This window comes from Sinohyriopsis cumingii, chromosome 10, assembly GCF_028554795.1.
Source record: "Sinohyriopsis cumingii isolate HCF-2022 chromosome 10, ASM2855479v2, whole genome shotgun sequence".
NCBI classification, from domain to species: domain Eukaryota; kingdom Metazoa; phylum Mollusca; class Bivalvia; order Unionida; family Unionidae; genus Sinohyriopsis; species Sinohyriopsis cumingii.
In genome coordinates this window covers 46,612,947-46,685,035 of record NC_142970.1, presented here as the reverse complement: position 1 = coordinate 46,685,035, position 72,089 = coordinate 46,612,947, and the positions used below count along the sequence as shown (strand labels likewise).

The window sequence follows — 72,089 nt, the reverse complement described above, 5'->3', positions numbered from 1 at the left end:
CCGAGTAGGGTATCAGTGTTTTTTTGGTGCTCCTGAAGACTCAAAGATGTCACCCTCCAGAAAACCCCAAGGAAAGAAAAGGAAAGGACTGCCACCACGTTTAGCCAAATATGGGGACATGTTATCTGTCCTGTCCAAAGCTTCTCCACCCCTAAGAAAAAAACTCATTCAAACAGCCTCCAAAGAGGTCATCGATACCGTGTGCGAATGTTGTTTGAACGTTTTGAAAGGCACGATTCCTTTGTCCAAACACCAGAAACAATGCTTAAGCAAACATCGTCACGTTCTTCGCCAAATGGTTCAAAAGAAAATTCCCATTCGTCAAAAAAAGAAGATGTTGGTCCAACGTGGAGGCATTTTGCCTCTCTTGTTAGGCCCCATACTGAAAGGAGTCTTGGGAACCATGTTGGGAGGACTGGTGGGAGCAAGATAAAAAGGCCCTTGGAAGTCCCAAGATCTCAGAATCGACCCCTGACAACCCCATGGAAGGACGAAAACTAGCTTTAGTGCCTTACAAACGATGGATGGAATACCATCGCTGGCAAGAACAACGCACCCCGCATTTACCTCCCAATCCCAATTTGAGCGAGATGTCCCAGTTACAACACGAATTGCAGTCTTTGATGGATCGCCAAGATTTGTCCGAAACAGACAAATCGCAAAAGTACGGTCAACTCTTGCAACGACTGCAACTCTTTCACCAGAAAGCTTTAAACGAAACAGCTCTACCCACTCTGAAAGATTTTAAGACCTTGATGAAAAGTCCAGTACCATCACCAGTACCAGTACCAGTACCAGTGACCAAGACAGAAAAAGGAAAAGAAGAAGAAGAAGAAGGGTTTCAAACTCCACCAGAAAAAGTACGCAAGTTAACAACACCACCTACCTCCAGAATTGGATGGATTAAAAAGATGATGGCCACCCCTTCTTCATCACAAGAGAAAAAGAAAGTGAAGACAGAAGTGAAGACAGAAGTGAAACAAGAACCGATATCCCCCGCTCAGACATCCTCCTCCTCTTCAACACCTATTGCCGGTCGCACACGCAAAGCATTGCAATCCAAATACCCCAAGAGAAAAAGAGTAGCATCCTCCAAGAGTGGGTGCCTTATTAACACACCAACCAACACAAAATAATGGAAAAAGTCTTAGCCAGCATTTACTACGATCCCTCCCATCCTGCAGGTTACGCAGGAGTTCAAAAATTGTATCGTGCCGCCAAAACGCGACTGAAAAGTCTCCGTTTACCTCAAGTGCAACGATGGTTACAAGAACAAGCTACCTACACTTTACACAAACCCATTCGACGCAAGTTTGCCAGAAGTCGCACCCGAGTGGAAGGCATCGATCATCAATGGCAAGCCGATTTAGCCGATGTCTCTCATTTGGCCAGCTACAATCGTGGCTACAAATATTTGTTTTGTGTCATCGACGTCTTTTCCAAATTTGCTTGGGTCGTACCCTTGACTTCCAAATCGAACATCGAGTTAGTGCGAGCCCTGCATTAGGTGTTGAAACAAAGCGGTCGTCACCCTCTTCGATGGCAAACGGACAAAGGTACCGAATTTCTGAACCAAGCTTTCCAAAAAGAATTAAAGAAACGTGACATTCATTTTTTTACCACCGAGAATCCCGAAACCAAAGCCAGCATCGTGGAACGTTTTCAACGCACTTTGAAAGAACGCATGTGGAAATATTTTACGCATCACCACACTCTGAAGTACATCGACATCTTACCGCACCTGGTGCAAGCGTACAACCAATCTTACCATCGAAACATCGGACGTGCCCCGCAAGAAGTGACTCCCGACAACGAAGTGCTGGTGTTTGAGCGTCTGTTTGGTACGTCCCCGACGAGGGCTGTCCCCAAGAAAAGTGGAGAGTTGGCCGTAGGAGATTGGGTGCGCATTGGCAAAACCAAACGCACTTTTGACAAAGGTTACTTACCTAACTGGACGACCGAACTGTTTCGCGTCACTGGACGAGTGCATGGCCGTCATCCTGCCGTCTATAAATTGGAAGACATGAACGGAGAAGTGCTCAAAGGAACGTTTTATTTGCCCGAGTTACAACGTGTCACCAAAAAAGAAGACGACGTGTACGACATCGAAAGCATTCTCGAACGCAGAACCCGTAAAGTGGGCAAACGACGTGTCAAAGAAGTCAAAGTACGTTGGAAAGGATATCCGCCCAGTTTTGATTCTTGGATCGACGCTTCGCAAGTCATCGACTATAAAAAGAAGTGACCATCAGGCCTTTTCACACAGACGCAGCTACGTCGACCACTCCTCCTTCACCCAGTTCTTCTGTGCAAGATTTACAAAAACAACCCTTGTGGGTGTGGTGTGGAGAACGTGTGCCTAAAACGCAAATCGTCTTTTTCTGCCAAATCTTCGTGGTGTATTGTGTCATCGGGGCAGCCATCGCCAATTTGAGTTTGCAACAAGGAGACAAACAATTGTGGACCATTTTATTGAGCAGTTGCATCGGTTACCTGCTTCCTAATCCCTTCCTGAAATTCACCTCGAACGGGAACCCCGGGAACCTTGTGTCCAGTGCCAGTGCCAGTCACCACTTCAACCACAACCAGAACCCCATTTTAGACGGAGACACGCCTCTGACGTCCACTAACCCCTCGGACAGCCACAGAACTCTGGAATTATGAGTCACCAAAGCCAATTTTACTTAACTTTACCCAGTGACAGTTCCATGGAGGTGTTTCCCAAGAACACGTTGTGCTGTTACACGGCCAAATTACCTCAGGCCATCCCCTTAGATCACGAAGCCCATTGGGAAGTGGCTTTAGTAGAAATGATTCACCCGACCCAAGTCCTCAATGTCCTTCTCAATCAAAATTTTTTTGATGTGGAAGTTCTTGACGAGCAAATGCAACAGTGGATGGATAGCAATGTCAAATATGACAAGAAAACCCGTACACAAAAGTACACCACCTATCACTTGTTCATTCCCCCAGGCTATTATTTTAGTGGTCAACATTTGGTCAGCACCATAGCCTCCAGGTTTAATGTCGTGTTTCTGAAAGCTTTGGAGCATGTCAACAAAAGTGTCACCATGGAGTACCACAAAGCAGCTCGTCGCTTCTTGATGAAATTTGAACGAAGTAAAATCCTGTCCATTTTATTTTGTCCTGAATTGTTTGACATGTTGGGCGGAGACATGGACATGAGAAAGGCCATGATCAAGAAAAACGAATTACCCATCGTTTACGACAACGAGTCTTTTAGCAAGTTATTTCGTGCCCCGGTAGAACTGAACCAAGGACTGAATTTGATGTTCGTGTATTCCGATGTGGTGGAGTACAACGTGGTGGGACACACCTCCGTACCGTTACTGCGTGTCATTCCTTTCAAAGTGGATTCTGCCACGAACGCTGACGAGGAAGCTGGAAACACTTACCACGTCCACCGCGAATTTGTCCATCCTCACTATTTGCCTGTCAGTAAGTCGTATTTGGACACGGTCAACATTGCTATAAAAGGAGATCTGGGACAAAATATTCCATTCACCAAAGGAAAAGTCACGGTGAAACTCCATTTTCGAAAACGGTTCTCTCACGTCTCTTAAGTCATGTATCCAGTGTACCGAGGGGTTGCTCGACAGCGAGGACACGGTTTAGGAGACATGTTAAAATCGGCCTTTCGTTCGGTGGCCCCGGTGTTGAAACCGATGGTGATACGCGGATTGCACGCCTTGAAAGATGCGGCACTGACGCAAGGCAAAGAATTTCTCCAAAATGTCATCATCGACAAACAAAACCCTAAAGAAGCCTTCATGAGGGCAGGCAAAAATGTCTTGCTGCAAACGGGCAAAGACATTTTAGACCAACGAGAAACACCTATAAATGCCCTGCACGCTACCGAGTCAGGCATTCAGCAAGGACAAGGCAGAAAGAGACGACGAAGAAAACACCCTTTCACCAGACTTCAAGCGAGAAAGGCCAAGAAAAGAAGAACCGTTCGAGACTTAGACGTTTTCGATTATTGAGAAAAGAGACAAAAGAATGATGCACCGAGAATCTTGCGCTTGTTCCAAGACGGAACTGGATCTGTTTGCCATGCCCCCCACGATGATGACGATGCAAGAATCCCAATGGGTGGAATTTCACCCCGTCTCCTCACTGACCGATTCCGCTCCCATCGAGTTTGAAATCAAAGGACAGCCCGAAGATTACATCGATCTGAATAGCAGTTACTTGTACCTGAAAGTCAAAATTCTAGATAAGACTGGAGGTGCTATAGACGATGAAGCAGTAGCTCCCGTCAACAATTTCATGCATTCCTTGTTCAGTGGAGTGGACTTGTACTTGAATAACAAACTGGTCAGTAGCAACATGGATACTTACCCTTATCGTGCATACCTGGAAAATCTCTTGACGTACGGAATAGATGCCAAGAACACTCATCTCAATGCCTGTGTGGTATGGGAAGCTGACGAACCTACCAAGTTTGAAATATTGGAAACTGATGAAAAGAAAGACAACAATGATGGATTTGTAGAACGAAGAAAGAGAATCACGGGAGCCGACACAAGTTTAGAACTGATGGATCGTTTGCATTTGGACATGTGGTTGCAAGAAAAGTATTTGCTGAACGGGGTGGATGTCCGCCTGAGACTGAATCGTAGCAGTGCCGCTTTCCATTTGATGGCTGATAGTGACGGTTACAAAACCAAAATCCTAGAAGCCAGACTCTACGTACGCCGTGTGGAAGTGTTACCTAAAGTGGGAAACGACATCAGTCAGACGTTGAGCAGAACGACTGCCAAGTATCCCATACGACGCGTGGAAGTGAAAACCTTCACCATTCCCAAGGGACAGCGATCCATGATCGAAGATCATCTGTTCCAAGGATAGTTACCCAAACGTTTGATCGTTGGTATCGTCGAGAATACAGCCTTCAACGGAGCTGCCGAGAAAAATCCTTTCTACTTTCAACACTTTGGCGTGTCCAAAATCGAAGTCAGTCGCGATGGCAAGACCTTGTGTACCCGACCTTTCGAACCTGACTTTACCAAGAAGAATTACTTGAGATCGTACTTGTCCCTGTACGAAGCCACCGGACAGTTAGGAACCAATACCAGTCACGGTATTACGTACGAGGATTATGCAGGAGGCTACGCTTTGTGGGCTTTCGATTTCACTCCAGACCAAGGCAGCGACGAGGGACATTTCCACCCTATAAAATCCGGCCAGATTCGTGTGGAAATTCAGTTTAAAGACCGAGACCCTGATGAAACGGTGAACGTCATCCTGTATGCAGAATTCGATAATACCATAGAAATCAACAGTTTGAGAGAAGTCATCCTAGATTACTAGAAACCATGGAAGACTGTTATCCCTCTTTACCTAGTGGAGAAACTTTTAGTGTTGGATTATTGTTAAAAAATGTTAGAGTTGTTGTTGTTTAGTGTTAAGTGATTTTTGAATAAAAAAATGTTGTGTTTTGAAAAAATTGTTTGATGTTATATTGTTGGATTATTGTTAAAAATGTTAGAGTTGTTGTTTAGTGTTAAGTGATTTCTGAATAAAAAATGTTGTGTTTTGAAAAAAATGCCTTTGTCTTTTGTTTAGCTATAAGAATGTTGGATTGATGCTCTTTCATTTCTTACTATCCCTCTCATGACACTCACTAAACGTTGCGACTCAAAAACCGTGTGGGGGATGTTTTCCTTCACGTCCGCGCTTTGACTTTAAGAACCGGGGTTGTTTCCAGTCTAACCATCCATTGTCGACTCATCCTCCTACGAAGATGTGCTCCAAACTAGCTAAGCTCAACGAAGCCTACGTGAATTTGCATAGGGTCAGACACAGTCTGATACCGAAGCCAGAAGAAATAGAGAATGTGAGAATGTTAAAAATCACTGAAGACCTGATAGAAGAGCTCTTCAGAGAAGAAATGAACAGGGAAAAAGAAGAATGGACAGAGAAGTACAGACTTCAGAGACAGCAGCAACAGCAGCAACAACAACAACAGCAGCAGCAACCTGAAGCTGACAGAGGCTTTGTCGATTGTCGTATCGACACCAAAGAGTTCTTCTTCTCTTTTCGAAGAAGCAGACCTATCGCCAGAAAGTCTATCCTCAGAGGACATCGCATTCTTAGAAACTAAAAAAGAATGCCATAGCAAACAAAAGAACAGCCCTTTTCAGGGCTACCCAATACTCTAGAAAAGAAATAACAATCCATTTGCCAATGTGTGTAGGTAGAGTAGTGTGAAAATAAACACTAACTCTTTTTTAAAAAATGTGAGGGTATGTGTTTGTGTGTTTGTGTTTGTAAGTGGTTAAGTAAGTTGGTATGGATAGTAGATTAAAATGATGTCTTTTTTTTTGGTGTTTGAGGTGTAAATTTGGGGTTAGATTGGATTGCTTTGCGTATGTGGATAGTCTATTGAAGTGATTTATAAAAAAATTTAAAATAGTGATGGGTAGCATAAAAAGTGAGTGAGTGTTTCTTTTAGGTCCGCGCGTTGTTGTTTTTTGGTCATGATGTAGGTAAGATCAATTTTATGTTTTTAGGGGATGTTTTCCTTCACGTCCGCGCTTTCACTATAAATTGAAACTCGTCCGGCAGTCCAACTACCCTTGTTGATTGATCAACACCAAAAATGAACACGAGACTGGAGAAACTGTTGGAACTTCATGTGCATCTGGAATATGCCAGGCGCCTGTTGAATGAACTGGCCGCGGAAGCCATTGTGGAAGACGGAAGGATGAGAGAGGAGGAGGAAAGAAGAAATAAAGAAGTGGAGGAGAGAAGATATAAAGAAGAAGAGGAAAGAAGATACAAAGAGGAGGAGAGAAGATACAAAGAAGAGGAGGAGGAAAAGGAGAAAAGAAGAAAAAATTTCAGAATCCCAGAAACCGAAAATTGGGATTCTGAAGCCACATATCCTGCTTCTGCTCTCTCCCCCAAAAAGGTAAAACGTAACTGGGGGACAAGATGTGTATGTGGCGCCAGGCCTGGAAGGTGCCACCATTAACCAGGTGTCCATGAAGTTCCAAAAAACAGCCCTTTTCAGGGCTACCCAATACTCTAGAAAAGAAATAACCATCAATTTGCCAATGTGTAGGTAGAGTAGTGTGAATATAAACACTAACTCTTTTCTAAGATAGTGGGAGGGTATGTGTTTGTGTGTTGGTGCTTGTAAGAGCTAAGGCATGTTTGTGTGAATAGTAGATTATGGGTTTCTTTATTGTTTATTTTGTGTATTTGTGTTTGTGTTTGTGTTTGTAACTGCTCACGTAAGTTTGTGTGAATAGTTGATTATGGGTTTGTTTATTGTTTCTTAGCGTATGTGGAGTTTTGGTTTTATTATATGAAATGAGAAAGTAGGGGGATGTTTTCCTTCACGTCCGCGCGTTGTTTGGTCATGATCTAGGTAAGATCAATTTTATGTTTTTTAGGGGATGTTTTCCATCACGTCCGCGCTTTCACTATAAGAACCCACAAAGTTTGATGTTGGAACCATTCTAAGGAATAACTGAGACAAAAATGACTCAAGTATCAGTTCTATTTAATTTATTGAGAGACATCTATTTCTGGATAATGGATGTAGAATATGTTTTAGGAAGAATAGAAGAGGAATGGAGGCATGGAGATATGAAAGACTTTGTAACGAGTCAAGTTCAAGGCCTAAAGACAGCAAGAGATATCATAGCAGGGATGATTGAAGAAGAAGTCAGTAAGTCAAGAGGCTTCATTAACCCACCTTACTTCAGAGTGGGAAGTTTGAAGGAAGCACTGGATCATGTCATCCAAGTCTGGTGCTTCCTAGAAAAAATATTGTACTGGACAGAGTGGAGAAATGTAAAATGGGGATTGGAAAAGGTGAAGAAAGGGGAAGATCTGATGAGAAAAGTAATGGAGGAAGAAGTAGAGAAGATTAAAGTGAAATGGAGGGAAGAAAGAAAAGATGTGGAAAGCAAAAAGAAACAGACAGAGTTTGAGAGGATGAATGAGAATTGGATCAAAGTCCAGGAAAAGTTTAGAGCCTTGGGCCATCCAGACTGGATGCCAGAGGAGAAAAACAAGAAGAAAGGAATAATGGAAAAAGTGAGGACTTGGTGGAAGAAGTTAAGGAGTTAGAAGAAGAAGAAGAAACCCAAAGGCCCTTTTCAGGGCCAGCCATATTTCTCGAAAAGAGATAGCCTTTCCATTGCCTACCCCTTTTTTAAATTTAAATTTAAATTTAAATTTAAATTTAAAAAAAAAATCCCATATTCAATTCCCCTTGTCCCTAGACAAACCCAAACTCTATTCCCCCATGTTAAATTCCCCCTTGTACGTAGAGTGACCCACGATTTTTTCACCATGTTCAATTCCCCTTGAGGCTAGAGTGACCCAAGACTTTTTCCCATGTTAAATTCCCCTTGAGGCTAGAGTGTCCCACGATTTTTCTCCATGTTAAATTTCCATTGAGGCTAGAGTGTCCCAGGGGTCTCTGTAATGATAATTCCCATTGAGGCTCTAGTATCCCCATTCACTACTCTGAGCACACTTCCTCCGGATTCACCCGAACAAGCTGATACTGGGTCGAGAAGTGATTCTCCCTACGGATCTTCTAGTTGGCAAAACACCAAACTAAGCCCCAAAGAATCTGCCTCGATTTGCGTCGAATTATAGAGAAGCAATGTGGGAAGCCAACGAGGAACCCCGAGAAAAATAGGCACCGCTACTCCGCATCAGAAAGTCACTTATGATCTCAAGGTTCATGGTCAATCTTTCAGTGATGGTGACCTAGTGTGGTTGCACCATACGCTAAGAAAGAAAGGGAAGTCAGCTAAATTACAGGTCAAATGGACTGGACCATGGCGGATTGTTAGGAAAGTAACGGATGTTACATATCTGATCGCAAGGAGCAATCATAAGGCGACTCAGATTGTTCACTAAAATAGACTAAAACCATGCTTGGTGCGACCAGAAAGTGAACATACACACACCGATACCCACGAAGATATATACACGATAGCAATGGCAAAACCGATAAGGAAGAAGTATCGCCATACGCCATATCCAATTACGGCTCAAAGGACCAAACTAATGGAACGAAGACGGGCTCGGCGAAGAAGCGTCACTGTGTTGTGACAAGTTACAGACATGTTTTTAAACTGAGTACATTTATTTCATGCACTTATAGCACTGACCGGTGATAAATGGTATTGGGTGGGTAATAATCGTGTCCCCGTGATTATTAAATTGGATGGGTACGGACACATTGTCATAACGGGTTGAAAAACAAAACCGCGCAGTTAGAATCATAATAATCTGCACCCGTCGGCTGTGTAAATAGTGTGATTCTAGTGAATTAATTATGTGATGACAGATGTCTAATTTTTTTATTATGTTCCTGGGGATAAGATGTATGTATTGATGTGTGCAGAGTTAATTCAGAATAGTTTTAGAAGTTGTGTGCTGCTTGAATCCATAGTTTGGTAAATTAGATTTTTTTGTTTGGGTTGTGCTTGGGGTGAAGCAGAGCTAATGTAATAATTTAGAATTTGGCAATTTTAATTTTAATTTTAACAAATTTTGATATGAGAGAGAACTGATACCTGATAGTTTTATTATTAGTGTCATGTTCTTATCACAACTCTCTCTCTCTCTCTCTTTCTCTCTCTCATTACGATTATACAGACGTGTACTTGATATTTCGTTGATGTCAAGCTTACTAGAGGTCAGAGTTCTATACTGATGTACGGTTGTAACGATATCAATGTAAGATTTAGGTCAGGTCGAACTTAGTTCAAAGTACTTTGTTGATATAAAGATGTACTTGTTTGCGATAAAGCACATAGCACTATATGCATGGATCATTTGTTATTTTGTCATTTTACAAATTTTGCTTTTATGAAAGGTATAAACCATATCTATTGTAACATATATATATATATATATATATATATATATATATATATATATATATATATATATATATATATATATATATATATATATATATATATATAAACATGGCCTTTAAGTGTTGGTATAAAGCAATTGTATGTACCAATACTGTACTATATCATATAATTGTGATCCGCCCATGACGCATTAATAAGAATATACAAACTTTGTTTCAACAGTAGGCTATCGCTTCTTTACTCTCTAGACCAGTGATGAATTTCCATGATTTATCATTACGACAAAAACATGTATCGATAAAAAAATACTCTCTCCTTCTCTCATGCAGAAGAGACAAAATACGTGGAAATCTGTAGAATGAAAGAGAAAAAGAACTTGGGGCTTGATGAAACTCTTGAAACTGAACTTACATCAAGTTGCCTATAAGAACATGGGTCGTCGTAGCGGTATGTGTACACTTTCCACAATATCAATGATAAAATGCTTGGTTAACTGGGGAGGTAGCTTATAGAAAAAAGATGATCAGAACAACAATAAAATGCCCTATGTGTAAAAAAGCGAACTTTACCAAATACAACGCAATAGCGCAATGCGATGAAAGAAAAAAAAATGACCGAATCCTACTCATAATGAAAATGCATAAAAAGGAGAAATACCAGGGAAACCAAATCCTATATTTAGATGGTAACATCGACAATAACCTAATAAGAAAAATTACAGATTATATTATTAAAACAATGATGACTTGTGGTCAAGTCATAACAATCAAAAACTAATACTCAATCAAAATAAAATATCTTAATCTAATTGATTAGCCCATTTGGGGTCTTCGCAGCCTAGGGCCTGGGGTGAGGAGAAAGGGAACGTGAGGGGGGCGCTCTAGATGACACCCCTTAAGGATGTCACCGAAACTGGACTGGAGCCTCCAATCCTACCTCCCGACTCCGAGGCCATCTGACCCAGAGGGTAACGGAATAATCAACTGGGATTAGATAACCTTAAACGTATTAAATCTAAAAGAAATTTGAAACCAAACTAGATATAAAATAGGATTATTCCTTTAATTTAATCTCCTAATACAAAGACCTTAATTTAACTACTATTAGAAATTTAAAAATCTCCTTGCTCACTAGTTATTATTATTATTATTATTATTATTATTATTATTATTAATAGGAAATTAAATATACACACTAGAAATCAATTTTTTGTGTGGACAGGGACACCTTATGGGGAAAGTACGAGACAATGACGCCATGGGGCTATGTCACACGGCGCTACGCAAAGTGAACAGGCCTATGGAAGAGTCCTAGAAAACGACCCCAGTAAGGGAAACTTGTACACATAACAGAAAAACAATAGCTGTTACACATCACTATTTCTATCATTTCTCTTTCTACTGTACAGCTCCCTTACTGTACAGCTCCCTTACTGTATAGCTACCCCCCCCCCCCCCAGCTGGAAATGTTAAACCCTTTTGGATATTTGGTATTAATAGAATAAATAAAGAGAGGCAGCATAACTCGAGTCGGGAAAAATACAAAAAAATAATGTGTTGACCCCTACTCGAACACAGCCGACCTCAATTAATAAACAATTATGCGAAGAACGACACAGACCACAGCACTCGTGAAACAATAGGTAGTTTTTCTCAAAATACTTTTCACACCGTTTCTTCGCCGAAATGCAAAATTATCTGAATAAAATAAATATAATTAAATTTGATCCGAATAATAGGGATCCTAGGACAACTGGGAATGATTTGGAAATAAATGGCTATTCCCACACGAAAACTATATATAGCACTCATACAATATATCATACAAACATATAGCATACATAGAATATAGGTGACCTCTAACCAAGGTCAACTAAAAGTCTAAGGAAGGAATTTCGAGTTAGGTGATGGAAAACTACTCGGATGAACAACTCTATCGATAACACTAGGGATTTCAAACTACCCCGCCAAAAATCTAACTTAAATAATTTTTTTGATCGAAATTCTATTTTAAAAATAAAAGCAAACAACACATCTGCGTTGGATACACTTACACATAAAAACACCTTTTATTTTTTTAATTTATTTTATAAATGGGGGGAGGCATCTGTCTGGTGCCCGCTCCCCCCCCCCCCAAAAAAAAAGCAAGTTGGCCGTAAAACTTAGAGAGGCGATTCTAAGAAAAACAAAGCTTCGTAAAGGTCAGTAAGTTATTTGCTCGATTTTTGCAGAATATTACGGCATTGTAATTGTAATTATATGTAATATGAATACTTAATTAATATAATCGTTTTGTATTACCCTTGTAGTGTTTAATTTACATGCGTATTTGAGAAATGAGCTTGAGTTGTATGTACAGAATTATGCAGATTGTTATCTTGTGGCTAGAATTAATTTTGTTATTCGCTATTAGGTTACTTCGTAGCAAACTAGTGCACCTATTCATATGATATGTTAGAATTTACACGTGCTTGAATTGTGAATTTGGAAAACGGTTGAAGTGTGTAAGATTAGTTAATATAGATGTATTAATACACCAGAGCTTGGGTATTTGAATATTTATGTACTTTGTATGAAATGTAGCGTAAAGAAATGCGTCTGATTGCTGTGATATTGTTTAGTATAATGGGATTAGGAATATGTATTGATGTGACGCAATTTTTTTTATTGATGTATATTTGAGTAGTAGTTGATACCGTGCATTTATTGCGACGTTGTTCTACCATACAAGAACGTATGAGTATTTCGATGTGAATGAATGCTTGACCGAATAAATTTAATAGCCGTTATCTGATGATAGGCTGGGTGTAGTGTGAGATGAGAGGGCTAAGGAAAATATTGTACCATACTTGTATTTTCACATGAAGCTTTTTTTTTTTGGGGGGGGGGACAGAACTTCCGGTTCAGTTGAGTCCCGAGTTTCTAAGAGGGGAGACGAAAGTGAGACTACCAGAGCTGTCGGAGTCGAGAAGTCTAGTCGGTGGAGAGAGTCGATGGGAGAGAAGGAAAAGAAGAATGAGAAGTACAGAAAAGTCGAGAAGGAGAAGGAATTTGGAGCAAGTCCAGCGGAATATAAGAAGGAATTGATGGAATAAGAGAGAAAGCACAGTGGCGGCTTAAGAACCCGTCACACCACAACCGCCAATCGATTTATATATACGCGCACAGTGTGGACCTCATCAGTGCATGATATGACATACATACTTAGAATTAAATAAATTTTGGTTGATACTCTCAATAAAATAATTTTTGTTAAACAAAAAATGCAGCATTGTTGTTATTGTTGTTTAATTCTAGTCAGAGCCTTGTGTGTGTGTGTGTGTGTGTGTGTGTGTGTATGTGCGAGAGAGAGAGAGAGAGAGAGAGATTCTAAGAGTGCATGGCTGCAAGATGAAAAAATATCATGTATATATTTACCTACTTTAAAAAAACAAACAAAAAACAAAAAAAAAACAAAAAAAAAAAAAAAAGATAAAAACATTTGGTCTTGAATTCCACATTTCGATTCATGCCTTTAAACCGGTCTTAATCTCCCTAATCACCCGATAATATATAGAATATAGTAAGGCCGGGATCAACGGACCTTACACAAAGTTTTTTTTTCTTCAAATGGGTGACCTCAAGAAAAAAAATTTCTAATTCATCTTTTGTTTCTCTATATGTTGAAGAAGGTTCTCCAAACTCTAGAGTAACCACTAGGACGCCTGTGTGTCACACTGCAGACATCGTAGCGATATGACTGAAAAGTTGTTAAAGCTAAATCACACACACACACACACACACACACACATACACACACATGTGCATTGGGATGTGCATAGCCTGTTATGTCCCAGCTGCTTGCATTGGGATTGTTTTAATTTGGTCATGTTTTTCCATGATACAATTTGTCCTTCTGTCCATCCCAACAAGCTTTTTATCAAAATTGTGCAAACTCCATATAATGTAGATAAGCTGAAGTTGGCTGGAATGATGGTATGCTCATGTAAACCATTTTACATCAATTTTGAACTTTTTTGGTCCTAAACGTTTTTGACCAAAATCTTCTTGGCATAATTTTATAGCAAAAACTACTTCCAATACACTTATGAATTTTGTTAGGCTGATCTGTATTTTTTAACCCATGATCTAGATAGATTTTCAGGCATTTTGAAACCTTTCTTTGTAACTAGACTTTCTTGGACATACATCTAGTTATCATTTGTAATCGAAATGGTTGGTAGTGAATTTAGTATGCATTTTTGTATTAATATTGACATAACTTGACTGTATATTTAAGCTGTATATAAATGTTTGTACACTGTTTCAAACTTTTAAAAACTTACCGCTTTGATTAAGCAAAACAAGTAGAGATAGACAAACACAAATTTAGTGGACATGTTTATAGGCATATGTAGATGATTGATTACAGTTTCAGGTAAGTTTTGCAGTTTAAAAATTTTTCTATGTGAGTAAACTTTTTGGATCTATGCCATTTTTGTATGCAGTGTGGGCGAAAACATCTTGGTATATGGATAATTAAGACTCAGTTAGTTTGTACAGTTTCATATTTCTAACATCTTGGGGCCTTGGATGGACAGGTGGTCTAAAGCGCTTGCCTTTACCAATCACTTCCAAGTTACCCCTGTCCACGTGGGTTCGATAATTGGGCTTGGCCAATGTGGGTATGTGAGAAAGCCTGCCAGTAGCTTCCCATGGGTTAGCTAATTGTTGTTGCATAAATGAAGGGCTACTGTTCTTAAATAAACCTAACAGTAAGTTTGTGATATGATGGTGATGGCAACTATGTGACCAGTGGTGGGTGATGATTAAATTGATGATAGTAACAATGGTAAAAACGAAATTTGTGGTGGTGGTAATGATGATGATGTTGATTATGAAGATGTTGGTAATGATTATAATTGTGAAAATGATAATGATGAAAAATGTGGTGGTGGTAATTACAGTAAAATAATGATTAGATGAATAAAGAAAGCCAGTTATATATGTAGTGTAATTTTTGTAGAATGTCTTTTTTCACAGGCCATTAGTCCAACTGTCAGGGACTTTGTAATTTATTTAGAAACTAAGAAAATATCAGTGATTTGCATTTTCGAAGTTAAGTCAAAATTTAGAATTAGCCAAATTGTTTTTTTCATGTTTTTTCTTCTTCTTCAGGTCTATGGTACAGTGTTGTCAAATGGAGTTGAGGATACATTCAACAAAATGCTTAAGGTGGGTATAGAATGAGTCATATTCTTTGTCGACCAAATAGTTTTTTTTTATCTTGCCTCTGTTAACTAGAGGGGGCTAACTTGGAACATACCTGACTCTATACCAGGTTAAGTTTTTGTTTCAGGTCATGACCATATAGTTCATTGTACTCTCTGCAGACCTGCCAACCCTTATGATTTTGATGGATAACTGGTTCATCCGTGCATGATTTGGATCTGGGTTTCATATCAGATTAGTGGAGTTAGTCAGGGAACCAGACTAACTTTACAGAAATACCTTAGATGCTTTAAACCGCACCTATTTCTTTTAATGCAAAGCGTCTGCATGTTCAAACTGTTGATTATAGAATATTTAAAATGGCATCCAGATGCGACGCATGTTGAAGACGAAAAGGAAAATAAACCTCTTAAATAGTGTTAGTAATCAGCACAGAAGAATAAAAAAGGATATTCAGATATAAAAAGAGGAAGGAACAGAATTGCATTTATTGGACATCGCATGTCAGTTTAAGTATGTTCTGTGGCTGGGGATATAATTGCTGTCATCATGTGAAATGTAAAACATTTCCAAGAATTACATCAAGTTGAGAGATAGCAACAAGTCATTGAGCAGCATAGGGTTTGGAACTGGAGTTTGTACAACTGTACTAGTGGTAAATAATGTCTGTATGTACTCTACACACTTTCAGTTCAACATATGTTTACCGTCGCTGCATGTTTTGAATACCAAACTTCTATTTTTATAAGTAAATTTTCCAGCATTGCAATAGCAGTTTATGGTATTGTATTACACCTTACTGAAAACTGGTCACACTTATGGGAAAAAAATAACTGCCTTACTGATGTGGTCTCGTCAGAGATGGCATGTCTGCTCTGTGTACATACTATTGTCACTATAATCATTAAACTTGGGAAGGGGATACATCCGAGTAAGTTATACACCGTTATCACAAATGTAGATTACTGTGACTGTGACCCCTTATTTCACACTTCACTGACTTGATTCAATTTATGTTTGAAGGTCATTGTTTAGGCACTGTTCGTACTTGAATTATGAAACCTAAATACTTAGGTTTTATAATTCAAGCATAAACAGTGCATCTATGTTAGTACCACACTGTTGCAACACAAAGGTCACTGTGACCTGTATATTCAGATGTTAGTGACTCTGATTAAATTTGTGTTCGTGCCCTGAAATCATGAAACTTTATGAGGGGATGCTTCTGCTAAGTACTACTACCTTGTTACAAAAGGAGGCCTTTATAATGTATAATTTACACTCCAGTGACAAGAAATTTTGTTTTTATTAATGTTAAATGTTCATTTCATAAAAGAGACACAGTACTTGATGGATGACCTTTGTTAGTACCATAGACTACTGGAGTGGTGTATCAGCATGGTGCTAGTCTGCTTGTGGTGTCTAATTATCCTATTGAAAATGAAAATGGTACACAACTGATATCAAAAAAGGCCATGAAAGCAGCCACCTTGAAAATTTTGTTATTGTTACTCAAAAGAAATGGAAAGTCATATCAACATGGGGTTAACACCAGAAGACTTCTTACATTGTCTTGCTGGTCCAAAATTAAATTGAACTGACATCCAAAATGCTTGAGAATCTTGTTCAAAATGTAAAATCTTTTCGACACAGCATTTATATTAGAGGAGTTATCAGTGTGTCTATTGGTCCTAAAGAAAAATGATTACAGTAGACCCACAATATAACCATCCTAGTGGCCAGCTTCTCCTAACTGGATGGTTATGTCATCATGGGGTTTTCATCAGTAAACTTCTGATGCTATCTGGTTGATCCTAAATGAAAATGGTCTTATCTTGAATTCCTGGAAAAATTGTTCACCCAGTAAATCAGGAACATGATAGTTGTGGGTTTGAGTTGTTGAGTATGTAGAGTCAACGAATTGCTTTGGAACCTGATAGTTGTGTGTTTGAGTTATTAGAATGTAGCATGAATGAATTGCCTTGGAACCTGATAGTTGTGTGTTCGTGTTATTAGAATGTAACATCAATGAATTGCCTTGGAAGGTGATAGTTGTGTGTTTGAGTTACTAGAATGTAGCATCAGTGAATTGCCTTGGAAGCTGATAGTTGTGAGTTAAGAGTTATTAGCATGTAGCATCAATGAATTGCCTTGGAAGCTGATAGTTGTGTGTTTGAGTACACACTTTGGTGAATTGTATTCCATGCCTAGCTGAATAGCTCAAGACCCATGGCTTGACAAATTTGTCATGGCTTTTATACACGTGACGACAACTAAAACTGAATTAGAGAAGAAATGTTTGCAAATAAAAAATATAACCCGTTTAAAAAATAAAATTATATTTAAGCAACTGCATTTTTATTATACCACAAGTTTGCAGAAGATTTACTTGTTTCAAGGGTTGGTCTTAAAAATAGAGGGTTGCAGATATCTACCATACTCACTTATAAGTTGAGTCCAACAGCAAACAACATAGACTCTGATCTGCAATCAGTTGATCAGGATCTGTGCTGTTTGTTCTACTGATTTCTCCTAATGAGCTACATAGACCCAGATCTGCCATTGTATTAAGAAATAGCAGATATGGGTCTATTCAGCTGAATTTATCTTGCATCTGGGTATATATAATGTCCAATTTTCCACCAGTATACAAGATTTTATTTTCTTTCATTTTTAGCTGTATGATGATGCCAGCATGCAGGAAGAGAAGGTAAGGTTAGGATAAGCCGTCTACTTCTTGGAGCAGTGAAGGACGAAAACTTGATTAAGAGAGTCTTGGAATTTGCCATGTCTGTAAGTCACCGTATATTAGTTACTTCTTTGTGGTTTATATTCATGACAGACATGAATAAACTCGTGCATACGGAATTTTTCCCCCACCAATGTAAGATCCATGTTAGATATACTAGCAAAACCTCTTTAAAAATAATCTGATTGTGCAAAATATTTCTTGCCAATGAGATGAATATTACACAGTCCTGGGTGGCCAAGTAGTCTAAAGTGCTCACCTTTACAAATCACTGCCATCTCACCTCTGTTCACCAAGGTTTGAGTCTCAGGCTTGGCAAATGTGGGTATGAAAGAAAGCTTGCAAGTAGCTTTCCATGGGTCAGTGGTTCTTACCGTGGTTTTTCTAGGTTCTTCCTCCGCTAGTTATACTGACCCCCATGGATAATCTATATTGTGCTGAGAAATGGCACAATGTCACTGTAAGGCTCTTTATTAAAATGAAGCTGGGCGTAATCATGGACCCAATTTTATTTTGTAGCTGCAGAATTTATTTGTAACATGTGCTTCGTAAGGCTGTTTCACTATAATGGCTGCTATGAGCAGTGATACATTGCGAGCTCTGAATACATATTAAATTAAGGGCAAAGTTATCCCAGGCATTATGACAAAACACATTCAGACAAAACTACCCCAAATCGTATATAAATTTTCCGTAACTTTGTGGATTGTTAAATGACTTGTTCAGCACAGGTTGGCAGACACCATTCTTACCTCCAGCTTTTCTGGTTTACGGTATTTATCCCGTGATCTCACCAGGCTGCTGCATCATGTAGCCTTTCTCGGTTTGCTGTAATAAATGTTCCTCCAAACTTGAAAATCAGACTTGGAATAGACAGATGCAGCCTTTGACTGGCTAGAATATATCTTTTTTTTTACGATTTAACATCAAGTAAAGTATGACAGTGGATTATGGAGGTGGGTGTGGGGAAGCCTAAAAAATTTGTTAAAGAGATGAGGTTTTATTTATTATTAAAAATAGATCTCCAAAATAAATATTTGCCATTATAAAATGTTGGAAAATTGCCTTGGTAATTTCGTAAAATAAATATAGCATTCGTCCTAAACAAATATAGCCTTGTAATAATACTATGTGTTATTGCAGATATTCAGTTCTCAATGCGTTTGATTTATGTGTAATGATAATTGTGATAATTACAAGTTGGCATTTTAAAATTTGAAAAAGTCCTATCCTAAAAGATTAGAAATTTCTCCATCCATCAAGCATTGTCTTGCATTTGCTAATGCCCTCTACCAACAAGGAAAAAATATGGATATAACTATCAGTTAAGAATTTTAGCACACATTATTTTCATGCTTTTGCTAGGACAAGGTGAGGTCACAGGACACCGTGTTTGTGATAGCTGGTGTGACAGGGTCAGTGAAAGGGCGTGATTTGGCTTGGCAATTTGTTAAGGACCAATGGAAAGAACTGTACAGGAGACACGACACTGGATTCCTTCTGCCAAGACTAATTAAGGTTAGATTACATAAAGTTTGAAATTTTTTGGTCACAAAGTGCTAAATTAAGTTTATAATAATATCTTCTCTATAACTTCATCATATTTCGAACAAACTAATACTTGATTGCTCTTTTCGAGAGACAGAGAGAGAAGGGATTAAAAATCTGAGGTAGCACATACACAACAAGACTCTGACTCCAGGTTTCTTTTTTCTTCTTTTATTTTGCACAGAAGTAAATTTTACAAATGAAACTAGTTTATTGTTTATTATATCTTAGACTTCATGAGTATTAGAGGTCACAAAGCTTTAATATGTAGAAACTATCAATGATAAAATATGGTTTTTGTTAGTCCCAGATAATTTACCTTTTGTTCTCCCTTCCCCTTAGGAAGGAGGAAGAACTATAGATTGGATTATGGAAGATTAGTGGGATCAGTGTTTGCCAAGAACAGCAGTAACTCAGTTGATAGAGCAACATACTTGTTAATCCAAGAGTCTTAGGTTCAGTACCCACCCAGGCCAGCATGGGTCAGCTTCCTTGGTGTGCCTGATAGAAAAGCATTTAGCTCCCACTTCATTGGTATGATATGATATAGACTATAATATGTTAAAAGTTTTTAACAACTCTACCAACTATAGTATTTGCCTCCAGATTGTTGTTTTCCTCAACTCAGACACCACATTGCCTCCAGATTGTCGTATTCGTCAACTCAGATACCACATTGCCTCCAGATTGTTGTTTCCATCAACTCAGACACTACATTGCCTCCAGCTTTCATGTCCATCAACTCAGACACCACATTGCCACCAGATTGTCATTTCCATCAACTCAGACACCACATTGCCTCCAGATTATCGTGTCCATAAACTCAGACACCATATTGCCTCCAGATTGTTGTTTCCATCAACTCAGACACTACATTGCCTCCAAATTGTCATTTCCACCAATTCAGATGCCACATTGCCTCCAGATTGTCATGTCCATCAACTCAGACACTAGATTGCCTCCAGATTTTTGTTTCCATCAACGCAGACACCACATTGCCTCCAGATTATCGTTTCCCTCAACTCAGACACCACATTGTCTCCAGATTGTCATTTCCATCAACTCAGACACCACATCAAATTACCAATTTAGAGAAAATCATTACCTGCCACTCTTTGCTTTTTCTAAAATTATTGTTAGTGGCAAAGAACAACTGTAGAAAATTAAATGGTGGACAAATGACCCAGTAGAAAATTTGGATTTTGGATGTCTTTTAAGTTATGAATTCACTAATGTGAAATGACTTTGTGCCCAGACAAAATGTCAGAATCCTCATCTGTTGATCCATTTTATCAGATCTTTCCAAACTCTTAATGATTGCTTGCAATTCCTCTTTCTCCACCTGTTAATATGACAGCAGTTCAACTCACATTTGAACTGCCTATGGTGCCTTTGCAGACTGTCCATCATTGAATTGCAACTGGTACAGTTGTTTGCTGCATTAATGTTGAAATTTAAAAAAAAATGGGCTTAGAATTTTTTTGGCTAATTAACAATTTAGTACTTGAAACTAACTTTCAGAACCTGCTTGACCTCAAGCCAGCTAAATTGAAATAAATAGCAAGGTTCTTGACAAGCTACTTAATATTTTCTGCAAAGAGCTGTTTTCAGGTTGCATGGGTAGGCAGTTATTTCTAATTGCTGGTTAATTACGATCTGAGGAATTAGTGTTGGGAGTTGGTAGTCTACTCTAGCAATTCATTATTGAGTAATAATCAGTTAATTTGCCCATATGTTATTTATTTCTAAAATGGGATTTTTTATTCAATAGCTTGAAGTTTAAAACTGGAGAAATGAGGCGTTGCAGAAATTTTCATTCTATTGCAAGTGACTTGAGCTTGAGAAAATATAACAGCGTTAGGAGGCACATACAGAGAGAGAGAGAGAGAGAGAGAGAGAGAATAAGGTGTTAGAGTTTGTTGTGCAGATTAAGTAAAATAAGTTTAAGTTATATATCTTTATAGTGAAACTTTATTTTGCATAATAGTTAGGTGAAGCAATTAATTTTGGCAAAATCTTTGTAGTCTTATGGCTTTTGAGGAATGGAGAGAGCTTGATGACTATGGGTGATATCTGCTCTTTTGCTGATACGTTATTTATCATGGCCGTCTTTCAGTCAGTTTTCCTTGTTAGCTGAACATTCTTTATGCCAACATAGGAAGGTCATCAAACTTGGTATGTTGTTTCACAAGGCTAGATGAATATGAAGGTTTGAGAAGATGGAGTTGGGTCAAACAGTCATATTTTCTCTAAGTTAGAGGAAATCACCATGTAACCTTAATTTCATGTGCGCTGATTGAAAAGAGAGGATCATATTTAGTTTGATGTTTCATGAAGATGATTAGATGACATTGAAGGTTTCAGATCCTGAATGCATACCTTAGGAAGATGGGGTTGGGGGATGGCAATGAGACTTTTAAAAGATTGCAGCATTTTTTGATGGCTTTCATCTGTGGAATTTTGTTTTCAGAAAGCCAATACATGCCACATGTATTTTTCAGAGTACAACCTAGCATTTTGTGACTGAAGAAAAAGCCAAGGAAGTTGGGGTATGTGTATACAGTACATAATTAGACAACTTGTGAATCAATGGAAATAGAGTCAATCATTCTTTATGAGCCGTTTGTCACGTACATACACAGACCTTCCAACCCATATGATTTTGCTCTAAGTCTTACAAAAATGACCATGAAGATTCAGACTTACAAAATAGAAGCAAAAACTCCGGAAATATGATATATTGCGGTAAAATCTGGATATTACTCTTGTTTATGTTTGATTTGGATCTGGGGTTTGTATTAGATTTAGTAGAGTTAGTAAGGGAACCAGACTAACCTTACAGTAGTACCTCAGATGCTTTGAACTGCACATTTTTTCATGCAAAGCATCTGCATGATCAAACTGTTGATTATAGAATTTTTACAAATGGCATCTAGCAAGCGATATTTGCGTACATGCCAACCATTATGCTTTTGGCATAATCATTATGTTTTTTTTCCACTAGATTACATTGTACACTGGCCTGTATATGGATTAGGCATTTTTGGTTGATTAGAAAAGAGTAAAATAAAGCAATAAAGTTGTTTTTGTCGTAGTTATTATCATCTCTTTAATTCCACTCATATAAATTTGAGAATATTCTTAAAAGGATGACTGCTGCTTAAGAATAGTGCTAGAGTACTTTCATTATTTGCTGTTTATAGAATTTTATATGACCCATTTCCAAGAAATCAGACGGGTTTCGTCAAATGTGAACTTTCCCTCACAGATTCATTATGTTGATAGGCTAGTTAGTTAGCGGACCAGTCTATACTTTAAAAAGAAAAAAAGAAAATGGCACCAGATGAAAGACTTTTCAAACTTCAAGACATGTTGGATCAGAAAAAATGTCAAATCAACATTGCTTTGCAAACTTTAAAAGAATAATATGAGAGTAATGTAATACAGCACTCTGAACACCTGACCATGATCATTGCAGAATTCCATTTCATGAACATTCAGCAAAAGTTACACATGTAGACTAGCTGAAGTGAGTGCTGATTATAGGTAATTTTTCAGTATATTTGCTGTTTGTATTCTGGTTCTAATCCATATGGATTTTGTCCTTTGTGACAATAATTTTGACCAGCTGCAGAACCAGGTTTGTAGCAAAATGTATCTTTTTCTTACTTGCTGTAATTCTGGGATGTAATACATAGATTACACTTTTTTTACACCCTGATTATGCTTTTGTGCCATGTGTAATAGCAATATTTACGTTTATACCTCCAAGGAGTTGGCATGAATGTACTTGTTGAAGACAAAATGGAAAGTAAGCTTCTTAAAAAGGTTTAGTAATTAGTACAGAATAATACATATAAATATTCAGGTTCTTGTAAATAAAAGCAGGAAGGGATACAGTTACATATTGAATATCACATGTTGGATTGAGTATGTCTCATGGTGGGAGATATGATCACTGTCGTCATGTGAAATGGAAAAGTTATTCCATAAATTACATCAAATTCACTTGCCAGTAGCTTCTTGAGGGTCGGTGGTTCTTTCCAGGGATTTCCCGGGTTCTTCCTCCACCATTAATACTGGCCGCCATGTATAGCCTATGGTGTGCTGAAAAATGGCGTTAAACCCTACAAAAACTAAAAAAAGCTACATACATCAAATTCAGAGGTAGCAACAAGCCATTAAACTGCATAGGGTTTGGAACTAAAGTGTACGGAACTTTACTTTATTTAAATATGGTCTACTTGTACTTCCCAACTTTTAAGTTGAACATAATGTTTACTGTCACTGCATCAGTTTCAAATTCTGATGTTTTAAAATATATGTTTTCTAACTTTAAAATAGCAGTATATTTGGTTATTGAAAAGTGGTCAAATGTACGGAAAAAAAATCATCTGCCTTACTGAGGGGTGGCAGGTCTGTTGCACATCCTGAAATACAGATGAAATTACTCCAATGTCTTTCCACAGTCTGTGTTCAAACTAAGAAGACACTATTAACATTACTTGAAAATGTGCATACTATTATGTTTCCACACTTCAATGAGTTTTCTAGAGTTGTACCCCATTTTTGTTAAATATATATGCTTTATTTTCAATTTACTATTTTGTATTTGATGACTTTTGTCAGAATTACTCACTGTTCATGCAGTACTAATTTTCATGAATTTTAAAACCATATGAACAATATCTTTTTAAAACAATGAAAATTAATGTCCATGAAAAATACATGTAAATGTGTTGACATTATATGATCTTGTGTTTACAGTTAGTCTTATGGGTGCTTTTGATAAAACATTTGCTTTCAGGTTTCTTTTATCCTCTTATAATGCAGTCAGCATGAATCCCATTTTTATTTTCTAGAAAAGTATAAAAGAATTTGTTGAACATGAAGACAATTGTAATAACATTTATTCTATGAAACCTTGGTACTTCACTCATTTTATTGTTAAAAATGTTGTTTACTTCCTGAATACTGGAATCAATGTCATGAAATTGTAAGCTTTGAATAGGTCCTAATTTTTGTTACATTGCCTTTACCAAAAGAATTTTCAGTAAACTGTATTTGATTATTTGATTTATTATTTGATGAAAACTCAGTCAATGAATATGTCACTTATGCATGAATACCAATTAAAAAGGTTTCGTCATGTGAAGTTTGTGTTTTAGTACTTTTTTTCATTCAGTTTCAGTGTACTTAAGATAAATACGATATATCCTTTGGTACTCAAGTGTGAAAAATGTCAGTCTACCATCATAGTTATGTCTGTGAGCCTTTCTTCGAGATCCTAATTAACTACCAACTGCAGTTTGAATTGCATATGTATTTGTTGTATTGTTACAACCTATTAAATGCAGACATGTTTTGTGTTACTATGTTAATTACATCTTTTGTATTAAATCAAATGGAATAAATAAAAGTTTATAGGCATGCAAATCCTACCTGCACAAGTGCTAGTATGTCATGGTCATGTGTCAGGTTAACTCATTTCAGTGGACCACTTGAACACCGTTATAAATATTATGTAAGTAAGTAACATATACTACAATAAATTATACTAGTCATTCAAAAATTTTAACAAAGATAGAAAGGCAGCCAAGCAAATAGAGTGCATGGGAAATGAAAAGCTTTGTTTTATAGACATGTTTCACTATGGAGAAGCGACTTCCAAAGTTTGTTGTGAACTTATTATTCTTAAACAGAGATTTTCTCAAGGATAAGCAGATGTTTTACTATTACTTGCAATGAAATCATAGCAGCAATATTTTTTACAAACTAAATGGGTCTGGTTTTTGAAAATGGGAATCTAGTTTTGTTGTGCAAAAAGCGGTGATATAAGATGCAGTGTTTTGCAAGTACAATGAGGTACACGTCTTTGAGTACATTTTAAAATAATCTTGCCGGTAATTTATAGCGAAAAGGAATCAATTTCAGTAGAAAGAGCTCTTTGCTAACAATTATTCACAGTGCGATTATAAAATGAGTTTCCAGCCATTAAACAGCTTTGCTCCTTAGTCTTCTCAATGTTTAGTATATCTAGCTATAGCATATACTTATTCATGTTTTAGAGTCCCTCACTAACTTTTGCTCTTGCATCTAGTGCGGACTTTGTTATTTTGACCCCATCATGCATCAGGTATCAAGGGAGAGGTGTGTGCTGGATGCCTGGGCTACCAGTGAAGCTAAGAGATGGCCTGATGGAATGCATTGATGACAAATTAGAGGCAGCCATGTGCACTGTTCATGATGGTATTAGCCATTGAGCAACAAGTACTAGAAATGTTGAGGCACAGGAACAAAATAAGGTACAGTGCGCCATAGTGCTGGTTGAAGGGTCACATGCATTAGTGGAAGTGCCATTGCCCTGATGCACAGTCGTACGAGTTGCGTGCATCTGATGAGCATGCAGCATACTATAATATCTTGGCACCATGTTAAAATTGTGCAAAATAGTAAAATGGAAGACACAGATTCTCTTGTAAGAAAATAAGATTATAACACTTTTCCCGTGTTTTCGACCTTGACAGTTTGCGCAGTAGCAACAGTTGAGCATAGCAACCACACATATAACTTGCTCCATGGTGCAGTAAGTAGTATAATTGGTGCAAGTCCTGATCCATGTTTGTCAGCACGTGTCTACCAAAGGCAAGTTGGCCAATCAGACAAAATAATATATCAAATCAGCAACACTTGATGGAACTTGTTCCTGGCTAGCTTACAAGTCCCATTGTGAATTGGAAGCCTTGGATCATGCAGAAAAACAGTGTAAGGGTGATTATAACTAATTTAATCCGGAGGAAATGAGAAAGAAATGAAGAAAGTATCAGAATCAGTAGAGCATATGCTGGTTCCGCTGAAACAGATGATCAGAGAGCTCCATGAAGACAAAAGTATGTTGAAAAGTGGTCTGAGCACGATAAAGTCCCAAGTACTAATGTCAAAGAAGATTCTTATGAAAATTCTAGCTCTAAATCCCTGACACATGTGAAATGTTTCAAATGTGGCTAGAGTGGACATATCAAGAAAATGTTATGGAAATAAAGCAACCTGAAAAAAATACAAAAGACCAAACTATATTCGGCCCTGTACCGAGGTCTCAGGCACCAGGGCTGGTGCCATGACATTCACGGAAACCGATACTGGGGAAAAGACCACAACCGGCGGCACTCGGAGTCCAATCTGTAGTACCAGAGGCAGCAATGTATGTAGCATATAGCATCCAATGTGTCAATACCAAGCTTTTAATTGATACTGGAGCAACAGTCACACTAGTATCTGAGAAATTATATTGGCAAATTTATATCTCTAACCGGACTCCACTCATCAAAGCTAAGTAGGAGTCTCTGTCTCTGCAGGAGGTACCATATTTATGCATTTAGGAGACACACTTTTCATTTTGTTTTGGGCGGTAATGTTTACTACAGTAAAGCAGTGGTGGCAAATATTGATTTCGCTTGGATCATAGATTTGCACTTTATGAAGAACAACTGTGTGTCAGTAGCAGCATATTTAAGATTGCTGAAATGTCACTGCATGCCTAGTTTGAAGGTACGTTGGAGTGTTACAGAATATCTTTGGCAGCACTGGCCGCCTAGAATTGAGATTGTCACACACGCAATCTGTTTTGTTCTGGAAGGAAAGCGAACTCTACAGTTTGTAGGGCTGATAGAGTTATCTGTTATTTTTTTACGAAAGGCCAATAATTTTGTGGCCAGAACATTAGTAAAAGGGGAATATACAGTTTGGCTATGGATGACAAATCCGTCAAATGAACCGCAAATGCAATATCCAGGAACGGTAACAGGCGAATTTTCTGTCCAATAGCAGAAAGAAATCTGCGGGGAGACAGGCTAATGGACTGTCTGAACAAGCTTTACCGATCCGCAATGTCTGAACAATTACCAGAGCAAGCATAGAAAGTAAAACCATTGTCATATAAGCACTCTGGGTATTAGCATCTTAAAGCCAATATCTTGGGCACAGTACAGTGATACGTACCATAAACAAAGATAGTTGGCCCATCAAGCAGCCACTGCGTCGTCTGCCAGAACATGCAAACGAAAAGGCGGGTAGGCAAATTGTTGATATGATCAGCAGGGATATTGTGGTACCTTATTATAGTCTATGGTCATCCCAAACCATACTTATCAGGAAGATGGACAGGACCTTAAGGTTCTGTGTTGACTGCTGCAAACTCAATATAAATAGACACATCACTTATCAATTAGCAGGATCCAAATGGTTTTCAACACTATATCTCTGCTCCAGATATTGGTTGGTTGAGGACAATGATCAGATGAGTAGAGAACAGCGTTCTCTATTCGAAGAAGCCTATAGTGCCATTTTGGCTTGTGCGATGCACAAGCGACATTCAAACGGCTTATGAAAACTGTTCTGGTAGGATTACTTTGGAATATTTGCCTTATCTTTTTGGAAGACATCTTCGTTATAAGAAAGAGTTTTGAAGATAAACCTCGCTGATTTAGACGAGATGTTAGACAAAATGGCAGAACCAGGGCTGAATCTTGGCCTAAACAGTGTTTATCCTCCTATCAGATCTAAATTTCTTGGTCAGGTTATTTAGCAAATGGTGTCTTGACTGCCCCAAAGAAGGTTAGCATCCTAAAAGAATAGCCAATTCCAGCTAATGTTTGCGTTGTTTGATAACTCCTGGGTTTGTGTTGTTACTTCATGTATTTTATACCAAACTTGGCAAAAAACTTCAAACAAGCATACCGAGAAAGGAAATAAGTTTGTCTGGACACCATAGCGTCAGTTGTCCTTCGAACGGCTTCTTGATACTCTCATTAGCTCACCTGTACTGACTCACCTTAATTTCTCAGTTCTTTATACTTGACACGGATGCAAGCGATTTTGTAATCTGCACTTCATTGTCGCAGACTTCGAGGGACAGAAGAAAGTGATTTGCTATGCAAGCCGCTCTCTCATTAAGCAGGATAGGTACTACTGTGTGACAAGAAAAGAGTTGTTAGCTGTGGTGTATTTCGTAAAATACTTAATGCGCTGCTTTCATGATCACACTTTTCTTTTTTATTACGTCTGACCTTAGTTCTCTCCGATGGTTTCTTAACACAAAAAATCACGAGGGTCAGAGTGATTGAAACATTATCCACTTATGAAATAGACATTGAACATCGGCTTGGGAAACAGCACGGGAATGCCGATGCTTTGAGCTGGCGCCCTTGTAGGCAGTTTGGATACGAATCTAGTTTAATCACTCCTAGAGAGGCTGTCACTGCCATTCGTCAGAATGGTCCGAAAGAATGAAAACAACGACGTTAATCAGACCATAAGAGAATCCCAAACCAGGATACTATCAATGACTTGGCCAGAAGTTGGGTGGAAAAGGGAGACAAACCCCAGCTTCACGGAAATATCTGGCTTGGAATAAGTCTTCAAATCACTATGGGCACAACGGGGCAGACTCGTTATCTGACATGGAATTCTCTGTTGAAAATGTGAAGAGTTGGACATCAAGGCCTTAAGCTACAGGCGGTGATCCCTTACACAGAAAGAAGGAATACTATTATTTGCTGCCACAACAGAAAATTTGATGGTCATTTAGGTGTTTGAAAATCTTCGAGCAATGTTCTGCGGAAATGTTACTGGCGGGTCTACAGAGGGATTTAGGACAGCATATAGTAGATCGCGAGACTTGTGCACGTCAAAACTGACCTAAGTGTAAAAGATCTCCGATGCAAGTAATTTCTTAAGGTTTGCCCATGGAGCGCATAGCTGTATATATCACGGGGCCTCTTCTTGAATAAGAGGATGGAAATATTCATTTTCGTAATTTCAGATTATTTTTCGAAGTGGACAGAGACATTTCCTATGCTGAATATGGCTGAGGGAGTAGCCAGAGTCAAGGTGGAAGAGTTTATTGTTCGATTCTGCGTGCCCTTGGTGATTCACTTATACAAGGGACGATAGTTAGAATGTCTTCATTTTACCGAAGTCTGCAAACTGCTTCTTATTCACAAGACGAGAACTATTTCTTTTGATCCACAATAAGATGGAATGGTAGGTAGATTTGAAAGCACTCTCAAAATAATGCTTAGCAGTTATGTAAGCGCACACCAACGAGGTTTGGATAATTACATACCCAGCGTACTGACGGCATACCGTACTGTTGAGCATGAGACAACCGTCTTCACTTCCAACATGATGATGCTGGCACGAGAAGTTTCTACCCATTTGGACATCATGTATCAATCCCCGCTGGTATGAAGCATACACCTGGGTATAGCTGGGCCTGGAACTTAGAAAGTGAGTGGAAGATGTTTACACTCTAGTAAGGGAAAATATCAATGGTGCCACGTAGGGATAAAGCGATATCATAACAACCATTTTTTTGTCATGAAAAGATTCAAAACAGGAGATAAAGTGTTATGTGTTCTTTCCTCGAGAAAGATCGTTTGTCTTCCAAGCTTTGGACTCACTGGCGGGGACCGTATTAGACAGTGAGCATAGTCACCTACAAGGTGAATTTAGGGAGAAACTGACGTCCACAGATTGTACATTGTGACGTATGCGGGTTTACCTTACTCAGCTACTAACTGGCGAATCGAATCTGCCACACATCGCAGATAATGTTGTGTGGAAGCGAATGAAATTGCGCAGTACGTCGTAAATGTAGATCTACCTGAACAATGTCGCGATATGATGGCGGACGAAGTTGTCAATGGAAAGGATTCTCAGTTTTGAAAGTCTTTTGCAGCGACACCTCACCGAGATTTTTTTTGATTGAACAATGCATATTTAGAACAAAATTAACAGCTAATTTCGCACTTAAATTATATCAGGTGTGCATATGTTCATGTTATATAGTGGATATGGCATGATCATAACAATACTCATACAAACACTGTAATTTATCGCTAATTTGGGGGCCAAAATCGGCTCTTGTTGAATCTCTTCCTTAACGTTAAATTTGAACCATCGATACAACCGTTTTGGATTTATCTGGATTAATATTCATTCCGCAACAGGTGGTAAATATCGATGTTTTAATTTTGTGAATATTTTGTGACATTTTTCACTTTCTCGGACCTCGGGGTACAACACGCAATCGCTGATGCATGTTGATATTCACGGCTTCGTGCACACTGCCTATTATTACCTAACCTAATCCAGTTAGTAAAGGGTGTTGTTTTAGTGACTTATAAACATGATGCGTCACTAATGTATACACTTTCGGTTGTTTCTTTTTTGGTTTATTATTTTTTATTTTTGTCGTTACAGTGAAACGTTTCATCAAAGTATTATCAATGCCACAAGTTCAAGGCTACGGAAGACACGCAGGTGACTTCCGTATACGAAATGTACTTTGCCAGTATCATTCAGTATATACGCTAAATGGTCCGAGAATGTATCAAATACCATTTTGCAAAAGCCGACCAAGGCAAAGAACGGGGTGGGTGGGTGGGTGACGATGATTACAATTTTAAAATTCATATAAGTAATTGTGATACAGTGGGGAAATGTACCCACTTATTTTAGGCAGCCCAGGTGGCGGAAGTCCCCCCACCCCCGCTTGTTCGAGCAGGTCCGGGCGCAAGGGTTTTTTAACGGATACTTTGTATAGCCGTCCATATTAGTCCAACCAGTTGTTCCATCCGTTCAGACAGTCCAGAGGTCTCAATCGGGATCTTCCAGAAAGTTGTGTCCGTGTCTCCAGGCCTACGGCTTGATGTTTTAGCATTTACGGAGATTTTATTGATAGATCTGCCGTCCTAACATGCCCGCGGCTACATAGAGTTCCAATTACGGGGATCTTAGTGAAATATCCACCCGTCTTGCCAAGTACATGGCTTTATCTCTCTACAATTACATAGTTCTTAATGACAGATTTGTTCCTCCTAGACTGCAACATATTACAGATTCCCTTACCAAACCCTTCTTGTATAACATATTTTGGGCAATGAGCAATACGTAAACAGGGCCAATCACGAGACTATGCTTGTATTATTGTTAACCATTCTCAAATCGACGACTTGATTTTATTAATACAAGCGGGAATTACTTCGGCTTTCACTTTCGGTGTGAGATGTAAGGGACTTATTTTACTATGGTCGGTGAATGGAAAGTTGTTTTCAGGTACATTTTCTTTTGATTCATTAACTTCTTTATTTCATTTAAGTGATTAACTGATGAAAGAATGTGTAATTAGTTAAAATCAGACTCTTTCTAATCATATTACTGCTTCAAACTCCAGGCAGTTGGTGCATGATCTATTTAGAAGAGAAACAGTTGACATCGCGAGATCAGGAAACCCGCGAGAATGGGAGGAACGAGTATATACGGATGTCAGCAAGACTATTGATTTTCCACAGAAAAGTGAGTTCGATTCCACCATGGATATTCAACACAGACGCAGTATTAGATACAACAGCAACAAAAAAAAAAGAAGAAAAGAATACAAAAACATCATTCCAGTTTCTACATTATTGTTTGAAGGGATGACGCAGAATTTGTACTAAAGCTACTGTACATGTCTTGCTGAGAATCGGGGATAACTTCTACGTCGGTGCTGATTCCCATTCAAATGGCTCTAGTGACTCCCAGATTTAATGTTTTTGTGACTGGATATTTGCAATATTTGATTTGGATGAATGAAGCGGCTTGAAAACGTTACGTCTTTTGGAGACCAGCATTTGTCAACGTTTCTTTTCATAACAGAGAGGTTCTGATTTACTCCTTCATTATATATTGATCTTTAAACCATGATTGTCCTGGGGCGGTTTTCAAGACCCATACTGTGTTGTAACAGCAACATAAATGGGACTGTCTGTATCCCAATAGGCCATGCAGGCGTTTATCTGCATAGACTTTCTATGTTCGTGTTGGACGGTGTGCTGGATTTTTTTTTTTGTTCTAAAAAGATTCGGTTTAACTAGGCGGTTCCATTGGCGAAGCGGGTTTAATCGTGTTCTAGTTAGTGTTTGGAATTTGGAGAATTCAGTGTAGAGTAGAGTCATATTTCGACGTACGTAACCGCTACAGTGCGTTTGCGTGATATCCATTCGTTTTTGTTTCCTACGGTTCATTTAGCTAACGATTGGAAAGATGGCCGCAATATTATTAATAGTAAATAGTAAAATAAAGTCGTTTCAGAAGGCAGGACAAGGTATACTCCCATGGTTTCAGCCGATGAATAATGAGAAAGCTGTGGAAGAAATTCGTGGGTTTATTTAGACCATTCACATTCACAGAAAGCGATATTTAAACGTGTTAACATATAAAAAATTAAATTTAAAAAAGCAAACACTGTACGTAAAGTGTAGCAACTACGTAATAAATAATAGTGTCACATATCACTGAATCATGCAGCATCCACTATCTATATACTCTTCATAATTTGTTCATCTCCAAACAACGCGTACTATCTTCTTCCAGTTAAGTACTTGGTCTATATACAGGCATCGTTGCACTGTGGTGAATTGAGTACATATGTAAAGGAAGGCTCTTTGTACAAGGTGTGACTTGGATTTTTAACGTAGCTTTTAAAAAATTTTCAGTCATATCGCTACGATGTCCGCAGTTTATAGTGATGTCTAGCACTGGGGCATCATGCTGCAAGCATGTAGCATGATGTCCCACCCAGTCACATTACCCTGGCACCAGACCAGCCAGACCTACCACTAACCTCTTAATGCTGAGCTCCAAGCGAGGCAGCAGTTAGTACCATTTTTATAAGTCTTTGGTATGACTCGGCCGGGGATCGAACCCATGACCTTCCTCATGCAAGGCGGACGCTCTAACCACTAGGCCACCGGAGCGGTGTTTGTACAAGTTAAAAATATAATAAAATAACACAAAGTCTACATGCTAAGATATCGGACATGCAGCGCCGATGTGGTCCTTAAACGGAAGGCGCTGTAGCGGCCGTCGTTGGGAAGCAGTTTCAAAGACGATTGTCTGTGGGGAAGAATGCGTCCTCGGAAGAGTGTGGTATCCTATACTGTTGGCATGGCCTCAGGTTGATGCTTTCACGGGGATCAAGTGCCCCGTTGCTGGTATTTCAACCAGTTGGTCGATGATTCGGTACATCATGATGACCTTGTACTGTTGACTATACACACCCGTTATAATTTGTACATCACCTAACCGTGTGTACTATCTATATGCTCTTTATAATGTTTACATCTCCTATACACGCTTCATAATCTATACATCTCCAAACAATTGGTAATATTTTATATGCACACTTCATAACTGTGTACATCTACTAACCTGTAACAGCAAAGAAATCTACCTGTTTTGTCTCTTGCTCGTGTGAAATATGCCTTCATGCATATGGAACTATATGATCCGAATGTCAACATAATGCAAATCTCCAGCTACCAAGTGTTGTGGATGAGAATCACAGCTGACTTAAGTATTACTTCAATCTAAACGCGTAGAGATTTACAGAATCGGAAGCAGTATCATTAGTTATAAGAAACCTGTCAAGGCTGTTGTTAAAACAAATGGCTAATGGACCCCGAGAAATACCATCGGTGATAATTCTAATGGGAGCGCCGTCTGGTGCCAGCTGGTGGATATTGTGAGACGACCATCCCACCACATACACGTTACCATCCCTGTCCATAGCAACACCTTTAGGACCCTTGAGACTGTCAATACTGTAGATATACATCCTCTTACCATCCATATCAAAACAATACAGAGAATTGGCCAGAAACACAGTAAGGTACACGCTGGTACAAGATGAATTGGCAGTGATATATGCAGTTGAGGGTCTACATTGACAGTCAAATTGATGACATATCTCCTCTTTTCCTGTACTGGTGATCAGACTGCAACAGTCTTGACCTTTATCATTACAGTGACCAGATCCCACTATTTTCCCCTTGCCTGCCGAAGCAATATCCCTACATGCATATTTGGTTTGAACCTTCCCGGTGGGTTTGATGGATCCGTTTGTCACAGACAGGAACTGTAGTGTTTTCTGAAACGGTAAACAGACAGCCACCTCCTGTTGGTCCACAACACATATATCCCATGGCTTGTCTGCTAGTGTAAAGCTGGCGATGTGTTGGTACGAAGAATTAAGAAGAATAACTCTCTTGTTGTTAAATTCTGCCAGCATCACGTTATCCCCTTGTAAATATGTAGACACTGTATAATAGGGACGCTGATTATCAGACCCTTTTATCTTCACAACTCCCCCCATCTCAACCTGATAGTCTTTCAGAGGCTTTTCCTCTCTTGATATATAAAAACTTTCACGTTTCTTTCTACATATCAGCCTCGCAAAATCAGAGGTCTGGGCTAGGACGTTCTGGATTTGTTCATCAACTTCAATGTTTAATGTGACCGTCTCCGTCTTATCAAACTTCTCTTTAATCTGTTCGTAGTATAACTCCACATGCGATACCATTCTGTCAGCCATGAGAAATATCTGAAAAAGATATACTTAGGAATAGAAAAAAATAAAACGTGCACAAGCTTTTTAAAGTTCCTTTTTTCACGTTCTTTTAAAAAAATCAATTGAATTTACCTTATTATAGCAATAAATTAGACTGAAATATATTAGTTCAAGTAACCTAAATGAATTATCAGAGAGAGAGAGAGAGAGAGAGAGAGAGAGAGAGAGTAGAAAAAAGAACATGCTTTTCTTCATTGTCAAGGGGCAGCCTGTGTCTCATTTCACCATCGACTATGCCTATCGTAAATGGCAGAAATACCCTAAAATATATGCATCATTATGAATATATGCACGCATAGACCCTAGGCTCTTAAAATTCTTCCTTGCATGAAGGAATAAATGAAATAATTTTCTTGACATCGTACTTTTGTTCCTTGATGATAGAATGAATGTGTCAATATATTTTGTAAGGAAATTTGTTCCACAAATAAATGTGGTGAAAAAGAAGAATGACTTAAAACTCGTTTGTTCACTTAAATTCATATGTACACAATGAGACGTTGTTATATAGTCAAACTGACATACAGACGTGTAAAACCAACCCAAATACTTATTGGAATACACCGATTCTTTCTTCAAGGACGCAAAGCCACAGCAGACAAATTAAAACAAGTCCCAAACATATAACACTGAAACGTTGTTGTTGTTGTTGTTGTTCTAGGGTTTAACGCCATTTTTCAGCACAAGATAGGCTATACATGGCGGCCAGTATAACTGGTGGAGGAAGAACACTGGAATACCCAGGAAAGAACCACCGACCCACGAGAAGCTACTGGCAGGCTTTCCCACGTACCCACGCTAGCCGAGCCTTGGACTCGAACCCACGCAGACAGAGGTGAGATGGCAGTGATCCGTAACGGTGAGCGCTTTAGACCACTCGGCCACTCGGGGCCCCACACTGAAACGTAATTACTAAATAGAATTTACGTGATGTTTGCTACACATGTTTACATACAATTAAATAACCAATTTATACACAAATAAAGACTATCAGTCTGTTCAAATTGGTATAATCGGTGATTACCTACATAAAAATGCTCTGTACTCTCTCTCTCTCTCTCTCTCTCTCTCTCAGAACTAGAATATCCTAATCATGCAAACACCATTATCAAATTCTAATCATCATGACACACAGGCGTCGGAGAACATTCTTCAATATATAGAGAAACAAAAAAATAATTAGAATTTTTTTATTGGGGCCACCCATTTGAAGAAAAAACTTGGTGCAAGGCCCGTTGATCCCGGCCTAACTATATTCTATATATTCTCGGGTGATTAGAGTTTAAGACCGGTTAAAAGGCATGAATCGAAATGTGGAATTCAAGACCAGATATTTTTTTTTAAAAGTAGGTAAATATATACATGATATTTTCGATTTTGCAGCCATGCAATCTTAGAATCTCTCTCTCTCTCTCTCTCTCTCTCTCTCTCTCTCTCTCTCTCTCACACACACACACACACACTGATACATAGATCTGACTAGAATTAAACAAACAACAATAGCAACAAATGCTGCATTTTTTTGTTTAACAAAAATTATTTTATTGATAGTAAACGCTAGCCACATATTCCATCTTCGTTTTTAAATACTTTTTACGAGCTGGTATCAACCAAAATTTATTTAATTCTAAATATGTATATCACATCGTGCACTGATGAGGCCCACGATGTGCGCGTAGATATAAATCGATTGGCGGTTGTGGTGTGACGGGTTGTTATGCCGCCACTGTGGTAGGTGTTATGGTTGGGGTGGGGTGCTCCCAATATACTATTTAAATTATTATAGAAGTCCCACCCAGGCTCGATTTTGGATGAACTTTGAATTAGTGAAAGACAGATGTAAAGCTCCGAGCCCCCAGTCAGCAATGCCGATGGTTAGATAATTGAATATACAAAAAAGTGAAATTCAGCTAATTACAACTTAATGACAATTCAATAGTCAAATGATTAAAATTTCCCAAGTACTCTCCTTCCGATCGACCCTGTGATTGCATGTTGCATCATTTGATTATTAGTGTGAGATATCATTCCACTTGTCCTTGTATTCTACTCATCTGTGTATTCCTCTCTCTTATTCCATTAATTCCTTCTCGTCTTCCTCCCGACTTTCTCCAGATTCCTTCTCCTTCTCGACTTCTCTATATCCCTCCTTCTTTTCTTTCCCTCTCACCCTTTACTCTCTCCACCGACTAGACTTGTCGACTCCGACTGCACTGCTAGTCTCACAGCCATCAGATAACGGCTATTAAATTTATTCGGTCACACATTCATTCACATCGAAATACTCATACGTTCTAGTATGGTAAAACAACGTCGTAATAAAAGCACGGTATCAATTACTTCTCATACATACATCAATAAATTGCCTCACATCAGTACATATTCCTAATCCCATTATACTAAACAATATCACAACATCAGACGCATTTTTTTATACTACAACTCACACAAAGTACACACATATTCAAATATCCATGTTCTGATATATCCATACATACATCCATATTAATCTTACACACTTCAACCATTTTCCAAATTCACAATTCAAGCATGTGTAAATTCTAACATATCACATGAATAAATGCACTAGTTTACTACGAAGTAGCCTAATGGTATAACGGTACCAATTGCGCAAGTCCAGGTGGGCGGAGCTTAAGGTGTATGGAACATTGTATTCAGAATTAAAGAACAACACTAGCTGTGATTGGTGCATTATGTAAGAGTTGTACTTTCTGTTTGGCTTAAAAAATGTTGAGCCTCTTGGCAACATGTGAGTTTGTGTTAATTTCTATCTAGATCATATTTTGTATTTTTTATGATTTTTTTAAAATATGGTACACATGGCTGAAAATGTGCTTGTTGTGACTAGATAACTCTTACCCCTGTCTAGTTCCAGTAGAGTTATCTCTCTTAAATGCAATGGAGTGCCTGGTTATGTCATTGTCAAATTGACAATCTAGCATTGTTCTATATGACAGTGTGTGACATGCATGCCCAAGTAGGACAGAAAGTATATTTATTTCACAAAACATGAGCATCGAGGTATATGGAAAAACAATTGGTACCGTGATACCTAAAGGAAAGAATAGCCTCACAGTGTATCCATAGAAACGCATACATGTGGGCGGCATTTATGAACTATACTAGTTTGATGTAGGAAAACAAATGTGTACTGAACAGTTTTGGTCAAATATCGGAAGTTCTTTAAGAATAAAATGTATGAAATCTTCAGAAAATAGCACAAGTTGGCTTTGGATGGGGACTTTTGATAACTATAGCTATGATAGATATAGGCTTGTGTTACCTGATGCCTTTATGTATGTGCTGTTACCTGCTAGATTGGAATGCATGCAACAAAATAAGTTATGTAAACATAATATAATTGATTTTGGCCAAATATTGGCTATTTTACCTGCAAAAGATGAAAAATCATGTGTACAAAAACAGCTACCTTGTTCTTGTAAGGCATGCCATAAACCAGGATAGAGAACACTCTAAGTACACTTGTAGATAGATCACTTGTACCATGTGGGATGTTCTGGCATGAGTAGTTTTTAGGTAATTTATTAAGGATATGGTATTTCTTCCCACTTTGATTTGAATTGTCCTGCTCTAATTGTCCTTTTTTTTTTACACTTTCCTGCTTTGAAATTGTTCATGTAGTTAGTTCAGTTCTCTTGCATTCCCTTTTGTTGAAGTAGCAGTGAATACCAACAAACAAGAACAGTTTCCTTAAGTCGGCATTTCCCATTGGCACTTGTATAAGCCCAATTATAATCTACTATTGACTTTCAATTAATCCTATTTCTTTGTGTCAAGCTGCTCTTGTGGAATTTCCATGTTTGGTCCAACATTACAGAATGATAACCATTTTAGTCACACAGTGCGTATTCATTCCATTCAAATCCACACTGTTCTTGAAACTTTGCATCCCATCGCAAGAATCCAAATTGGCATGAGATGATATCTGCATGGTTATGGAAGGCTGCACTCTACATGCTGGCATTATAGAAAATATGAACTATGTGATATGAAAGAGCTGCGTCATCTTAGAAATTAAAATTACATGACTCTTGAGGTCTCCACTAAATATAGGAGTCTAAATGTTAGGTTCTCACTTTATCAGTAATGTATTTTGAGATAATTTAATTGCAATGAAGTTAATACAGGTTGTTGATGAAATCATCTATACTACATGGATACTGTATTAGAGGTTACCACACCTTATGTATATCATTCAGTTATCTCCCTTACACCAGTCATAACATTTCAAGGAAATAAAATCTCACATTTTCAGTGACTGGTTATGAAAATTAATTGAAGATTTGTGAAGTATTATATTAGCCCTCTATCTTGATGCAAATGTAAGTAGAAGCAGTTTAATAATTTCTCACAGTAAAGTTTACAAGTTTAAAAACTGATAAGGTATGTTCTGTTTGGATCTGAGATATGTTTCTCTCTATCTTATGCCAATTATTATTAAATTCTTATGTAGAAGAAATATGCTTTATATGTATCTATATTATCTAAATTATTCACCCTTTCATATTAGATGGAAATGAACACAACTTCACTTGAAATTTGGGTACCTGTAAGGGATGTTATAGTACAGTTGCCTTTGGGCTGTCCTTGGACCTGTTGGGCCCTGCCCCATATATTTGTCCAAGGTAAGGTCATCAAACTTTCACTTCTCATTTTTCGCATTGCTAATTTTGCCTCCTTTAATTCCTTTATCATAAGCTACCTCTCCCTTATAGATAAACACTTTCCTACTGTTCTTAACTCCATTTGATGTGCTATACTTAGTGTTTATATTTGGCATTTTTCTGTATTTTATTCCCCTAAGTTCACCCCCCCCCCAATCCAACGTAACCACTTAGAAGCTGTGATTTACTATATTTGGTGACTGATTGGCTTATTGAAACAATTTTATTCACATTACAAAGGAGGAAAGCTTACTATTTGTGTTACAAAGAGGATGGGTAGGTGGACCTTTGCGTGAGGACTGGTGGTTAGTGACCTCTTGTATCTGCAGATAGTGTAAAGTGGTCAAAGCTTATACTTATAAGATTGGGTCATGTCCACCTGTCTCTGATGTTAAGTTCTGTACCTACCAAACAAATATAAATTCCTTTCTTTTAGGTGAATTGTATATTTTGAAATAGGACAGGTACATACTATTTGGTACATTGACCTTTGACCTAGTTATTACATAATATGACATAATGTGATTTATCCCATATCACCTATGTGAAGTTCAATAAGTGCTGATAGGAATAAGATACAAGTCATAGTTGAAAGAATTCATTTTATTTCAAAAGATGATTTTGATGGTGAAGCAAAAGTATGAAAACAATAGTTCAAACAGCTCAATGACATTTCTATACACATTCATATAAGACATAGGTTAGTACCTCATCAAATTGTTTTTCACAAGTGAGACTAAGTATATTTGTTACTTATACAGCCCCGAACTATTTTACAGATTATTGGAAAAATTAAGGTTTGCTATAGGTATAACGGTACCAATTGCGCAAGTCCAGGTGGGCGGAGCTTAAGGTGTATGGAACATTGTATTCAGAATTAAAGAACAACACTAGCTGTGATTGGTGCATTATGTAAGAGCTGTACTTTCTGTTTGGCTTAAAAAAAAGTTGAGCCTCTTGGCAACATGTGAGTTTGTGTTAATTTCTATCTAGATCATATTTTGTATTTTTTATGATTTTTTTAATATATGGTACACATGGCTGAAAATGTGCTTGTTGTGACTAGATAACTCTTACCCCTGTCTAGTTCCAGTAGAGTTATCTCTCTTAAATGCAATGGAGTGCCTGGTTATGTCATTGTCAAATTGACAATCTAGCATTGTTCTATATGACAGTGTGTGACATGCATGCCCAAGTAGGACAGAAAGTATATTTATTTCACAAAACATGAGCATTGAGGTATATGGAAAAACAATTGGTACCGTGATACCTAAAAGCGAATTACAAAACTAATTCTGACCACAAGCTAACAATCTTCATAATTCTGTATATAATACTCAAGGTCATTTCTCAAATACGCATGTAAATTAAACACAACAAAGGTAATTTTACGTACTCAACGATCCTCTATACATACAACACATAATTACAATTACAATGCCGTAATATTCTGCAAAAATCTAGCAAATAACTTACTGACCTTTACGAAGCTTTGTCTTTTCTTAGAATCTTCTAAGTTTTACCGCCAAATTACGAGTGACTTCCTCGTAGTAACCCTATATTGCTTATCAATCTTCCTTGGCGAGACTAAATTTTCGTTTGCTAGTTAGAAGTTATAATTCGGATCGAAATTGTTATCACAATTCCAATTGGGTGTCGCTGACCCGATCCAATCAAACTTAGCGGACAATGTCCTTCTCGCTCTCTGTCCACATGGGGACGGATTTAGAACACGCCCCGGTCCCTCGCGGGTTCCTCTTATTTTAGGGGGCGCTCACCAATTAATATGTACTTTAGAGAGAGTGACGTATGTAAGGTGAAGTAGTTTGCATTTAAAACATGGACAGTGGAGAGAATGTTGGCATACCTATATGCTACAGTAATGTAATGTGGATGATATTTCTTTGGATACTGTACTTTTGGAAATGTTACATGATTTAAGCACACTGCTAACTAAAATGACTGCTCCCTTGTGTTAAAAAATCAGCCTGAATTAGTCTAAAGTACACTATACATAGCAGCTATTAAAATAGGGAAAATGAATTTTGCCAGACTAGACAATACCAGCTTCTGGATGTGCAATGATTGAATTATCAAATACGTAAAATGTAAAAAAAGTTATCGGCTCTTTTTTATACAATTTACCTCTGAAGTTCAGGAAGTGAAAATGACCAAGTAGAGCTAGCACGTTTTTGAAAGGTTCACATCTGAGGTAAGGCCAACCCATAGTGCACCCATCAATCATACATCAAAATAAAGGGCATTAAAGGTTCTTTTAATTATACCAAAGATATACAAGGTCTTTTTTAAATAGCCAGTATAACCAGTGAGGAAAGCCGTGGAAATACTTTTTCTTTAAAATCTTAACCCTATTCAAAATGCGAAACTGTATAGCGCCACCTTAGGACTAAGCTGTAACAGATAGGTGGGAAGTCGCGAGATTCAACGCCTGTGCCGATTCAAGATGTCGGGTCTTCTCTCTGGTCACGGTAACCTTGCGTAAGAGATTACCTCTAACCTGCGGCAATGCTTAGACATCAAACCATGGCTTGTAATAATATCTTAGTTTTTACACGACTTACTAAATTCGGTTGAGAAAACCTGAGAGCGGTTTATTTTTTGCTATGTTCACTGGAGCTTGAACTGGAAAAGTGTCATGGAAACTGTATCATTATCTCTCTTTCTCTATTAAAATTATCCTATTATTATATTCAGTAAACTATAGATAATATTGGAAAAGCTTAGGAAAACAATGACCACATTCCTTCGATAGCGAATTTTGTGCACTTACTTCGGCATTTAGAAGACCTGACATTAGGAAGTTAGGATGAAAGTAATTAAACAAAAATAACTTTTGTTTTGCAGTTTATGTATGTGTATAATTCTCCGAGATGGATTTCAGCTTGGGTAATTTGACTGTGTAGAAAACAGAGGCTACTCGAATAATAACTAATTAACAATGGTACATTTGTGTTATGTTGGCAGGCAAATGTTTTCTCTTTCCTGATTACATGCATGCAAAGCTCGAATATTGATGACTATTTAGCCTGTATTCTCGCCCGGGTTAGACACACTTCGACTGATGTATTTTATACACCTTTTAAATATAATTTCCTTTACTTTGTCACTGTTGGGTGCATAATTTAATTATAGCAATTGACCATTTTATTCTTTTAAGTTCAGTGAATCACGAACAAAATAAAACCGATGGAAAAATGGACCCACTTGACTTTGTGGATAATAAATCTTGACGGTGTTTTTAGGGACACATTGGCACACACACACACACACACACACACACACACACACACACACACACACATGTTGAACAAGTTTACAACGAGCAGTGCAAAAGTAGATTTGACAAGCCTCAGCGCTTTCGACTCTAGCTAAGTCTTTGTCAAAGACAAACACATAACAGTGACAAGACAAACAATAAACACAAAAAGCATTCAAATGACAAGCGTTTACATTACTGTACCTAAAGAAAGTATTGTTTGAAAATGTTCGATGTCGAGCCTAAGTGGTACCCGAGATTGGATTAACCTACAAACGGAGGTCCGTTATTTTATATGTCAATACCATCGAGATAGCTATTTTTATCGTTTGAGTTGAAACCAATTAGGCGCGACATGGAACATTTTCAAACAATACTTAAACTAGACAGATTCATGTCAGCTTTTGTTTTGTTGCCTGTTTATCGTTTGTATTGTCCATTTTGTGTTTGTATTCGACAAAGACTCAGTGAGAGTCGAAAGCGCTGAGGCTTGTTTTAAACTAGGTTTTGCACTGTTGTCAATTTGTTTATTTAACTTCATCAATTCCAGATAGACGCAATCCCTTGCTGGAAAGGTCTCTTACTAGCCATATGATTTGTAGAATAATAACTATATATATATATATATATATATATATATATATATATATATATATATATATATATATATATATATATATATATCACAAATTAAAAATAACATAGCATTTAAAGTGTTGGTATAAAACAGTATGATATACCAACACTATTGTTTTATCAAAACTGTGATCTGCCCGTGGCGCAATAATACGCATATATAAACATTCTTGAAACTGTGTGCTGCTGATTCTAGGCCTTTAGATCAATGATGAATTTCCATTCATTAATCATTAGTGACGTATGAAAATAACGACAAAGAGTAAAAATAATCCCCGTTTTTAAAGGAAGGTATGAGCATTAATATTAGTACTATATATTTAATATTGTGTCATATAATATAACAAAGGAATCAATCTAATGGCATCTTTTAACAGCACGAACGACTCAAAGTATATTACCAGTGGGGGATTTGAGTTACAAACAAAATATACAATGGAGATCACAAAGAACTAAGCTGTTTTTCGACTTGCTTGTACATGTAAATGCGTAATCGACCCGTGCAGTTTTGTTTTGTTTGGTGTTGTGCGGCACAGCAACGTAAATATGTTAATCGTTGCAGTGAGCTAAGTGCTTTAACCAAAATATTAATCAGAGGGCGCGAACAACATAGCTGTATAGCCGGTTTCTCGGGCACTCTGCTGATGTCTAATCGACCTGTGCAAAGTACATTTGTGCAATATATTTTGTTTTTCCTCCAGTAACATGTATCTGGGCAACTCAAATTTTGTTTACATAAATATTTATAATGTTTAGAAGTAGTTGTGTGTCATTATATTTCTTTGCACCCGTTACTTCTGGATGCAGTTAGTTAAATGATAGAGGCGTGATGAACTTCGTTTCTTTTGTTGGTATGCTACCCCTGTATTTAGATTCATCGTTCTTCATTTGAGTTTTAAAAAATTCGGGCACGTTAGACGATACTAAGAGCTGACAACACACAAACACTGCAATTAAAACATTGTATAAATTTTACTGTGTTCATTTGAAATCACGTGGTGAAATTAAATGTGATGTGATGATCCTTCAATGATAATACTAAAATTATATAAAAATAGGTAGAAAAAAAAAACGTTGAACAATTAATTACTTCTTTTTTGCATTTATGATGTTGTTGGCGTAGTAGTTCATTTGCAAATTTTCCAAACATTACTACCAAGTTTCATGGAATCTGCACGTGAGATACTCTGTATGAGTGCTCAAATTCCAAAATAAGAAATAAACAGTGAGTGCGAAGACCTGTTTTGCTTACTTAAACCATCTATTATGGGATTTATAACCATGGTAGAATATACTACATCGAGAAAACTTTAATTATAAACTAGTTGCTATGATATTAACATCATTAAAATAATTTTTATACAAGAGTAACAAATTCGCTGAGGTAAAAATGAATTATCTCCCTTTCCGTTTTCTGTGGCCCAGCCGCAGCATCATGTTATTCAGAACAAGTGTGGCATTTATGCGCATTCAGGATTTGCGCCATAGTTTGAGTTTTTCATTTTCCAAATCTATATTTTTAAGGAAGGAAATTCTATTGCTTTTTCAGATAAAACATCATTTTTAATGTCCTAGAGATATGTGATTTTCATGCATAATGTGTATTTGTATAACCATTTTTCCATCTATTTTGCTTTTGATTATTGCGTATTGTACAAAATGGCACCAACCCACCCACCCACCCCCAAAAGATGTTTACAAAATGTTTTCAGTTTCTGTATAGAACAGACATATTAACTTGGAATTATTATGATGGAATTTGTATCGAAACTTTTATAAACATACAGCTTGATCCCAAATTTGTTGGGAATGAAAGAGAAATAAGTCCAGCAATACGATATATGAAGGAAGACAATTCGATATCGCTGGTATTACAACTATATAATCAAGATACCGCAGAGGAAACGTATACGCAAATGTTGTGTGACTTTAAAAATTAAACCGTTAACATTTTGGTATGATCATCATTATGTAAGTACAAGATCATCTGGGGAAGAATCTTTGTCAATGACTATATCAAAGAAGTCGCACATCTGTTAAATAAATCGGAAGAGTCGCAGTTGATCGCTGTAAAGCATGCTCACACCTCTTTTTTAAATTATAACTTTTGATTTTATGTTACATAAGTATGTAAACAAACATACCTGCATATCAGTGCCGTGTTTCATAACCGTCTCCATGGTCACATGTGAGTTTCGCACCGCATTTAGCAGTGGCTGACATTCGCGATTTTCCTTTTGCTTTTGAATTACTTCTTGTTCATACAGTTGATTTCCTTCTGATTTTACTTTGTTTTCTAAATCATCCAGAAGATCATTTAGTTGCTTCCTGATTTCGTTTATTTTGTTGGTCATTTCTTGCACTTGCGATTTAAGACTGATGATGTTTGAATCATTCACTTTCTTTATGTACAGCAGGTGGGTTTCAAGTTTATTCATCTCTTCAATTATTCGGAGTGGTTTGACTTCCGGTAGAAGACTGGTAACATCTTTCTTCAAGTCCATAACCTGACTGCAGTTTCTGTGATGATAGATACAACAACTTCCGCAACAGGCAATTTTATGGTCTCTGCAGTAGAACTTTATATCTTCTTCCTCGTGCTCTTGACAGCGAAAATTCTTGTCAACTCTGATAAAGTTTCTTGGGTTGTTTATCAGCTCTTCCATGGTTACGATGGAGTGGTCCTTTGTCGCCTTTTGTTTTTGGTGAAACGTTAGACAAGATACACACATTGCCTCCTCACAAACCACACAAAATCCGTTTCCTGTGACAGATACGCCATCAGAGAGACAACAGTCACAAGGTCTATCCACTTCCTCTTTCTCTTTGCCTCCTATAGACTGTAAAATCGAATTAATTGGAAAGAGATGAGCACACAGTTTTGAAGTTTTGCCTTTACTGGGAATGGGAACGACGGTTCTGCATATTGGGCATTCAAACTGTTTCAGTTCCTTCCCATTTACAACTTTGGATGAAATATAATCCTCCAGGCAACTTTGGCAAAAAGAATGAAGGCAAGGTGGGTCTCTTGGTATTTTAAAGTTACCGAGGCAAATTGGACAGTGGGGCTCCTCTTCTTGTTGAATATCTCCCGGATGTGCAGCAGACATTTCAAAAGAATTAATAAAAATTTCTTATAAAGAAATAAATTGAAACCTTTTCGATCTTGGAAGAATGGTTGTGTAGATTCGTTCCTTTTGTGTTAAATGCCACCCAGAGTTAAACACACTGTCCTTATGGAGTCCAACGTGATTAAAGAAAACACAATTTGAACTGTGAGAACAGGTTATGTTACATAGTGTCATTGTCTTCATTCAACTCATGTCTGACTTTAGCTGTAAACACCATGCGTGTTCAATGAAGGCAAAACAATTTATGAAATAAAAAGTTTCCAAGGTGGTGGTTAATGACTCCAATCGCTCCTCCTCGTTCAGAAAAATAGAAAGTGATAGATATTATACCTTAGCTAACGAGTTCATAATCTACAACAGTGGGTCAGTCAGAGCTACTACTACTACTACTACTACTATTAGTAGTATCACATGAATACATAAATTAAAAATTCAACTAATCCCTATGTATATACCAAAGGACTGGGGATTAAATTTCCATATCTTGATGACTTGTATAACAAGCATAGGTGTGAGACAAATAACAATGTGGAAAATCTGTGTCTAAAAGATCCATCCATCCATCTATCTATCTATATATTTTTTGTTGTTGTTGTGGGGTTTAACGCCATTTTTCAGCACACGATAGGCTATACATGGCGGCTAGTATTAATGGTGGAGGAAGAACCCGGGAAAACCCCGGAAAGAACCACCGACCCACGAGAAGCTACTGGCAAGCTTTCTCACATACCCACATTGGCTGAATCAGAGACTCGAACCGCCACAGACAGAGGTGAGATGGCAGTGATCCGTAACGGAGAGCGCTTTAGACCACTCGGCCACTCGGGGCCCTTCTATCTATCTACGGAAACATATGTGCAATGCTATTATAATTTTCTTATGTGTGTGTGTGTGTGTGTGTGTGTGTGTGTGTGTGTGTGTGTTACAGAAAGTGAGAAAGAGAAAAAATCAGGGACGCGACATAACATTTTGAGAAAAATAGAATTCTAATTTTAGTCCAAATTTATAACTATCACATATCTTGAACTTAAAAAAACACCATATAATTTTAATCGCCCTTTCCCACTTTTATCTGGAACGTATCTCTTTTGTATATACGGATTATTGGTTCATCCAATCCACAATTTCCAGGCTGGAATATTTTTAAAGTAAACCAACATTTAAATTTAGTATCAGACATTTGAATTTTCATTGTCAATGTTCATTCATTTTAGATATTATTTGCATTTGTATTATTTAATATCCACTAAACTTTCTCGTTCACGCATCAGTGCATCTGTTGTTGCTTCTGCAAATGTAGCAAAGCATTAGACAATGCTTCATTTTAAAAATTTTGTTGATGTTTTATTTTTAAGGAATTGCCTTATGTAAATTTACACATTAGCATTTTTAAAGTTCAGCTTATGGGTTCAAATGAAATTGCTAACGTATTTTCCAGGTAACCAAAAATGTGTAGTGATATTAGGGTCCATGGAAAAGACTCTAGATCAATCTCTTTTCGATGTCATTTCTATTTTTTATTTGTGGGGGTGGGTGGTGCCTTTTTGCAATTTTGAAGGCGTCTCATGTTTCAGATTTTTACAAAATTGTTTTCTTTCTTGTGTGACGATATATCCGCGTTCATACTTTTAAGACATTTATGTGCTGTAGCCATCATTTCTGGATCAAGGTAAAAAAGAAAACAGAATGGAGAGCAATGGATTGATTACTATCTTAAAGATGAAATTTTTCCTTCATTGTAACACAGACAGCGATTGTCATTATCAATTTATTATAACACAGACAGCGATTGTCATTATCGATTCATTGTAACACAGACAGCGATTGTCATTATCGATTCATTATAACACAGACAGTGATTATCATTATCGATTCATTGTAACACAGCGATTGTCATTATCGATTCATTTTACCACAGACAGCAGTTGTCATTATCGATTCATTATAACACAGACAGTGATTGTCATTATCGATTCATTTTACCACAGACAGCAATTGTCATTATCAATTAATTTTACCACATACAGCGATAATCATTATCGATTCATTTTAACTTAGCGATAGCCATTATAGGTTCATTTCAACTTGGACAGCGATTGCCTTTTTAACTTAGATAACGATTTCCATTATCGATTCATTTTAACACAGACAGCGATTGCCATTATCGGCTCATTTTAACTTAGCGATTGTCATTTAACTTATATAGCAGTGTCCATTATCGATTCATTTTAACTTAGCTATTGCCATAACCGGTTCATTTGAACTTAGCGATTGTCATTCGATTGCCATTACCGGTTCATTTGAACGTAGCGATTGTCATTCGATTGCAATTATCGGTTCATTTGAACTTAGCGATTGTCATTCGATTACCATTATCGCATCATTTTAACTTAGCGATTGCCATTATCATTTTATTTAGTTTGTTACTTAGTTTGTTATTTGTAACATTGATAATTTTGTTACTCGATTAGGTTTCGTAGCTTGCATGCAACTTAATTAAAACTGTTTTCTCCTCATGTTCAGTTTAAACTTTATGCTGCATTATTTGGAAATGTATATTAATATTTTCAATATAAATTTTGATATTAAAGCTTGACTTAATAGACCTACAGGTATCTTAATCACATGAAACATGATTTTTTTTCTGGGGTAGTTAAAATTTTTGGGCGAGTCTTTTGATGTGGAAACATATAACATTGGATATGAGTGCGTGTCTGCATCGCATATCTTCCCGTGATCTCCCCACTAACAACCAATCGTTTAAAACAAAACCAAATCATAGTTTAAACTTTTAAGATAAAATCAAAGCACATTACAGTTGTCTTTCTGTTCCTTGATTAGGATATATCCTCATATTTGCTAACAACTGTTCACTGAATGCCAACTCGGAGTCTGGCATGGAATAACTGCATGAACCATTTCTTTTCAGCTTGTGACAATTTCGGTCTCACAATCAAGACAGAGGTGATGCACCAACCTGCACCAGGAAGGCCTTACATAGAGACTACCATCAGAGTAAATGGCCAAACCCCTCCTGGCAGTGGACAAGTTCACCTATGTCATACAAGTCTGCTGTATGCTTGTGAAACCTGGACCGTGCACAGAAGCCTTGTCAACAATCTCAGTCATTTTCACATGGGCTGTTAGAGGAAACATGAGGATAAGATGGCATGACAGGGTCTGAGACACTGAGGTTGTCAAATCGGCAGGCATTCCAGTCATCCACAAGCTGTTGATGAAATCACAGTTGAGAAGGGCAGGCCATGTCACCAGGATGTAATAAGAGCGACTTCCAAAGAAGATCTTCTACGGCGAGATGAAGAAGTGAAAGCGATCTCTGGGTGCTCAGAATAAATGCTTTAAAGATTCCCTCAAGTCATCCATGAAACACTTCAACATTGACCCTGTGCCTTAGAAAGATCACACGAGCGCGAGCAGCGTAAATCTCATAATTTAAGCACGTTCTGTATTGTTTCATCAAACGCAGCGGCATGCCTTGTCAAGTGTACCACAGACAGCCCAGAGCACACATTTTCTTGATCAGGCACTCACATACTCACAGAGATCAAAACAGTTTGTGATGTCACGGCCATCTTCGAACTTCCTCCACAATTTTTCAATTTTTATTTTAGGTCTTACCTCTCTGTCATTATTTACGTAGATAATGTGATATTTTAAAGGTTATAGCAGTACTAACATAATCCTTTGTTCTGTCCACTTGTGTAATCTTTACTGAACACGTGAATGCTAATATTGTAGCATCCCCTGCCCCAAAAATTAAGGATAATATCGTGTTATACGTTTTGGATTCCTATGCATCAACGTAACATAGCTTTTTCCGCCCCCACTCACCCACCCACTCACACAAACAATCTTTTGATCAAACCGTTCACACATATGGTTGCTGTAATATACAGATTAATCAATTTGTTGCGTGTCCAAATGAAATATTTCTCTCACAAATGCAAGTAATACCGTTTCTTTGTTCACACAAAAATAATATGACGTGAGATTTTCTTACATGCATCATTATCATGAATAGATATGATCAAATACGTTAAGAAACGGTTAGTACGAATATGGATACAACGAATCTGCTACAAATTAAAAAAAAAACAAAAAACGAATGGCAGGTACAACATCCTAATTAGAAAGGTTCCAGATGGTTTGTTAAAAACGATATTTTGCATTCTAAAATGAGAGAGAGAGAGAGAGAGAGAGAGAGAGAGAGAGAGAGAGAGAGAGAGATGTGATGTTTTGTGTTTATTTGCTTGTTTTCACATAAAACATGAATATTACAACATATATGAATGCATCTTGTAGTTTTCATATAACTATCTATATATCTATCTATATTTCGATCTATGTATCCATTTGCCATGTGTAGTGACTCAAATGTTTAGGAATGGTTAATGCAATGTGGCTAATCATAACAAAATGGATAAACAGAGATGAAAAAGTACTTTATTGTAATACAAGCAGACAGCCATACGTACACAGAAGAAAATGAATCTTGTATGATCCTAACTCACGAAGAGTGCTTTTGCAAACCGGACCAGAGGCTTAATCTGCTACGTTAAGAATATAGATCTATCTATTATGTTTCTCTCTCTATGCAGAACCTATTCAAATATAGATGTAGGACTGTTTGAAGTCTGACTCGCAAACCGTAACTTCTGGTGATTTCACATTATCATTAAAAAATCTTTCTAAAATTGTTGATATTTTTTTAAATAAACATTTCGATAATTCCAAATTATTTTTACTCGATGTCTTTAAGATTTTTTCTTTTTTATTTATTTATTTTTGTATCATAAGGGAGAGAAAAGTACCATAGGTTCATTATTGTAAAGTGATGAATTTGATAGAGATTAATTTGTGTTACATATTTAGTAATTTACAACTTGTCTTTCCAAATATATATATATATATATATATATATATATATATATATATATATATATATATATATATATATATATATATATATATATATATATATAATTAAATTTCAGCATGATCTTATTCCACTGAAGTAATTTATGTAATAATGTACTAATGACTGTAATAATGTACTAATGACTGTAATAATGTAATAATGCTGTCAATCTGACTTATATTGCATTTACTGTGAGAAAAAATATATCGTACGTGGCTGATGTACATGCATGCAAAATAAGATACTAATATTTTCTTCATATGTTTCGTATTGTAGCCTGAGTGTAATAAAGAATTTGTCGCTACATTGTGTGTTATCCTCCAAAGTGTCCTTTAAAACTGGTGTCACAATCCATAGCTGGGGGGGGGGGGGACATTTAATGTGGAAAGTTGTAACCTTAAGAAATTAGACATGTATTATCCTATTAAATATGGAACACTCATGTTAGATTTGATGCAAATGCTATTTTTTATGAAATGGTTTAATATGGACTATACTATATACAGTCTCAATTAAATATAGTCAATTTTTTTTACCAGTGATTTATCATAGACTATGCTGTAAGTAGTCCTCGTTAACTGTAGGTACATTTTACCAGCAATTTATCATGGACTATACTGTCTGTAATATCAGTTAAATGTAGGCACATTTTTATCTCACCTTTCAAGTACAGGTAGCTATTATTTGGACCATGTATGTATGTATGTATGTATGTATGTATGTATGTATGTATGTATGTATGTATGTATGCCAACATTATATATATATATATATAGTTACAACTCTGTGGTCATAATCTAAGCAACAGAAAAAAGCGAGGCCAACAAGAAGCTTTAAAAACTTAACGCACAATTTAATTGTCAAAGTTATAGATTAAAGTGTGAAAAGATCGTATAGTATTATGAAAGGAACGTACAGTATTATGAAAGGAGCGTACAGTATTATGAAAGGAACGTACAGTATTATGAAAGGAGCGTACAGTATTATGAAAGGAACGTACAGTATTATGAAGTGATTTAATTATCAATGTTATTGATGAAAAAGTGTGAAAAGATCGTATAGTATTATGAAGTGATTTAATTATCAATGTTATAGCTTAAAGTGTGAAAGGATCGTACAATATTATGAAAGGAGCGTACAGTATTATGAAAGGATCGTACAGTATTATGAAAGGAATGTACAGTATTATGAAAGGATCGTACAGTATTATGAAGTGAATCCAAGCTAATCTTGGTAAAGATCTATGAAAGTCCAAAAGAATGAAATGTTCTGTATAAATTATAACACCTGAAATGTACTGGTCCTCACAGAATCGTGATGTTGTCAAAATGGCGTCTTCCAGAACTTCCTTGGATAATTCACAATAGTTCCAAAATAATAATATAGGCTAAATAATGAGCCCTTCTTCGTTTCACTGAACAGTCCAAATAAATGTTTTTCCTCTCGAATAATGTCAAAGCACCTTGGATAATTCACAATAGTTCAAAAATAATAATATAAGCTAAATAATGAGCCCTTCTTCTTTTCACTGAACAGACCAAATACATGTTTTTCCTCTCGAATAATATCTAAGCACAACATAAAACACATATACAGACTTACACCAGGAAGACAAGAAATGAGGATGACTTCTTAATAGGAAAGAATATGATTGCTTCGTTCTCTCCTTATATGCACCCTCTATTATGACAATGTTTCACAACACACCCAACGTTACAGATCTTACTACTCATTTTATCTCAAAATTGCATATTCATATGACCTAACCCAACCAATGTAAAGTTACTGAATTCTTCTAGAACCGTCCAAGCCTCATCAGCCAATAATAAGTCGTCATCAAATCTTATTACTAAGATTATTATTAGTAATTGTCAGCACATACGTAAGCATCCATATAGATCTAACTAAAGATAATCTGTGTAACTTAAAGCCATGAATAAAAATGACAAAAATGAAATAAAATCATGTACCAAGAGCCAGAAGTTATATATATATATATATATATATATATATATATATATATATATATATATATATATATATATATATATATACACACACACACACACGCACACACCCCGTATTTACCATATATGTTGGGACACCGTATTTGTTGGGACACCATAAATTAATTTTAAAAGTAATTTTTTTGTGCACTGTATGTTCTGGGACACATCGTTATTTTCGAGTCGTAAGTTGTGGGACACCTTTAAAATCATTCGAAAATTACATGTCGCAAATTGCACTCCAGCTGAAATTTTATTTAAAAAAATATAAAACTGTTTAACTGAGATAAAACTCTTTAATCCACTGCAGCAGCATCTCATCAACACAACTCTTCTCTGCACACGTACTATCTATTTGTTTGGTACATGAATATTTTTTTTATAGTTTTCTCCTACCGTGAAAAATTGTTAGAGGCAACACACCACCTGAAGCGGAAACTGCAAGGACAAAAGTCAGATTTTTAAAAATCTGCACTAGTCTTGCTAATTCTCACACTTCTGACGTCCATCTTATCGTCAGTCCATCCATGAATGCGATCAAAGTACACTAGAGTTTCATCCATGTTAATGATCATATTGTCAGCGAAATGATATATTTCTCTTCTGGCCTTCACGAATCACGTGATTTTATTTTCTCCAAATCTTCTGGATGATGCTGGGTCATCGATGTTCGCGCACGAAGCACTATATTGTGTAACTTTAAAAATTGTTCCATTGTTTCGCTATTTTTTCAAAATTTTCGTGAATAGTGGTGAAAAGGAACAAAAGTTAGCTTCCATATCGCGGCTGTCTTTGAATATTCAAACCTAAAAAATAAAAAATCGGCACACTTAAAGAATCCATAGTCGGCTTCCGAGGTCAGCTTGCTTTGCAATAAAATAACCTTTGTACTGATATCCTTTAAAAAAAAAATTCGGCTTCCGATTCCAAAGTCGGATTCCGACGTCGGCTTGCTTTGTAATAAAAATAACCTTTGTCTTTGATGTCCTGTCGGTAAGTTCAAAGAAGAAATTTACTGCTGGCTGCCAGTTGTGTTTATTTACCACAAGGACTTCTATGATCTTGTCATCTGTAGTAATAATTAATACAAAGGTGCACTGATGTCTGCGGGTAAATAGTAATGATACTTTTGTAACCCGCGCCGGCGAAAAGATTGTCACTTGCGCTCAAGTGAATGTGTTTTCAAATAATGATTTTTATTTGCGAGATACTGTCATACAGTAAACCTGGATATAAATTAATCTTGGCTATTTTGCACCTAACACCGTACCATACATGAATGGCAGTTGTCTTCAATATATCGGTTGATTATTTCCTTCTCGTTTGCGAAATCGTATGCTTCTCTTCTGGCCTTAATGAATTTATCACATGATTTTATTTTCTCCAAATATTGCTGGGTCATGGACATCTGTGCACAAAGCACTATATTGTGTCACTTGAAAATTTGTTCCATCGTTTCAGTTTATTTTCGAAATTCCCGTGAATAAAGGTGAAAATGAACCCAGGTTTACTTCCATATCTCGGCCAGCTTTGTATAAAAAAAAAAAGAAATCGGCTCACTTCACAGATCCTATAGTCAGCTTACGATGTCGGCTTGCTTTGCAATAAAATAACCTCTGTATTGATATCCTTTACAAAAAAAGGTAACCAAAGTCGGCTTCTGAGATCGGCTTGCTTTGTAATAAAAATAACCTTTTGTCTTTGATGTTCTGTAGGTAGGTTCAAAGAAGGAGTTAACTGCTTGCTGCCAGTCGTGTTTATTCATCACCAGGGCTTCTATGTGCTTGGCATATGTGGTAAGGATAATTTTGTAACCCGAGCTGGTGAAAAGATTGTCACTTGCACTCAAGTTAATGTGTTTTCAAATGACGATTTTTATTTGCGACATACTGTCATACAATAGACCTGGATATAATTCAACCTTGATTATTTTCCACCCAACACCGTGTCATGCGTGTATGGCGTCTTCAAGATATCGGTTGATTATTTCCCTCTTGTTTGCGATTTTGTTGGGTCCAGTTTTCAGTCGGATAACATGTTCAAACCTTTGAGTACAACCACAACAACACACAATTGTTTCTTAATGTTCATGTTAATGATAACGTGGTGTGTGGTATCGGACATAATTGATACACGCTACAGTATGGAAGCATACGCCACTTATACGGATTTCATGGAAATATTTTATTCTTTAATGCTTATGTTGAAAAAAGAAATAAATGATAACACAAGGTTAGTTTCTTTCTTTTAATTATTAATTAAGCGTTTTATTTATCTATTGTATTGCAACGTGCAGTGTGTGTGTGTGTGGGGGGGGGGGGGGCAAGCACAAATGCAATATAAATTTATTTCGTTTCTTAAGCCTTGGGACATATGACCAAAGTGAAAACAATGTTTCACCATCAGTTCTGGGACAGGAAAAATAATTATTGTATCGTGTCCCAACATATGCGGTAAATACGGTATATATATATATATATATATATATATATATATATATATATATATATATATATATATATATATATATATATATATAGTTGTACTTTGATATTTGAAAGTTTGTGTGAAATACATCATGATGAGAATTACGGCCCAACAAAAATTTGGGTCACTGTAACCTATAGTCATACTTCAATGACTTTAGCACAATTGTGTGTTTGAAGATTATTTATCAATCGATGATTTTGCTAGAATAATCAATCAATGTGAATGTATACATTCCTAATAATGCCACAATCAAAGAATGATGCTGTGTTCTACACATCACATCGTATTGACCTAGGTTAGCTCATTGCCAAAAAGAAGTCACATAAGTAGGTCACCCAGATATGTATTTCAGGCTTCACTTTGATCTGTTAATCAATATAATTTTATTTTATTTTCTAAAACTCTATGCATGCAGGAATCATTTAGATGATTGTATGTATCTATGTTAATACATACCATTTCCACAAATAAATGTCAGTGTGACCTACATTTCAGATATTAAAAGCTTATCATTTGCATTTAACCCATGACCATACTGATAACCTGGAATCATGGTGCATCTGGATAAGTACTACCCTCTCGTTTTAACTAGGTCATTGTGATACATATTTGACACCTTAATGGCTTTGGTCGATTTAACATATTTTCGGTCCTTCTTAAACTAGGTGATTTATGCCTCTCTCCCTTATACCAAACCTATATCAGAAAAGGTCGCTGTGACCTATATTTTACCTTGTAACAGCATACGGAGAGCTGTATTTAGCTCCTGACTATATATATTTTTTTGGCATGTTATGTGTATACTAAAACTTGGGGATGCATCTTGACGAGCAGTAGGTCAACATCAGTCGCATTTTCTGCTTTACTGACTTGGGTTAAATTGCGAGCTTGATCTTCATTATTCGGATTGTTACTGTTGTATTCGTGAAATTGATGATGATATGCATCTGTGTTATATATATATATTTTTTTTTTTTTTTGACTTGCTTAAGTTTGCGCAGTTAGCTCATGACCACAAGCGTTGTGTGACACGCTATATTCACATACGTTAGTGTTCCAGTCACAAAATTGGAATATTGGATGCATCTTATTTACTTCAATACCCATAAAACCAAAGGAGGTTACTGTCGCCTACATTTTATGCTTTGCGAACATGATTTTGGTATTTGTGTTTACGATCACATTGATTCATCTGTGCCAGAGTTAAATACATCCTTCCCCTTCTTGAAAATTTATTTGTGACCAAGGCAGCTGGAAGAAGTAATAAATATGTTTATTCAAGTGTAAACGTTCTATATTGATAACTATATATTGTAGATTGCCATATGTTACCATCAGCATGTTAACCGTCTATTGTACATTTGATTAAGTATAGGAATCAGGTGAGTGGACTGCCTGTTGCATGAGTTTCCTGTGACGCCTCATCTGCGACTCATGAAGATAATTAATTGATGCATTGACTTTGTACTTATCTCTGGCAACCTCAAGGTGACTTGTCTGTCATCTTTGCCTAGTCATATCTGGCTTTTATGAGTTAACAATGATGCTAGCTATTCGAGCAGATTTAAAGAACATTTATTTTAAGACAGGAATACGGAGAAAGTATTTATCAATTGATTAAAAACTTACCACAAACAATGTATGCCATATATATAAAAAGTTCCGTCTTAAGTGTGTTTTATCTGTTTTACGCTCTGTCGCAGTATATAGATATGTTGTTGGGTGGGTAGGTAGGAATGTAGGTAGGTAGGCAAGTATGAAGGTAAGTGAGTACCAGTATCGCACTTCAATATTAACCATACAGTGCCAACTAAAAGCTAATTTTTAAAATTTTTCAATGACTAAAAGTTCAAATGTTAAGATTAGAGATTAGAAAAAAGAAAATCTTTAGTTGGAAACGCGACCAGCATCAGCTTAGTTAGAATTTATTTCCTGCATAATAATGTCTACAATGGTTACTGGAGAATTTGTTTACTTTCTTTGATGTTATATATATATATATATATATATATATATATATATATATATATATATATATATATATATATATATATATATATATATATAGTGGAACCTCATTACTCCGGACAGCTTTGTACCTAGGGGATATATAGTTGAAATAACTTAATGAATACATCTATTTACTTGTGTTTATGTCGTTTAATTTTAACATACACTTGTACATAATATAAGTTTAAACAATACCTGCAAATCTTTTTTATGCTGCTCGGTATATCAACTCGAATACCCTTGCATGATCATGTCGCCATAATGCATGTAATGTAAAATGTAAAACTAACAGGAACTGACACCCTGCAGTTAAATGCGCTACTCAACTACTACTAATGCAATACAGTCATGGTTACAAGTCGTTGTTGGCAATTGTTATAGCTGCTAATAAGCCAATAATTAACGTCACCTTTTACTCTGAAATGAAGCCTTATACTGTCCAAAACTTACATCAATCAACCTTTTTGTTCAAACTGCGACTGTTACATACAATTAGTAAACAACAAAGAGACTTAATGACACGTACTTCATTAAATATATGTTATGTCAGAAGTGTGGACATTTTGATTCCAGTGTGTTTATTGCATTATTAACACCCACGTCGGCGAGAAGAACATACTGACATTGTTTACACAATTGCTGAATACCGTCATGCTGCTTTAATTTTTTTAACCAATTATTAATTTATAACTTTAACGTGCCACTAGAATTTGACTAATCAGAGATTAATATATTGACACACCACCAAATTCTCGTAGGACGGATTATGTACAGATTGTCACGGCAAGTTTTATAGCAATATTACACTTTAGTCCCCGAGTTTTATTTCCGCTGGAATTTCTGGATTAAAGGAGCAAGTTAAGGTTTAGGTATTCATTTCCCGTTGAAATATGTCTGGTTTGCGAGGTTTCCGGAAAAACGGATTCTCTCTCGCTGTGTGTCTCTCTGGTCACTAATAACAGAGTTACACTCTTAAAGTAAATACTTGTTATTTGTACACTTTAGCATCAGGGATATTGTTCATAACATTTTGTATGTATATTTGTAACCTTTGTTTCCTTATTTCCTGAGCGGCAATTCACTAACTGTGTTACAACAGTTCATATCAAAATGATAACCATTTGGGAAAGGTGGCATTATTTTTGGTTCTCTCCCCTGGGATCTTGTGAGAAGGTTACAGGTTTAGTGCGTACAAATTCCATTAAATATCATTGTTTGAAAATGGTGGTGTTGGAAAGTGGTTTTATGTGGATAAAACTGTTGTACCCAGACAAAATGAAACAGTATAGCATCAACACCCAGACAAAATGAAACAGTATAGCATCGATAATACGTATGACATCCATACAAAATCATACAGAACAACATCGGTAATACGGATGACACCCAAACAAAATCATACAGAATAATATCGATAATACGTATGACACCCAGACAAAATCAAACAGTTAGGATCGATAATACGTATGACACCCAGACAAAATCATACAGAACAACATCGGTAATACGGATGACACCCAGACAAAATCATACAGAACAACATCGGTAATACGGATGGCACCCAGACATCATACAGAACAACATCGGTAATACGGATGACACCCAGACAACATCATACAGAACAACATCGGTAATACGGATGACACCCAGACAACATCATACAGAACAACATCGGTAATACGGATGACAACCAGACAACATCATACAGAACAACATCGGTAATACGGATGACACCCAGACAACATCATACAGAACAACATCGATAATACGGATGACACCCAGACAACATCATACAGAATAACATCGGTAATACGAATGACACCCAGACAAAATCATACAGAACAACATCGGTAATACGGATGACACCCAGACAAAATCATACAGAACAACATCGGTAATACGGATGACACCCAGACAAAATCATACAGAAAAACATCGATAATACGGGTGACACCCAGCCAAAATCATACAGAATAACATCGATAATACGGATGACACCCAGACAAAATCATACAGAATATCATCGATAATACCGATGACACCCAGACAAAATCATACATAATAGCATCGATAATTCGGATGACACCCAAACAACATCATACCGAACAACATCGATAATTCGGATGACACCCAGCCAAAATCATACAGAATAACATCGATAATACGGATGACACCCAGACAAAATCATACATAAGATCATCGATAATACGGATGACACCCAGACAACATCATACAGAACAACATCGATAATTCGGATGACACCCAGACAACATCATACATAATAGCATCGATAATTCGGATGACACCCAGACAATATCATACTGAACAACATCGGTAATACGGATGAGACCCAGCCAAAATCATACAGAATAACATCGATAATACGGATGACACCCAGACAAAATCATACATAATAGCATCGATAATTCGGATGACACCCAGACAACATCATACCGAACAACATCGATAATACGGATGACACCCAGACAAAATCATACATAATAGCATCGATAATTCGGATGACACCCAGACAACATCATACCGAACAACATCGATAATACGGATGACACCCAGACAACATCATACAGAACAACATCGATAATTCGGATGACACGCAGACAACATCATACAGAACAACATCGATAATACGGATGACACCCAGACAAAATCATACATAATAGCATCGATAATACGGATGACACCCAGACAACATCATACAGAATAACATCGATAATACTGATGACACGCATCATGCAAAGGTATCAAGTGAGTAGCTAAAGCACTGCCCTGTTCTGTCTTTGTGTAAACTACATTAACACTTGCAAGCGATCCGCAAAATTTGTGTTATCGTTTTTTTCTTCATCTATATATCATTTATGTGTGGAACTTTGCGTTCGGTTCAAGAGTTTGCTGACTGATTTATTGCATCTTACCTACATTATCTATTTTTTTCAAGTACATTACGATCGTCACAAATATATAGGAAATGGCTACAAGATCTTGGAAGATTTGCCATACATTGGATATCTTTTTTGTACAGATGTGTGCGACATATCGCTTTACACCATGTAAAATCTCACTTTATTTAGGAAGAGATCTTCTCCGCCGTTACAAATCTGGGAACGTTTTAAATGATGTAAACAAAAATAAATACCCATTACAAATACGTTCTCTGCAGAAACTTATAAACATACCTATGCTCCCTATATCATGTTTAATGCACCACCTTTATATACAATTTGAACAGCAAAAGTTTTAAATTTGACTTTTTACTTGTCGAGTCTCCTTGATAAAATAGAACTGGTGAAGAGTTCTTCCTGACTAGCTGTGTACAGGAAAGGATAAGAGAGCCAGTCTACCGGAAAAATCCGTATCTGATACATACATTGTTTCGAGGCATACACATATATGTTTAACAATGGCATATGAACAAAATAATTCAGGTATTTTTTTAATATTTAAAATTCTTAATTTGTCTGCCATGTATCAATCCATAAATATAAAAATATGAGAGATACGAGATAAGAGATTAACAAGTGGAAGAAAAACAAAAAAACAACCCAGCTAAAATAATTGTATGCAGAGATTTTTCATTTCAATTATCTATATACACACTTTATAATTTGTACATCAATTAACCACGTGTTTTACTATAATATAATATAATATAATATAATATAATATAATGTAATATAATATAATAGATAAACGCATTATAATTTGTACATCTTCAGACCATGCGTACTATTTACATAAGCACTTTATAATTTATAATATTTATAATCTCATAACACTGGTAATAGTTTTATATACACATGGTACGTATAGCATTAAAGAAATCTATCTGATTTTGTCTTGCTCTAGTGAAATATGCCCTCAGCCATATGCAATGAAATCATCTGAAATTCAAAATAATGCAACTCTCTCTCTCTCTCTCTCTCGTGTTTTAGATGCGAATCACAATTGTCGTAAATATTATTTCAATGTAAATAGGGAGCTATTTATATAATATAAACTAGTATCACTCGTTATAAGAAACCTGTTTTACGGCTGCTCTTGAAAAATAATGGCAACTGAATGTTGAGGAATACCCTCGATGATGATTCTAATTGGAGCACCGTCTGATGTCAGCTGGTAGATGTTTTGAGACAAGTATCCGACCACATACTGGATTTGTGTGTGTGTTTTCCAACTTTTTCGTTTGGACTATGCGAAGCGGGTTTACTTGTCTTCTAGTTTAAGTTTGGTATTCTGAGAATTCAATAGAGAGTAAATGAGTCATATTCCGACATACATAACCGCTACTGTGCGTTTGCGTGATAGTCAGCCATTATTGTTTCCTAAAGATCATTTGGATAACAACTGGAAGGACGGCCATCATATTGCTAATAGCAAGAGTATTTTTAGTCGATCCAGAAGGCGGGGCAAGGTAAATGCCCATGGTTACAGCCAGTCAATAATGAAAAAGATGTGAAAGAAGTTCAATGGGCTTATTTAGACCAATCAGATTCGCAGAAAGTGATATTTAAATGTGCCAACATATAAAATTTAAAAAACATAAACTGTAAACACTGTAAGTAAAGTGTAATAACTATGTAATAAATAATAGTGTCACACATCACTGAATCATGCAGTATGTACCATATATATAGATATACACTTCATAATTTGTACATCACCTAACCATGTGAAATATGTACATACACGTTTCATAATTTGTACATCACCTAACCATGTGAACTATGTATATACACGTTTCATAATTTGTACATCACCTTACCACGTGAAATATGTATATACCCGGTTCATAACTTGTTCATCAACTAACCATGTGAAATATGTATATACACGTTTCATAATTTGTATATCACCTAACCATGTGAAATATGCATATACACGTTTCATAATTTGTACATCACCCAGCAATGTGAGATATGTATATACACGTTTCATAATTTGTATATCAGCTAACCATGTGAAATATGTATATACACGTTTCATAATTAGTATATCAGCTAAACATGTGAAATATGTATATACACGTTTCATAATTTGTACATCACCCAGCCATGTGAGGTATGCATATACACGTTTCATAATTTGTTTATCACCTAACCATGTGAAATATGTATATACACGTTTCATAATGTGTACATCACCTAACCATGTGAAATTTGCATATACAAGTTTCATAATTTGAACATTACCTAACAGTGTTTACTATCCATATATAATATTTACATTGTCTGTATACACTTAATAATGTGTACATCTCCAAACCATAGGTAACATTTTTACACACGCTTCATAATTGTGTACATCTACTAACCTATAACATTCAAGAAATGTATCTGTTTTTGTCTTGCTCGTGTGAAATATGCCTTCATGCATATGGAACTTTATGATCCGAATTTCAAAATAATGTGAATCTCCATCTACCGAGTGTTGTGGATGACCATCACAACTGACTTAGCTATTATTTCAATCTAGCCATGTAGAGATTTATAAAATCGGAAGCAGTATCATTAGTTATAAGAAACCTGTCAAGGCTGTTGTTAAAACAAATGGCACATGGACCCCGAGAAATACCATCGGTGATAATTCTAATGGGAGTACCGTCTGGTGACAGCTGATGCATATTGTGATACTACTATCCCATTACATAATTTTCTACATAATACTCAAGCCAATGTATCAAATGCGCATGTAAATGAAACACTACAAGGTAATTATACGTACTAAACGATCCTAGTAATTAAGTATGCATACTACATATAATTAATTGCAATGCCGTAATATTCTGCAAAAATCGAGCAAATAACTTACTGACCTTTTCGAAGCTTTTATTCCCTTAGAATGTGTTTCTAAGGTTTACCGCCAAATTACGAGTGGCTTTCTCAGAGTAATCCTATTTACTCAGCAAACTTCCCAGGAGAACTAATGACCGTTTGTTTGCGCGTTATGAAGTTATGATTCGGATCTAAAGTGTTATCACACCCTCTATCACAATTCCAATTTTCTCTGATCTCTGAACAAACCTTAACATGTAGGTGTGATACGGGAAGCCTTTTTCCAGTTGGCACGATCTATCGACTGTGTCGATTCAAGATTCCGTTCTCTGGCCGGTCATACAACATTGCGTAAGAGATTAACACTAGCCCGTGGAAGTCTTTAGACATCAAATACATGGCTGCGGTACTATTTCAAAACAGGTAGATTATAGTTTATGCATGACTTTATAGCTGGGGCTTAGCAAACGTGACAGTATTAATTAATATTCACAAATCTGTCTCACTTAGGCATCAAAACCTATTTATTTCTGTAGCAAATGTGGCAAAACATCAATATATGATAATACTTGAAAGTTTTGTTGATTTTGCAGTTATTAAGGAATTTGTGTTGTGTAAACTTATACCCCAGGCAAGCAAAATGTATAGTGATAACAGGTTCCACAACTCTAGATCAATCTCTGTGATGTCATTTTGGGTGTTGCCTGTTACATTTTTGAAGGAGTCTACTATTTTATGTTGCAAAATTGTTGTTCCTTATTCTTGTGTGATAATGCATGTAAACAAATGTGTGTGTGTGTGTGTGTGTGTGTGTGTGTGTGTGAGTGTAGTGACCAGCTTTTTCGAATGAAAGATTACAAAACAATATTTTGCATTCATTTTAACTTAGCGATAGTCATTATCGATTTCTTTCAAATTAGACTGCGATTGTAGCTAGTTGTTTAATTTGGGACACTTCTGTTGTTTTCTCTTTGAGTTGGTTTGTCCATATACGTCCACCATCGTCGGTGTATACATTTTTAATCCAACGGAAAAGAGTGGTATATCAAAGAGACAACGTAAATCCTCTACAAATATTTTATTTATACTAAATACAAAAACACATATTTGCATTTCCAGCATTTTCAACTGAGCTATGATTGACTAGAGGCAACTGTTTATTCACGGCGTTTGGGAACTCACATACCTGCCCTGTTTGTCCGCTACAAAATGTAGTTCTGTATCTTTGGACGATATTCACAATCCTCGTTCGAAATAGATACGCTTCTTCTTTTCGTTTCTCGATCATCTATTTTCACTCATATTGACTGAATGAATATGAGACACACTTATGGGGGGGGGGGGGGGCCGAGTGGCCGAGTGGTCTAAAGCGCTCACCGTTCCGGGTCACTGCCATCTCACCTCTGTCTGCATGGATTTTAGTCTTAGTCTAACACGGGTACGTGAGAAAGCTTGTCAGTAGCTTCTCGTGGGTCGGTGGTTCTTCCTGGAGATTTCCCGGGTTCTTCCTCCACCAGTTATACTGGCCGCCATGTACAGCCTATCTTGTGCTGAAAATGGCGTTAAATCCTACAACAACAACACACTTATGATTTAAATATGAAAGAGGGCTTAAATGAAGAAAGTAGAGCACTACAAACACAGTATGGTGGGCTTGTTGAACACTGAACGTGCAGCCACTCACTCCCCGTCGGGAGGGGCATCAAGAGGCAATATAAACGCTTTTATGTATATACATTTGATTTACATCATTATTATGCTTTTTTTTTACCATGGATACCGATCATAATATTGGTTTTATCCTCCAGCTCGTTCTTTCCACTTTGTGTTAGTCTTATGACGTACGCTCGTTTTTTTAAAAGGATTTTTGCCTATATCTTGCTACGATAGTCCAGAGAGAAAGAGAGAGAGATAATGTGGTAAAACTGATATGCTAACAGAGCAAACAACAGTGAGAGAGAGAAAGTGTGGCAGGTTAGGGAGACTTAATTACAATAAAGTTGTTTTTTTTGTCCATCCCACTGTTCCTCTGCTCACTGATTGGTCTCTGCCTGACCAATCGATCGATCGATCGATCGATCGAGATATTACGGCATGACTGTGCCTCCTAACCAATAAATGTACAGTATAAGGCCGACAAGCGATTGCAACATTATATCGTTGGTATTGTGGAAAGTGTACACATACCGCTACGACGACCATTGTTCTTGTTGGTTACTTGGTGTAATTTCAGTTTCAAGAGTTTCATCAAGCTCCAAGTTTGTCTCTTATGCATGAGAGAGTGAGAGAGTTTTTTTTTTATCGATACTTGTTTTTGTCGTTAATGAAAAAGCAAGGAAATTCATCACTGGTCTAGAGAGTAAAGAAGCGATAGCGTACTGTTGAAACAACGTTTGTATATTCTTATTAATGCGTCATCGTCGGATTACAATTAGTTGATACAGCAACAGTATTGGTACATAAAAATGCTTTATACCAACACTTAAAGGCCATGTTATATATATATATATATATATATATATATATATATATATATATATATATATATATATATTGCAATAGATATGGTTTATACCGTTCATAAAAGCATTATTTGTAAAATGACAAAATAAGAAATGGTCCATGCATATAGTGCTATGTGCTATATCGCAAACAAGTACATATTTATGTCAACAAAGTACTTTGAACTCTAAGTTCGACCTGACCTAAATCTTACATAGATATCGTTACAATCGTACATAAGTATGGAACTCTGACCTCTGGTAAGCTTGACATCACCGAAATATCAAGTACACGTCTGTATAATCGTAACGAGAGAGAGAGACTTGTGATAAGAACATGACACTAGTAATAAAAATATCAGGTATCAGTTCTCTTTCATATCAAAATTTGTTAAAATAAAAATTACCAAATTCTAAATTATTACATATCCTTTTCTTATCGTGAAAAATAACTGATCGAGAATGAACTAGACAAAGCTTTAAAACCTACCTGCTGACGCTCACCTGTATTTTCAGGCCCACCGATAAATATATGGCCTTAGGGCTATAATCAGTACATAATAATGGATGTGGCTGGAAATGTTAGTTACTTGTCTTGATAGGTCTTTTTATCCTCCGAAAGTGCTTTTATAATTACAGAGTGGAACAATTATAGTATCCCTGTTAAGATGTAGAGAATAAGTCCTTAAGGGTAAGGATAGACCCTGAAACCTATTCTGGTTGCATATATGAATTTCCAATGTATACAAGTATATATATATATATATATATATATATATATATATATATATATATATATATATATATAGAAAGTAAATTTAACAATTTCCATAATATGGACCTGAGGAAGCATCTAGATGCTTCTAAAACATGATCCATTGGTTTCATTTGCAACACATCTGACAAGTGTTAGCATCCGAGTTAATGATCACACACCACTGACTCAGACATGTAAGACTTTCATCTAAGAATTTATGTCACTTTTTCCCACCCAGTAGATCAAAACCCACGAGATCGACCAAAATTCTAATATTTGTGTGCACATCGACATACCAACTAATCATATTCCAAGATTTGAAGTCTCCATCTTGAACATGTTGGACGAGTTTCACAGCACTGTCCAACTCAAGAAATCACCATGGACATTCATATAATATTACGTATATGCAAAAGTGTCCCAGTCCTTCTCCCATTCCCAGCTCCTGCTGGTTAACTATAATTCTAAAACCACTGTGTACATCTAAAGACCACCCCTATTATAGCTGATAGTGTCCTGACATATTCAATTGTGTATGAAGAGTTGAACGACATTGTACAAACATACACACGCACAGTGTCATCATCACATTATGTTCTCCAAACAGCGCGGTAATAAAATAAATATTGTATCAAATTCAACAAACTGGTTATCTTTCATGACGATTATAATGTTAGGTTTTAAAATACGGTTGCAAGAAATTGTGTAGGATAACCAGTCAACCTGACCCAGACACGTACAATGGAGAATCTCATGAAGTCACGAGCATAATATATATGTAAAGTAGATGCTGTAGATGGCATAATACATAACATATAGAATTAAGTCATTTGTTGAAAGGTTTACAATGGTATATCCGAACTACTAGCAATTGTGCTTGAAGGATGGATAATTTTGTGTTCCATTGCATATTCTATATGCCTTCCATGACTACATTTAAAAAACACGATCAGTTCTTTCGAAAATGTCACCATTAGTTTTAGAGTTGAAAGCCTGCTGAGTTCTCTGGAGGTTCACCTCTTGCCCAAGGTTACCATATATTCATGATATCTATTATTGTCTTGATTTTTTAAGTGGTTATCGATGTCCTGAGAATAATCGACAACGGTTTTATAGACCGAATCGAGCGAATATTAAAAATAAATTTAATAGATGGTATAATGGAAACATGTGCAAGGATACTGAAGAGAACAATACAAGCCCCATATACAGAATACAACAATTTAATCAACTGGATAAGACAAAGTAAGACTGTACATGACCAGTTTTGTCATCGGCCTTCCCCAGAATCAAGACTTTTTTGCCTCGATCGATAAAAACCTGTTTTTTTCGATTTTTCGGTGTAATAATTCATCTTTAAAACACGAGACTTCGCCTGGAAAGCACACCCAAAACCATTTACTTACCCAATCTGAACTTAGGTTTATCTAACCGTTATTACTAACACACGTCCCCCAGAGTTTGAAAAATTGTACATTTCCCGTTTCCCCTAATAGACCAATCTCTGCAAAGTTTTATCTAATGACAAGTATTTCAACACTGTTTCTTCAAAATTTCAATCTTTGTCAGTTCCTTAAACAAAACACAGACTTCATTTTACAAAATCGGATACATGTTACAATGACATTTATAAGATTCACGCTGATTCAACAATGTTTCATGAATTTACATCGAACTGGTAATAGGAGATATGAAATGAATAAATGGACCGACCGAATATATTACAATGTTTACGGTGCTACATTTCAAATTTTTGCTATTTCCTTGGAGTAGAGATTAGAGATTTTTAAAAATAAAATTCCAAGGGCGCGAACCCCATAGAGGTAAAATTTTAAATTGTATTTAAATCTATGAAAACCTATAATCCATGCATGTCACAAACTTTAAAAGTTTCCATTGTGTATATGATGAGTCTTCCTTCAGTAATTGTATTTAAAAAGCGTTGTAAATAACGTCTGAAAAATGTCACAGTAACGTTCACTTTTGAAGCTCTTCTAGGTTTATCATGGGAGGGATCCAATACATTAATACACCTATTGCACGTAATTACTACATAGTCGTGATAAGAACGGTGTTTCATAAATTTTCATCAGCCGTGTAGAGGACAAGTGCTAAGGGACAGATGGACAGGCTCAATACATCACACTGCTCGCAGCAGAGGAGTGCTGGAATAATAGAATCCCCTCTGGTCACTAATAATAGAGTTACACTCTCAGAGCAAAGAATTGTTATTTCTACACCTTAGTATCGGGAATATTGAGATACGGCCAATTGTAGATTTGTTTATAACCTTGTATCCCTCATTTTTTCAGCGAGAATTCACTGAATGTGGTGTATTACTAACCATTTGGGAAAAAGGTGTCATTAGTTTTGGTCTCGTATCCTGGGTTAATGAGAGAGGTCCACATATTTAGTGCATACACATCTTATATCGCAAAATAGATGTCACGAAAATAGCGTACACTCGATCAGAAGTGTTCATATAATGGTTTGCTTTTGTTCCAAGGACATAGGCTCCGACGAAATGACGGAAAACCAACAAATAAATGATAAGATAGGTATAAATAATAATTATGTGGTTCCGTTCAGACGAGATTACATTGATATGAACTCTTCATGCATCTTTGATAAAATGTTAGATTCCATGTTTAGTTCTTATCTTTGTAGTAAAACGACAATATATTTAAGTAAAATTGCAGTGATTACGGTATGGACTGAACACTGTTGTAGTCTATTTACAGTGGTGGGGGTCTGGACTTAACACTCTTAAGTCACAGAATTAACGTAGTACATCTAAATATAAATAAACAACATTTGGCAATGACTTCTTTAAGCATTTTCAATCTTGTTAGAAATAGTAGTGGTATAAAGTGATCTTTAAGGTGGATACAACTGTTGTACCCAGACAAAATCATAAAAGTTGGTATCGGTTATACGGATCAATTTCGCAGAGGTGCATAGTTCGTAACTAAAGAACTGCGCTGCGCTCTGTCTTTTGAGTAGACTACATTAACGTTTGGAAACGATCTTAAATTTTATGTTATCTTTATTTTTTTTCATTTAAGTATTATTCAAGTACAGTGTGACCGGCGCAATCGACTCTGTTGAATACAAGTGTGTGCTACATGTCACTTTACACCATGTCAATCTTTCTTTACTTATCAAATGCGTTTTATCGCTGCAACAATAGTGAAGCTTTTGTCAGATTTAAAGGCTTGTTCTGTGTAGGAACTCTCATAAACATACACTTTTTTCATATATTGTTTCATCAGCAACGTATGAACTTAATTTCACCACCACAAGGTTCATCATTCGAATTTAAAAGAATAATAAGGCGGACAAAGAAAACAACTCCACAACAAAGCTGTAGATGCAGCTATTTATGTTTTCAATGCTATGTAGCTTACACGATGTTTCTTCAAGTATTATTTTATCAAATTGCCCCTTCATACAAACATTTAGATGCAATTATCTCTTTAATGGAGGATTCAAACCAAGCATAAATTAGATTTTTGAAGGTTCCTTAAAATCCAAGTATATTGATAAAATAGACTGCTTAAAATGATACATATTGGATGGACAAAACATCAAGGGCAACAGTTCTCAAACATATAAAGCATCATCAGCAGCCCGCAATATGGGTTACCATACACAATTCATAGCTTAATTGGAAATGTTGGTGTCCTATCAGAACACAATATGTTACATTACACTAGCAAGATATATATATATATATATATATATATATATATATATATATATATATATATATATATATATATATATATGACATAATAGTAAGATATAACTATGAAGCCCACCATGTATACAAAACAATACTTCATCATTTGTACATCTCGTAACCATGTTTACTATCTAAACACACACACATATACATGCATACATGTACATACATACATACATATATACATACATACATACATACACACATCCGTGATATCATTCTGTTTACCCTGAGAAATGTATGAAAAGATATATTTATGTATATGGAAAATAAATCAAAAGAATCTTTCCAAATTATGGTTCTTCATTTTTTTGACATTTGAATTTAGTTGATTATTTAAATAAATCACAACAAATATATTTGCATATCAACAAAATTTTCGTACCCTGAATGCACCGTGCATCCATGGAGAGAGAGAGAGAGAGGGTTCGCCAGTTTGTTTTGAATTTAATTCACTCTGTAAAGCTGACAAGGATTTCCAAAATATTAATAACGGGGTATTTTATAAATACAAACAGCACTCAGAAAAGAACTGTTAGCGTCACGTCCTCGTCGAATCGCCAACTTCATATTAAACTTGTTTTTTCCGCCCACTCTAAACAAAATACAGATATAGTTATTTGTACGTAAAAGTGGGACAAAATTAATATAGCCACAGCTGCGATACCACTTTTATCGATACATTGACTATTTCAGTCTTGGAAGTGCTTTCTTTTTCCATTTAGGAAATATATCTGCTCTTATTACAAACGGTATGCAAACGTCATGTCTATATTTAGGACTATCTCATTTTTTCTATTCTTTTGCTCCTTTCCTTTCTCCTTCCCTTCATTACCTATTTCTACTTCATTATGAAAAGGTCTTAAAATAGGTCAAGACTGTAGTGTGTAAATTTATGCAATCAGTGAAGAGCTGTAATAAAAAAGATAAAAACCAAATCAATACAGAAATGTAAATAAAAAAGAAAAAGAAAAAAAGAAAAGATCTCCATGACGACAAACAGCACGCTTAAAGTATTAATTTTTTATAATTAGTTTTCAACATGAATCGTGCAAATTGTCCTTGACTGGACTTATATAACCCGTTTCTATGCGACCTTCATTGTTACCCTATCGTATCACATACCTTTCAAGTTCTACGACAAAAGGAATAAATACAAGTTTATATTGTAAAACTCGTGATCAAATAAAGCAGTCAAATTATTTAAGTAGTGATTTTAACTCTCATCACAATCATAATCATTTTTTGAAACGATGGAGAAAT

General features: G+C 36.6%; 2 protein-coding genes across 5 annotated transcripts; one reads left to right on the top strand and one right to left on the bottom strand.

The window, feature by feature from the left end:
- Positions 1–15,038: 15,038 nt before the first annotated feature.
- Positions 15,039–51,519, top strand: LOC149789984 (puromycin-sensitive aminopeptidase-like). Of its 4 annotated transcripts, none has more exons than XM_089972066.1 (5): positions 15,493–15,746; positions 17,769–17,884; positions 19,206–19,358; positions 21,890–21,937; positions 49,519–51,519. In XM_089972066.1, exons 2-4 carry the CDS (start codon positions 17,879–17,881, stop codon positions 21,899–21,901), a joined length of 171 nt encoding a protein of 56 aa, XP_089828192.1. In that variant the 5' UTR covers positions 15,493–15,746; positions 17,769–17,878; the 3' UTR covers positions 21,902–21,937; positions 49,519–51,519. The 4 variants fall into 4 exon arrangements, 3 of the variants coding, with proteins under 3 accessions (XP_089828192.1, XP_089828193.1, XP_089828191.1); XM_089972067.1 differs by lacking the exon at positions 49,519–51,519 and adding an exon at positions 39,392–39,511; XR_016423781.1 differs by lacking the exons at positions 15,493–15,746; positions 49,519–51,519 and adding an exon at positions 15,039–15,094 and having other exon boundaries at positions 21,890–24,522.
- LOC149789985 (uncharacterized) lies at positions 33,339–46,932 on the bottom strand. Its single transcript, XM_089972062.1, has 2 exons — positions 45,603–46,932; positions 33,339–34,812 (listed from the first exon to the last, which is right to left on the bottom strand). The coding sequence occupies exons 1-2, from the start codon at positions 46,566–46,568 to the stop codon at positions 33,790–33,792; spliced, it is 1,989 nt and encodes a 662-aa protein (XP_089828188.1). The 5' UTR covers positions 46,569–46,932; the 3' UTR covers positions 33,339–33,789.
- Positions 51,520–72,089: the final 20,570 nt, after the last annotated feature.

What these genes read in the sequence shown, in the direction of transcription:
- LOC149789985 (XM_089972062.1), bottom strand. Translation starts at nt 46,568, where the DNA reads ATGTCTGCTGCACATCCGGGAGATATTCAACAAGAAGAGGAGCCCCAC. An exon ending in AACACGGCACTGATATGCAG is followed by an intron (nt 34,813 to 45,602) that starts GTATGTTTGTTT and finishes TATCTTTTTCAG; the next exon opens with ATATTTCTCATGGCTGACAG.